Source organism: Sorex fumeus, unplaced genomic scaffold, assembly GCF_029834395.1.
Source record: "Sorex fumeus unplaced genomic scaffold, SorFum_2.1 ptg000039l, whole genome shotgun sequence".
Lineage (NCBI taxonomy): Eukaryota > Metazoa > Chordata > Mammalia > Eulipotyphla > Soricidae > Sorex > Sorex fumeus.
Window position 1 is genome coordinate 17442308 of NW_026606096.1, and position 72089 is coordinate 17514396.

General features: G+C 37.3%; 1 protein-coding gene and 1 pseudogene across 1 annotated transcript; both read left to right on the forward strand.

Moving 5' to 3' along the window:
• The first annotated feature begins 10886 nt into the window (after positions 1-10886).
• Positions 10887-19271, forward strand: NPY1R (neuropeptide Y receptor Y1). Its single transcript, XM_056118913.1, has 3 exons — positions 10887-11019; positions 16614-17462; positions 17561-19271. Exons 2-3 carry the CDS (start codon positions 16764-16766, stop codon positions 18011-18013), a joined length of 1152 nt encoding a protein of 383 aa, XP_055974888.1. The 5' UTR covers positions 10887-11019; positions 16614-16763; the 3' UTR covers positions 18014-19271.
• Positions 19272-33329: 14058 nt separating this feature from the next.
• On the forward strand, positions 33330-34578 carry LOC130028203 (tropomyosin alpha-3 chain-like; annotated as a pseudogene).
• Positions 34579-72089: the final 37511 nt, after the last annotated feature.

The following is a 72089-nucleotide window of genomic DNA, read 5'->3' on the forward strand; positions in this document are numbered from 1 at the left end:
TGGTGCTCTCTTCTCTATCTGAGCTTCCTTTTCCTCTAGCATGTGTAGCTGGCCTCCAAGTCATGGAGCAAAATTCCTGGTACTAATCTCAGTCACTCCTGGGTGTTAGTCTCCCATTTTGTTGCTTTATGTTCCCCAGATGAATGCAGTCTTTCTGTGTCTATCCCACTCTTTCTGACTCATTTCGCTTAACATGATACTTTCCATGTAGTACCACTTGCATGTAAATTTCATGACTTCATCTTTTGTAACAGCTACATAGTACTCCATTGTGTAAATGTACCAAAGTTTCTTTAACCAGTCATCTGTTCTCGGGCACTCAGGTTTTTTCCAGATTCTGGCTATTTTAAACAGTGCTGCAATGAACAAACAAGTGCAGATGTCACTTCGACTATGCTTTTTTTTGCCTCTCTGGGATATATTCCCAGGAGTGCTATAGCTGGGTCAAATGGCAGATCAAATTCTAATTTTTTGAGAATCGTCCATACTGTTTTCCAAAAGGGTTGGACCAGCTGGCGTTCCCACCAGGAGTGAAGGAGGGTCCCTTTCTCACCACATCCTCGCCAGCACAGGTTGCTTTTGTTCTTGTGGATGTGGGCCAATCTCTGTGGTGTGAAATGATATCTCATTGTTTTGATCTGCACCTCTCTGATGATTAGTGATGTAGAGCATTTTCTCATGTGCCTTTTTGCCATTCGGATTTCTTCTTTGCAAAAGTTTTTGTTCATTTTCTCGTCCCATTTTTTTATGGGGTTGGGTGCTTTCTTCCTGTGGAGTTCAACCAGCACTTTGTATATCCTTGATATCAACCCCTTGTCAGATGTGTATTTGGTGAATATCCTTTCCCATTCTGTAGACTGTCTTTGTATTTTGGTCACTGTTTCTTTTGAGATGCAGAAGCTTCTTAGTTTAAGATAGTCCCATTTGTGTATCTCTGTTTTCACTTGCCTGGCCAGTAGCATGACATCTTTGAAGATACCATTAGCTTCAATATCATGGAGGGTTTTGCCAACTTTGTCTTCAGTGAACTTTATGGATTCCGGTCTGATGTTGAGGTCATAAATCTATTTTGATCTTACTTTTGTGCATGGCGTTAGGCAGAGATCTGAGCCCACTTTTTTGCATGTAGCCATCCAGTTTTGCCAGCACAATTTATTAAAGAGGCTTTCCCTGCTCCATTTCACTTTTCTTGCCCCTTTATTGAAGATTAGATGATCATATGCTTGGGAGGAGATATCAGTATATTTAACTCTGTTCCATTGGTCTGAGCAGTTTTGTTTTATTCGATAAAAGTCTTTTTAAAAAATCTACTCCTTTTTAAATAGTAAATTTAAATCCTTTTTTCTTTAAAGATGTGGAAAGGATCGTGTCTCAGTGTTAGCAAACATTTTAAAATGTTTCCCTCTTTATTTAAATACTTAGTGTGGTTTACAAAGTTGTTATGATGATTTGTTCCAGTTGTTCATGATAATATATTCTAACCCCAATCCCACCACCACTGTCACCATCCCTCCACCATTGTCTCCATTTTCCCAGTCACCCCTCAAGCCTGCCCCTATCGTGGGCCCACAAAAAATTTTTTATATTGCATATGACCAATAAATGGCTACCAGAATGATCAAAAATATTTCGTTAGAAGAAAGTTTGTGAAAATGATTGTATCTCACTATGGGGACATTAAGTCCTTATCTGAGGGTTTATTGACTATGCTGTTGTTTCAAGTTAAACCTCTGTGTTAATGTTTTTAATAGTCAAGATTGGTTATTGGTTGACTTCTATGTTCCATCCCATCCAATTTGGTGTGCTATTACTGGAATGTCAGCTTTGTAGAGATTGGAAATGCTGAGATTTCTTGACTATATTAACTGTATAGCCTTTATGGATGTCAGTCATTGCTTTATATTTATTGGTTTAATTTTTAAGATGTAGAAAGGGAAGATAAAAGTTCTGCTAAGGTAGCAAAGTTGTTTTCCTTTCCTTTTCCTTTTTCCTTTTCTCACCCACCCCCCGTCTTTTCTTCTTTTCTTTTCTTTCAATTTTGTTCAGTTTTCAATACTGTTTAATGGTAAGGCTTCCCACACACAACATTCCAACTATACACTCTCCACCGGAGTATCTGCTTCCTTCCACCATTTTCTCAGGGTGCCACCCCTCATCAAACATAGCATACCACCACCAGGCTACCTCACCATTCCCCACCGCCCCCCCCAATATCCCTACCATAGCGACTTTGTTCTATAGACCAGGTTTAGGAACTTCTGCCTTTGGCCTTTTGTGAAATCCCTATTATGCTTCTTTGTGGTCCACATATGAGAAAATTATTCTGTGTCTGTCCCACTGTTTCTGGCTGACTTCATTCTGCATAATATAATCGAGTTCCAACTATGTAGCAACATACTGCATGGTTTTGTCTTTTCTTATAGCCAAATAATAGTCCAGTGTATGTGTGTGCGTGTGTGTGTGTGTGTGTGTGTGTGTGTGATCTGTTCTTGAGCACTTTGGTTGTTTCCAGATTTTGGCTATCGTGCATAGAGTAGCACAGTTCTTATCAGTCAAAGACAATGATATATATACCAGGACCTTAAAATTATAAGTGAGTTGTATGGGGGAAGTGGCTCCATGCACACAGTTCTTTAGACTATTTTTTAAAATTGATGTTGTTCCTTAAAAACAATTGGGATGTTTCTTTCCTTTAATTTAAATCTCCTTGTTTTAGTTCTAAATGTTGTTTAAATGACAAACTGTCGGTATTCTAAAAACTCAATGCAGCAATAAGCATCATAAAAGAATTTTTTTATTGGGTTCAAACCTAATCAACCTAATCTGTCGAATATTTTAGGTACACAAGTTTGTTCCTGCCCACCCCTCTGAAAAAAAAAGGTCCAGGGGACTGGAATGAGAGCACAGCAGGTAGGGCATTTGCCTTGCATGCAACCAACCCAGGTTTGATTCCCAGCATCCCATATGGTCCCCTCAACACCGCCAGGGGTAATTCCTGAGTGCAGAGCCAGGAGTGATCCCTGTGACCCAAAAAGAAAAAAAACGTTCAGGCCATCTCTGAGTCAGTCTGGGAAACCTCCTCTGCCCCTTCCCCATCTCCCATACTCCTGGAAGCCCTAGCAGCCACTCCCACACCCCAAAGCCACTGCCATGCCTCCAGCCTGATGTCCCATTTAAGTACTCTGGATTTTCTGGATCTTAATCTGAATTCACACACACACACACACACACACACACACACACACACACACACACTCCATATATGGTTCAAGATATAAGATACAAATATCTCATATATTTGTATCATGAACATTTTTCAGAACATCTGATTTACAATCACATTTTGTCCCAAATTATTGGTGTGCTTAAGACAAAGTTTTTGATATTTGTGTTTACTTTGTTTATAAAGTAAAATGCTTTGGTTAGTAATTTTGAAACCCTTTTGAGTTCAATACCTATGACTTTACACAATGAACAAGTATGCACTAAAGACATGTTAGAAAAAAACAATTTTGAAATTTAAAAAAAAAATTGGATTGTCTTAGTGTTTGTCTCTGCTACTGAACAGAAGGGAGGGGGAGAAATATTGTTGAAAATTTTTCCCGTTGTTATTAATACATCCTCTGCACCTAGTGAAAACTCTAATGATCTATATTACACTCTTTCAAAAAGTTGTGGGTGAGTTACATATCAAAAAAATGTTGTTTAATTGAACTATTTCTAAATTTTAGATCATCGTATTAGAACAGAAGAGAACATGAGGATGAGTATTTTTATTAGAGATATGTAAATTTTGATGTAAATTCATAGTTTGAACATATATTCTTCCCTTGTGTAGCTCGAACTCCTCAAAAAAGTGCAACAAACTTAACATTGCTTTTTGAAATGAATTTAAATTTCTAAGCTAATATTTAATAGTTAATGTTATAAATTGAGTCAGCTGTCTAAATATAGCTTGTTGCATTTAAGTGGAAATGAAAGGGAAATAGTTTATTTTTGGTATGTTAGTTTGTTTTGAATAGTCTTTTTAAAAAGAATGTTTAGAGAAGTGCTCAAAGCATAAGCCCAGAAGCAAAAGTTGATAACATACTATTAAAAAATGCATCTGTTATCATAATTTTACTCTCATCTCTTTCATTTGTAATTTAACTTTTTAAGATACAATCCAGCAGGTAGAAAAAGATATTAGATCATTGCTCTACTATACATTATATGAATTTAAATTCAAGTTTATACACAATGGGTAAAGTAGAATAAAAATATGACAAGAATCATCAGGATAAGGCATAAACTGAATATATGGCATATATTCCAATAAAAGGTATATATTGAAAATATATATTGAAATAAGGTAACACATACATATATATTTGTATATATAAAATCCATCAAAACTACAAAGGCTGAATTATTTATCCTGGTATTTGAGATAAACACATGGACTTGATTTGTGGTGTTCATAATTTATGTAACTCCCACTTAATTTCTGATTTTCAACCCTTCAATAGAACTTATTTTTCAGTATATTATGATATACCAGCTATTGAAGAGGTGAGCTATTAGTCATTGACTCACAGAGATTACTGAATTGTAGTTGTAGCTGTAGATAACTGCATATTTGTGCAAATAAGTATTTAACTACAAGGTAGTATTATTTTGTTAGAAATAAACTTAAATATGACTTAGCTGATTTGACTCCCAGTAGTGCATATGGTCCTCCAAGCACTTCCAGGTGTAATCCTTGGGCACTATGAAACTATTTAATAACATGGAGCAATATAAGAGAGAAATTCATAACTGAGAAGTAAACTCGAGGGACTGGTGAACATTAAATTAAGCAAAAGAGATGGGCCAGAAAGAACTGGGTAAATAATTCACAGGGAGTATAATTTTTTTTTTAAAAAAACTATACATAGTTCAGAATGACTGACGTGTGTAGAAAGTAAAAGAGAATGCTGCTGAAAATATGGTTAGAAAAGAAAGTTACTGCTCTTTACATGAATAATCTGGAAGCAACTAGATACTATAAACTGGGAATCGTGATATCATTGAACTGCTGTGAAGACAACTGCTGGCAGATGGCATTGAGAAATAAGACTTTGATCATTGTGAAAAAGCACATTTAAGAGATATTTAGGGCCCAAATCAATGGTGATCTGATAAATTGAATTTGAGAGTGGAGAGATCTATAAGGAATAGTTCTCAGGGCTTGGCTTGAAGGCTAGAAATGATGACACTGATTGAGATCAGGTCTGCCAACCAAGAGAAATGTTCCCCAAGGAAACTACATTTACAAAAGAGAACTGTACATTAATTAGAGGTTTTAAATTTATAAACATACAAGCATCTAGGGCTAGAGTGATAGCACAGTGGTATCAGCGGTAGGGTGTTTGCCTTGTACGCGGCCAACATGGCTAACCTGAGTTCGATTCCTCCGCCCCTCTTGGAGAGCCTGGCAAGCTACCAAGAGTATCTCGACTGCTCGGCAAAGCCTGGTAAGCTCCCCATGACGTATTCGATATGCTAAACACAGTAACAAGAAATCTCAAAATGGAGATGTTACTGGGCCCGCTCGAGCAAATCAATGAACAATGGGAGAACAGTGATACAGTGATACAAGCATCTAATTATGACAGAGCATGTAAGTATGCATTAAAACAAAGAATATTAAGAATATTTCTGGCAAATTTGGGGATTTTCAGGTTGATTAAGAAAGAGACCAGGGCACAGAAGACTACAATACACTCTTTATTTAGGTGGATGACAGAAAAGTTTTTCTCAGTAACACATCTTGCAGAGATAGCAGTATGGGTCTACTATTCATAAGATGGTTAGGGGAAGAGGACTCACAGGGAAGAAGGGAAAAATAGAGAGGGAGCATAGGTTTCTACAGGTTTCCACTCAGCAGTAGCCTGGGGAGTCTTGAGTCAGAACTTCCATGGAGTGTCATCTGTTGTCTTCATGGCTATAGGCTTTGTCTCGTGCTAACGTTATCTATGGTTAGTAGAAGTTGAAATATGGCTTCTCAGGTTATATAAAGAATACTTCAGATCTGTAAAATACATGTATCTGGAACATAGTTAACACAATCAGATATATAAAAAGTTGGTGCTGTTTAGACTTCATGCTAATAGTCCTACTTGCTATGAAGAAACTTTTCAGCATCTGTATTGCAGACCATAATGCCTAGAATGAGAGAGAGAGAGAGAGAGAGAGAGAGAGAGAGAGAGAGAGAAAGGAGAGGTTCCTGCCATCGAGGCAGGTGGGGGATGGTTGAGGGGAAGGGAAACTGGGGACATTGGTGTTAGGAAATTACACTGGTGGAGAGATGGGTGTTGAAACATTGTATAACAAATTCAATCATGAGCAGCTTTGTAATGCCCTATCATATGTGATTCAATAAAGTTAAATATTTAATTTAATTTAAAAAAAAGAAAGGAACAATTTGGAGTCCATTTCATCTAGTCCACGGTGCCATCTTTGGCTTGTACAATAAAATCTTAGGGAGAAAACAGAATCTTAAGTTGGAGATAGAGATAGGAGATTCTTGTGGAATAAAAATGTCAGTAAGGAAAAAGGCGCAAGGATAGAGTTAATAAAACCAAATAAAGAGAAAATTTCAGAAGAGGATGGTTAAGAACATCAAATGCAACATAAAGGATGAATGCAGGGGCTGGAGCAATAGCACAGCAGGTATGGTATTTGCCTTGCACATGACCTACCAGTGTTTCATTCCCAGCATTTCATATGGTCCCCTGGACCCTGCCAGGAGTGATTCCTGAGTGCAGAGCCAGGAATAACCCCTGTGCATCGCAGGGTGTGACCCAAAAATAAAAAAAAAATGATTGCAATAGAGTCTGAAATGTGTCTGCCTCTTCGTCCTGGCCACAAGCAATTTAAAATGGTACTTCCACATTTGAGGACCAAATGGGAGGAAGGCAAAAATACCTTATTTTTGAAAAAGCCAGCCAGGAAAGAGAAGGCAACTAAAGAACATGAATGATAGCATTAAAATGAGAAAGAGTTGAGTCATTTTTTTTGTTTTTGTTATATTTCAATGTTGAACCCAGAAAAGTAAATTATAAAATAAATGGGTGTTAGAGTTGTATCATTATGAATCTGAAGACTTGGAATAAAATAAGTCACAGACTATATGCTTTCGGCTTGAGTAGACCCCTACCTTGAGGGAAGACAAGGTGACCACTTGTCTCTGTGGCATGGTGTTTGACGTATCAAATGGGAAACTTTATGGTCCAGAGCAACTAAAAGTCTAGGGCTAGAAGTTCCATAGTCAAAATTATGGATAGGAAAGTTCAGGAGTATGTATCCCTGTGACATTTACTCATTTCAGAAGGAGGGAGCCCACTGAGATTAGAAATATATATAAAATGGGAAATGAGATAAAGAGGAATTTGGAGGTCATCAAAGTTCAAGAATTTCTGGGTAATATTTAAGGTTTGTTTCAAATTTGAAGTTGAAGTAATCTATGTACCTGGATTATTTTTACCTCCAGCTATCCTATCAGAGATCTGGTAAGTCCAGCAATTTCCTGAGTCAGGAAGAATCAGATTATACCATAGCTCATTCTTGGATCTAATTCCTTTAATACATTTATATGTATCTGGGGAATGAAATTCAACAAACGAAGAAAGAAAACTAACCAAAACAAAGCAAGATCCAAGAACAGTTTATATTGCTCAGTTTATACATGACTGATTGAGATATTTCTTCAGATGCATGTGAACAATTTTGTTTCCCTGTGGGAAAATTTGCTCAACCTTAGGAATGAGAAATAGTTTAAGAACATAAAGCAAGTAGGTGAGGTCTGAATTACTTCTGTTTGCTCTCTGAATTGCTACATTATGAAGTCTAAGCCAAGCCTGAGAATTCCAAAGTAGGATGGGGTACTGTGGAAATGGACAAGATGAGCTCTCAGAGATGTGTGTCATAGATCACAGAAGTTTCACAGCTGTCAGTCATACCTGTCATTTACACTTGTCCAAACCAGAAATTTTGCCCCTACCACTTGAAAGGCGATGAGAAGGAAATAACATATAGCAACTACAGACATGGTGGTCAAGTCCTTTTAACTATACCTTGTGATAAATATATAACAGTACTCTGTCGTTGAACATTTAAAGAGTGTCAAATAAGATGAGATCTGTGGAGAAATACTTGTAGATTTACTAAATAGTTTCAATATTCTGGTACTTTAGAATTTTCTTCTGACATTTACTTATGTATGCATTTATTTCTTTATTTCCACTGGGGATCACAGACATTGGGACTATCAGCATCATCCTGGTTGCGAAGGGTGATTTGACAGCTTCATGCTTTCTTTAGAGACTTTTATTCTGCTTTGGTTTGATTGTTTTGGCCACACATGGCAGTGCTCAGGGCTTTCTCCTGACTCTGGACTCAGGGATGATGTCAGGAGGTACTTAATGGGCCATATACTATGTTGGGGATTGAACCAGATTGGCTGCATGCAAGGCACGTTTCTTAACCCCTGCCTGTACTATTTCTCTGATTCCATGGAAACTTTTTGAATCTCTGAACCCTCTCTGGAACCTGACAAATATTTTTTTCATAACCTGAATTTGTAAACTTCAAATTAAATGAAAATGGCCTGAAAATACATCTCATTTTAAATCAAGAACATATCTGTAAAACAGTGTTTGTGGTCTTTTATACAATGAAGATAATTTAATTGATTGTCTATATACTTGTACAATAACATTTATACCCGACACCCCTCCAGTGCTGAGAAAAACACTGTCTTACAAGGCAAATGTCCTTCCACTGGGACACATCCCAGTCCTTATACCAACATTGTAATGAAGTTGTCACTTTATGTAGGTAATTTAAAAAAGCAATTCAGAGGCTGGAGTGATATTATAGCAGGTAGGAACTTGTCATGCACCCGGCCCCTGACCTGGATTTGATTCCTGGGTAACTCACATTATTTTATTTCAAGTCTACAAAACAAATACATTCTAAGATGCTGTATTTGTTATTATGCTACCCTTAACTTTTCAAGTTTACACATTGGAAAAAGTCCTTACTTAGTAAATGATAGTCCTAGGGGAATTACATAACTTCACTGTTGTTGACAATTCCAAAACACTCTTTGTATAACAAGGTCAATGATCTTTCAAAGATTGTATTTGACATTAGTATCTCAAGGATGTAACTTTTATCAACTTGCCCTAGGGGAAACACTTTCTAAAAATTAATTTAATAAGATATCAACAAAGTTAAGACCACAACAGTTCAGGCATTCTTCAGACATATATACATTTACTAATATTCCAAATACAGTAAGGAAAGCATCTAATGATTCCAAGTTATATCCTTAAGTTTAAAGTATTTGATTACTTAGTTAGCATATTTCCAAAAATCATTCTTTGCACATAATTAAATGATTTAATTTTAAATTCCTATAGAAACTAAAAATAGCCAGTTTGAGGATTAAAACTTTGGGGTTAAACTTGCTTCTAAGAACATGGGGCTTAATGGAATGAACTAGACTTAGAATATGTCAGAAAGCAAATTGTTGCTTTGTGAAAGAATAGATATCTCAGTTATATCATATTTTTTACCCCTGATAAAAGAAATAAAAATATTTTTATGGTTTAACCATTAGTAGAATTTTTAGATGCATCCTTATATCTAATATTGAATGATTATTATATTTTAATATTTATCATATTCTCTTTCCAGCTATATAAACATGTCTAATGACAAATATTTCATGTCTTTCCAAAAGAAAACAAACCGGGTTGTGTATATCACATCTATATAAGGAAATGAGCATGGCTTATATTGAGCTTTAAATAGTGTTTATTCATGCTTATAACAAGAAAACAATTAACCAATGTAAAGTTCAGATGATTACATATGCCTTGGAATTTTGCTTTGTCTTCACTCTGAAGACGATGCAATTACACTTGTTATGTAATAAAACTTTTATGTATCCCTGTGCTGTGGCCTATTAAGTATTGAGAAGACTTAAAATTTTTGACTGTTTGACATGGAAGCTCTGTTCATCTACATTAAGTGACTAGTACATGTGTTTATCACAAAAATGTGACTCTTCATAGTAGAACTATGTATATCAACAGAGATCAATGTATCAGCAATTAGTCTGAATCATCAGGAATAGGATGGTTTTGCCAATACCAAAGTTACAGTCTATTCTTTTCTTCATCATGTTCAGTAGACTAAGCTCCGAGAAAATTGCATTGATTCTTTGACCTCCGGGGATATGTTCAGTTCATCTTGCTCCCTTAAAAAAAAAAGCAGCTGGGCGCTGGGAACAAATGTGACTCAATGCATTTTCGCAGTGGAAAAGAAAGGAGAACTACAAGGCTAGACTCTCTTTAAAAAGTCTCTACTTTGGCTTTTCAAAGGTCTTTTGTTTTCCCTTAGGAAAAAAATTCTAGGTATTGACATGAAAAGTATTTGACTGTTACAAAAGAAAGCCCAAAAAATATTAGTGATGTTTTAGCGATGAATTTCACCTCTCCATCCCCTTTTGTAAATAACAGTCCTTTTCATCCCGGACTTTGATGCTCCGGCGTTTCAGCCGGGTCTGACTTCGACCACAAGATGGCACTGACCTGCAAACAAAGAAAAACCGTGCATTGACTTTTCCAAAACCTTCCAAAATTGCCGGAGTCCAGGACCGTGCGGGACGGGGACTTACTTTTCCCCCGGTCGCGGTGCGTCTGCCTGTGTCCGACATCGCGTGCTTTAGATTTTAGTTGCTTTTCTTTCCAGAATTCCTAGGCCACGCACCTCCGAGGTGCAGATCCAAGGTGAGGTGTTTGGGTGGGGGAGCTCGCGCGCGGGGCGCCGTCACGTGATGCTGGGATGAGGTGGAGTTCGGCTTTAAGGGGGCGTCTCTTCCTATCTTCCCCGATCTCTAGTCTGAGCCAGAGCAATCGCAGCGAATCTCTATCTCCACCGCTCCCTTCCAGCGCAGCTCCCCGCATTATTAAAGGAGTGCAAAAGAGGGTAAGTTTCAACTTTATCCCTTCTCCAGGGACTTTTCTGGGGAGGTGGATGGGGGAGATCTCACGTGGATGCGACCAGGGCCGAGAGAGGCAGAACCCGCCTGCGAGTGTTCGGACAGTTTCCGAATCCCTGGGAAACTGGCACGGGGCGTGCGGCTCTGCATTTCGGTTCGGTGTTCTGGACGGGTTAGCGAGGCTCGCTGCTCCGAAGGATTGGAAAAGGATTCTGGAACACCTGCTCCCAGGGAGATGGGGTCGCTGGTTGGTATCCTGGAGTTGGTCCAGGGCTGCTGCAGGGGGCTTTGGTGGGGGAGAGGGGGCGATGGGGAGTTCGTGGTCTGCATTCCCTTTGCAAGGTGCTGGAGTTCTAGGCGGGGTGCACCCTCTCGCTCCTCTCTCTCCGATGGTTCTGCAGCTCGCTGGAGTTTGAGCCGAGGCAGCAGCGCAGCGTGGGTCCGGGGCAGACAGGACTGAGTGAGTGCGTGGCGCGTCTCCCACCTTCTTCTTGACTTAAGTGCCGTGCCGGCCCGTTGCGGAGGTTTTTGCTGGACCTCGGGGCACGCGCGCCGGCTCCCCTCTCCCACCCTAGCTGTTAGCTCGTCGCTTCCAGGGCGGAAAGAAAGCCCCGGTCCCTCCCTTCCATCCCCTTCCAGTCTGTCGCTTGCACCGCTGAACCCAAGTTCTGACCTGTCACAGAACTCTTGAGCTGCTTTTAAGACGGTGGTCCAAGAAGCGGAGTGGGCGAGGTTAGTGCATCGCTGGAGGTGGAAGCGGTTTAAGAGAGTTTTGTAGATCCCTGGGGAGACTGGGGGAGAAATCGGGTATTTTAAGGACTAATGCTGGGCTAGGGAGAGAAAGAAGATTGAGTTTGGATCTTGTTGTGGGTTGCTTGGTTTTGTGGTTTGTCTCTTTCACGGGATAGAGACCTTCCCTAATGTGTGTGTGTGTGTGTGTGTGTGTGTGTGTGTGTGTGTGTGTATGTTGCTAAGGACTGGGAAGGGGGTCTTGGCGGGGGAATTTACCTATTAACACAACAGGGAAACTTAAGAAAAGGTGGGCGTGTAAGTGTGCAGAGAAGAATTTTGATGGAACACAATCTCATTTCGTTCCGGACCTCTTGGTGCACAAAATAAACCTAGAAAACGGGGAAGAAGTGTGTATTGATGTTCTAAAGAAAAAAAGATGGGGGGTACTCTTACGTTTGCCATGCCCACCCCGATGCTGTTGAAATCAGGTTATTGGTGTCACACAGTGGGGACTGGGGAGCAGTTTGCCTGTTTCTGGACAGAAGGGAACATTAGCTGTCAGCTCCAAGGCTGGGCTCCTTCTTTGATGCCGAAAGGGAGCAGGAAGTTCTCTGACCAGTTCTCTGAATCTCTTTCTTGGTGAGTGGCTATTACTGTATTAGTCTTCGCTTGTTTTTGAAGCAGCTCTCTGGGAGAGGATAGAAACCGAGAATTATGTAACTCCTGTAGATAAAGTAGCAGTAACTTTGGAGGCTGAATCTAACAGCCTGGCATTTCATTTTCAAGACAAGTGAGATGAACAGCCATTCTGTGTCCATGAAAAAAAAAATCTGAAGCAGGTTATCACCAGAAAGCTGTACTTTCTGGTGGGAAACAGCATTTGTTTACAACAAGTATTGAAAGGCGAGCATTTAATTGGAAACAAGGATATTTCCTCTCTGGCAGGGGGCTAATTAGCAAAGGAATGATATATTGTACTGTCTCTCTTGGGTCTTTAATGCACGTGATGGCTATATTGAGATTCAACAATCTTGAAGTTTTGCACTGTCTGTCACTGCACTACTTATTTTAGAAATGTCACCAGAATAGTAAATAACATTATTTTCTTTTGCAAAGATGATGTATGCTAATTCTTTCTTTCCATAGTATTATTTAACGACAGCTTTTCTTTCTTGAAATGATAGCCAGGCAGACTGAAAATACACTTTTTACCAGTGCAAAACACTTACCCATCTGGAATATCTACTAAATGTGAACTTTGCTAAATTAACCTCGGACTATGAAAAGTGCTATGCCTCTGTTAAATATATTTATCAAATATAATTTCAAAGGTCATAGAATTTTAGTGTATTTACTTAAATTTCTCTGAGAGGAAGCTCTTTGTAGCTCATATACTAAGGTATGAATATATTCATAGTTGATTATGAATTCAATTATTATAAGTAAGTTATAAACCTTTATTAAATATATTAATTCTTCATAAGTATGGGAGCATGTTGAAGTAACTTAGGAGATATCAAACTTCATTTTTATTTCCACTGCACACTTCTATTCTGTTCTTCTATTGCCCTTACCTGGGTTATTGTATTAGCCTCAAAATCTCCATTTTTCTCTTTTGTGTCTTCAGCCTGTTTAAAACATCAACCAAAATCATTTTAAAATAAAAGCGAGGTAGCATTATGCACTTGCCGCACTTTCCATGGGTCCCTCACCTCTGAGTACAAGTTTAATAATGTCCCAGGAACGAGACTTTCCTTCACAGTGATCCCTTCACTTGACTATTTATAATAAATTTTCTAGTACTTACTCCCTTGTATGCCAGTTCTCATCACAGTTTAGGCACTAACTCTACTCCAGAGTTGAGGATGTTAGTTTTTTTCTTTCCACATGGAATATAGTTATTGAGTTCTCTGTATGACTCCCTCACTCACCATTCCCAGATCTAAACTCACATGCCATCCATTGTCTGAGGCTGTCAGAGGATTTCCCTACCACCCAGTAACAAATGAAACCCCCCAGTGGTACCAGTTTCCTTTTTCTGCTTTACTCTTCTCTTCAGCACTTAATATCATCTGACATACCGTACCATTTACTAATTTATTTTTTCTATCTCTGCCTTTCTCTACCAGAAAACTCAATGAAGAGGTACCCTATATGTCTACTAAAACATTGCCTCGTGTGAAATAGGTACTCAGAAATACTTACTGTATGAGTGAATTTGTCTCAAAACCTCCATTTTTTCCTATTACATGCAATAGAACACTTCCCCCATATACCCAACCCACTAAAATGACTGTGTTCCTCAGAATTCATTTTACAGGTAAGAGGAATGTGATAGAATTAAACTAGTGATGTTAAGATAAACTCACAGAGGAACCAAGTTACAAGATTCTAACATGTGTGTATGATGTCAACCTTAAAGAGGTTTTATTAAAGTTGAGAGGAGACAACTAACTCTTTGAAAGATGGGTAAATCTTGGACTGATGATAAGACAGGACACTAAGCAAGAGTAATGGGAGAAGGAAACTAAAAAGGGCCATTTGTCTTGGACTATCAAGAGCTGAAATGGAGCTTTCTTATTTGCGATTGAAATGCAGAAAGAGGAATAATGTAGAGGGGTAGAAATCAGGCTCAGAAATGTTCTCAGTTCTAGTTCATACCTTACATAATCTCAGATTAGGATACTAATTCACCTGGTAGGAGATGGTGGCAGGAAGAAGTCACAAGATGAACTTTGCTAACATGCTAGTTTTATTTTAAATCATGAAGAAAAAAATCATAGTTGATAAATAATGTGAACTATCTTGATATGCAAACTGAATATAAGGCATGAAATGCAGTTTTTTTGGATTTTAAGAGAGGAGTTTCCAAATAAGTTTTAGATTCTTACCTAATCCTTGCTGGTTTTTCTGGCTTTTAGACACAGACCAACCTCTGTCAGACTTTAGCATTCTTGAGAAACAAAGTGTGATTATCGTATAAGTCTAGGAGTTTTACTACTTGTGCAGAGAGGGTCTTATTTTTAATAGCACTCACACTCAAAATTACCACACTCTCATTTTTTAGTCTAAATGCTTTTATTGTTACTTTATGATATCATCTTAACTTTTTAATCTTCAGTTTTATAGTCAATTTGTGGTTTTGCAATTAAAAAAAAGACATAGTCTAGAAAGTTAAAAACACTCAAGAAAAGGTTCAGTAGAGGTGACACTTGAAAGGTAAATACATTTTTGTTCATTAACTTTTTATGTCCTTTCCAAGGGAAGTAAATATCCATGATTTGCTTTATTGTTCTCGTATAAGAAAGAAATGAAATGGCCCTTCTTAACACAGACACAATGGCTTGTTGATTAACATAAATCTCATTGCATGTGTTTATTTTGTCATTTAGGGGAAGTCAGAATATTTTTAGAAGGAGCTTTTGATCAAGCAAGACTTGTTTTCTGGATTATATTGGTTAAAAAAGAGTATCTAGTAAAATGTAGTAAGAGACCAAAATTCGTACTAAAATTCAGATCCCTGCATTGTATCTCTCTCGATAGTCCAGTGCAGTGTTTATCAATCTTTTTTTCTGACTATGTGTCTCTCCCAACCCCTAATCTTGTTTCCTCCCAAAGCCTCCCCTTCCTACCAATTGACCCCTTAATCTCATGCTGTGGCCTCATTTATGCTCTTTCACCTCATTTATGCTCTTGCCCCTTAGAGTATCCTGGAGTCTCTTCAAGGAGGGCATGTGGTAGTTAAGAAATGCTCATCTAGGGAAAGGATATTTATATGAAATACTTTAGAAATTCTTTGAAAGTTCTGAAATATTAAAAAAAATGCTTCAGAGTTAGTTTGATTTCTCCTTCATGATGCAAGAATCCTTGAGTCTTTCATCAGTAGTTTTAAACTTTTGTGTATGAAATACTTGACAGTTTTGTGGATAGTTTATTCAATTTTATTAAATATTATTGCTTGTGAAATTTGTCTGATTTTTGTCCCAAACTCATGATGCTTAGGGCTGACTCCTCACTCTGTGCTAAGGGATCATTCTTGGCAGTACTTGGGGGACCATATGAGGTGCTGGGCATAGAGCCTGGGTAGGCTGTTTGCCAAGCAAGAACCCTAAATACTTTATTATCTCTTTGATTCTCTGTTTTATTGTTAAAACACACTTCTTTTGTTCCTACTCTGTGTAGTTAGACATAATATATCCAGCTCTGAAACCATGTATACCCATTCAAATACGAGAAGATATGTAATCCATTTCTATTAAGCTTTCTTCTGAGTTAAACATTGTTCATTCAGCTGTCCTTCATATGACTATGTTTTGATTTTTCACTATATTGACCTTCTCTTTTTGAATAGACTTGCATTAAATAATACCTGTCTTTCATTGTTTGATGAACAACTTGGCCTCTACACAAATTCTTTCTTTTCTCTAGTAAGTGGAAAAATTGGGTAAATTGTTGCTGGTTTTTTTTTTTTTTTGCTTTATTTGCCTCAGATAATTTCCTTACGTTTTAAATTGTACAGAAATTTGTGTTGCACATTCATAATCTTAAAATGCTTAAAAATGTGTGGATAGTACTATTTATATAGATTTAGGCATGTGATCTACACACAATTTACTAATCTACACATCGCTAGATTTTGCTGAAACCAAATGTGCCAAGTAAGTCCAGTGAAAAATATTGTGAGAATTTTGAATGTAAGCACTGTTTCTGCTATTTTAAAGATGTTTATACAGCTTACCTTTTGTTTATTTATTTCAGTGTCTTCTCTTTAAGCAGTATTATGAGTCAGAATTCATTTTGACTGCCCTCAATAAAATTAGTAATGTATTTGGTCATTTTCTCTTCACAGATTGTTCAGTTCAAGGAAATGAAGAATTCAGAATAATTTTGACAAATGGATTCCAATATGAAAATAAGAATACAATGAACATTTGACCTGCTTTGAAGACACATACTGCCCATTTGTCTAAAGTAATCTGTAACAGTCTGACTAATCAAAATGAATTCAACTTTATTTTCTCAGGTAGAAAATCATTCAATATACTATAATTTTTCCGAGAAGAATTCCCAGTTTCTGGCTTTTGAAAATGATGACTGTCACCTGCCATTGGCCATGATATTTACCTTAGCTTTGGCTTATGGAGCTGTGATCATTCTCGGGGTCTCTGGAAACCTGGCCTTGATCATAATCATCTTGAAGCAAAAGGAGATGAGAAACGTTACGAACATCCTGATTGTGAACCTTTCCTTCTCAGACTTGCTTGTTGCCATCATGTGTCTCCCCTTTACATTTGTTTACACATTAATGGACCACTGGGTTTTTGGTGAGGCCATGTGTAAATTGAATCCCTTTGTGCAATGTGTTTCAATCACTGTGTCCATTTTCTCTCTGGTTCTCATTGCTGTGGAACGACATCAGCTTATTATTAATCCACGGGGGTGGAGACCAAATAATAGACACGCTTATGTAGGCATTGCTGTCATTTGGTTCCTTGCTGTGGCCTCTTCTCTACCCTTCGTGATCTATCAAGAATTGACGGATGAGCCTTTCCAAAATGTCACACTCGAAGCATTCAAGGACAAATATGTGTGCTATGATAAATTTCCGTCAGACTCTCATAGGTTGTCTTACACCACTCTCCTCTTGGTGCTGCAGTATTTCGGCCCGCTCTGTTTTATATTTATTTGCTACTTCAAGGTAAGAAAACACTTGCCCCCTCACATTTTCACTTGCATTTTGAAGAATTCCTCAATTAATGAGTCCTTCATTGAACTCTTATTTTATTTTCTCTGTAGATATACATCAGATTAAAAAGGAGAAACAACATGATGGACAAGATGAGAGACAATAAGTACAGGTCCAGTGAAACCAAAAGAATCAACATTATGCTGCTGTCTATTGTTGTAGCATTTGCCGTCTGCTGGTTGCCGCTAACCATCTTTAACACTGTGTTCGATTGGAATCATCAGATCATTGCCACGTGCAACCATAATCTCTTGTTCCTGCTCTGCCACCTCACAGCAATGATATCCACCTGTGTTAACCCTATATTTTATGGCTTTCTAAACAAAAACTTCCAGAGAGACCTGCAGTTCTTCTTTAACTTTTGTGATTTCCGGTCTCGGGATGATGACTATGAGACAATTGCTATGTCAACCATGCACACGGATGTGTCAAAGACTTCTTTAAAACAAGGAAGCCCAGTTGCATTTAAAAAAATCAACACCGATGATAATGAAAAGATCTGAACTGCTTGTATCAAATGGTCCAGATGACTTACATGTTAAAGCAAGCACAAACTGCAATGTACTTTTATTACCTATCTCTCAAAGAATGGGGTTAAAACATTTTAAAGAGATGAAGATTTTTGGTCTTGCTTTTTACTGCTTTTATAGTAGTTGTCCAAATTACATTTGAAACAAATGGTTGGGCTTTGAAATCTTCGGGCAATTTGACCATACATCTTTGAAGTGCTTTTTGTAAACATGCATATAATATAAATGCTTTTATATGTATTTATTGGAATGAAATTTCTTTAAAGTATTGCTAGTAACGGACTTTAGAAACACTATACCCAAAACTCATTGAGTTGGGCCATCTTGATTAATATAGATTGCACAATCCTCATGAGGTGGTAGATATGATTTCAATCTTATGCAGAAGTGGCAATATACAGAAGTACAGAAGCAGCATTCAAAATATAGAACTAGAGTCTTCCTGCAGTCTCTGTCCATAGTCTGAAGTCATTCTGGAATGATTCTTATTAAAAAACATTTTTAAGAGAGGATTGCTTTTGTTCCTAATTGACTGCCACTTAAATAAAGATGCATAAGGGATATTTCTCAGCTGTGTATATCATGGGGAATTGAACCACCCATAATAATTAGGAAGAAAAGCATCTACCTAACTTTAAAATTAGTTTGGTACCTGACAAAGGATTTAAGAGCAGTAGTCTGATTGGTAAATTAAGATTGCTGCAGGTAGTTGAATTATATTTGATTTGATGGTTAAAAGGTTTTCTTTAGTCTCTTGAGTATCTGTCAATCTTTCTAGTAAATATATACATGTAATTCAAAAGGTACATGTAATTTATAGTAGTTAAATCACAAAAATGTATTTTCCATATGTCAGTGTTCATAAGATCACTCATTTTCTTAACTCTTAATGTCAAACTTTCACAGAAAGACAAGATATAATGTTGAATGATCACCATCACTACCAGGTATAAATATCAGAAAACAGAACAATAATCCATGTTAACATGTACAAACTTGTGTGCCTTGTGGTGTCATAAATATTGCACTATAAACAGTATGAGTAGTTATGTCATGTTGATATACTTAATTTTGTGTACCCTATAATCATGATTGAGCTCCATAATCTTCTGGAGGAAAGCTACTTTAAAGAACAAGATATATCTTTGATGTATTATACAAAGCATTGAATGTGTTTGAGTTTAGAAGGGCAACACTTCTTTATTAAAATTGTTTTTGCTTTTTCTGAGGATCTATTGCATTACTTTCTTCATTTTCTTTCTTAAAAACATAGTCTCAAATCTTTCCTCTCATAATATTCCCACAGTTTCCTCTATCTGCTTGCTAATGAAAATTTTTCTACTAATCACAGTTGGCCCAGTTCCCTCCTTTGCTTTTTGAAGCTTCTAGAAGCAAAGACTGTTCAACCTGATTAGGATGTTCAACACAATACCAAGAAGTACTTAGAAGTTCTTCAAAAAAATATTTCTAAAATAAATGAATAAGACTAACCGTCCTTTTCCTTATTTGCAATCATATTTTCTTCACATACTGAAACTTACTTGGAATCCTAATAAGTTCTTTACTAAGGAGATCTCTTCTTATATAAGATCCTCTTATAAGATCTCTTCTCATTCCCTTCTACAGTAAGCAAAAAAAGACATTTTAAATTTTAAAAATTGGTAGAGGGTGCTCATAAAGCCTAGGCACTGTTCCAGTGAATGGGAATCAAGCAGTCAGTGATTTACAATGACTCAGGGATGCAGTGCTGCTTGGCCCTGGGAGATAATCTGAGATAGCCCAGATGTACTAGGGAGGAAGGATTGCACACTACAACAGGGCTGAATTTCAGAGAAACACATTGTACCAGGGATCAAAACAGGGTTTAATTGCATGCAAAGCAAGGGCCTTTTTAACCCCAGCCTGACATTTTAGATTTTGAGATATTGTAGATTAGTCTTATAAGTCAAACAAATATCAATCTTTTCATGTTAAATGCTAATATGAATTCATAATGCCAAAATGACCTTTAGTTAATTAAAAGAAGGTAAAAACAATTTTTATTATTTTTTCACTTTATTTAAACACCAGGGCTCACAAAGCTGTTCAAAATACTGTTATTGACTTTCAATATTCCAGCACCAATCCCACCATCCCACCACCTGAGTGACTTTCCCGCCACCATTGTTCCCATTTTCCCACCCAATCCCTAAGCCTGCCCCTTAACAGGCACACACTCTTTTGTTTTATATTGCTGGTTACAACCAAATGATTAAAAGAAATATCAAAAATACTTAAGTAAAAGAAAGTATGTGGACATTGTTATCTCCCACCACTGGGTTATTAAGACTCAGAAGAAGACTTAAAATCAACTTCTAATGTGTGTTACAAAATATCTTTTAAAAAACCTGGAATTCTTAACATCTCATGTTTTTCTGAATTATTGAACTAATGAACAGTTTTGTCCTTTTCTATTTACGTGTGTGTGTGGGGGGGGGGGGTGTGATGCTGGGGATTATACCCAGTGTCTCACCTGGTAACCAAGGGCTCTACTACGAAACAATATCCCCAGACCTGTCTTTAAGTTTTTAGATGCTATGGGGACATATGGTTTCTTGAGATGATCATTTCTAAGACTCTTGTAGTTCCATAGAATGCTGATTCTTGCTTTTACATTAAAAATAAAGTTATTGTATTTATTCAAAGATGTATAGGAACTAGTAGTAAAGTCTAAGAGCAGCAAAAGACACATTGCAATGAAAAATATCAATGTTCCTGTTAAACTGTGAAACATTGCGTTATCTGACACTGAAGAACACAAATCAATAATTCAGTACAAGAGCACAGTTGTATTGTAACTTATATAAACTTAGAATAAAATAAGAATAAATATTTTGACCAATTCATATGTTCCAAGTACTATATCATGTACTAAAGTACTTGTGAGGATATATAACATGTGTAACATTATGGCCTCTTCACATAACAGGATATTGAAGCTCAAGTTGAAAATTTTGAGCCCAACTCAGAGTAACAGATGGAGTAGAAATCAAACTGAGGTCCAGTATTACTAAAACAATCACTATGCTGAAACTCTGAGTTTTTGAAAACTTTTACTCTCTTAAAAGTTATAATATTGGGCATGAAAATAACACCTTTATGAATGTATCAGCCATTAGTAAAGGAATGAAGTAGAAGAGTTGAAGAAAATTGTCATTATAATCAGATATCTCTATTATTGTTTTTAATTTGAGATTTTTTTGTGATCAGAAAATTTATTATTCAGCTTGAAATTTTTTTCATTGAATCACCATGAGATAGTTACAAAGCTTTCATGTTTGAGTTTCAGTCATACAATGATCGAACAGCCATCCCTCCACAATACACATTTTCCACCACCAATCCCCCAAGTACCGCCCCTCCTCCATCCCAATCCTCCCCCTGCCTCTTGGCAGACAATTTTCCCCATACTCTCGCTCTACTTTTGAGCATTATGGTTTGCAATACAGACACTGAGAGACTATCACGTTTGGTCCTTTATCTACTTTCAGCACATATCTCTCATCCTGAGTGATCCCAACCACCATTGACTTAGTGATCACTTCTCTATTCCAGCTACCCTCTCCCTTGCTCATGAGGCAGGTCAAGGAGAGTAGACAAAAGGACCAGCAACATTTCTCCATAGTGGGAAGCCTGCCTCATGAATTTGATAATTCTACTCAAAAATAGAATTTAACTATTCATATTAGCTTTATTCACCGATTATTAACTGCATATTCTCACCTCCCTTTTTAATTCCAATGTTCCAAGAAAAAATAAATAAAATTTTATCATTTAAAAAAAGTCTTGCAGCCAGATGAATATTTGTCAGTGAAAGTATTTGTCCACACACAGTGAAGGTAGTGAAAAGAGATGGAATGAAGTTAGAACTGCAGAGATAACTGTCCTTGTGCTTGTCCTGCAATTCAGTGAGTTCAGGGACAGTGCTTCATTTATAGACACAGTTAGCATTGCCTTCTTCAGCAATCAAGGATACTGCTGAAAAATGTAGTTTGTCAGTGGGATATGAATTCTTTCAGTTCTTTTATTTTCTTTCCCTACTTTTTCTTTAGTACATGAAGCAGTATGTTGGATTTATGAGTCTGAGCTAATAAGAATGAGAACATAGCTTTCTAGGACAAATGAATAATGCCCGCATTTCTTTCACTTACCAACTCCTTTCTTAATCTCTGTGGTTTAAATATTTTGGAAAGATATTTTTATAACGGTTTTATTCTCATTAATATTTACTACCCGGGCTGGAGCGATAGCACAGTGGGTAGGGTGTTTGCCTTGCAAGCAGCCAACAAGGCCGACCCGAGTTCGATTCTTCCACCCCTCTTGGAGAGCCTGGCAAGTTACTGAGAGTATCTCGCCTGCACGGCAAAGCCTGGCAAGCTACCCGTGACGTATTCAATATGCCAAACACAGTAACATTTGTCACAATGGAAATGTTACTGGGCCCGCTCGAGCAAATCAATGAACAGTGAGAGGACAGTGATAGTGACAGTGATACTATTTACTACAGACTTTTTATAAAAGATATTACTTACTTAGTATTTGTCAATAGCTACCCTCTAAAATAGTGGTATTTTTTCCCTCAGTCTGTGAACAAAGATCCTGAGTGATAGAGAGGTTATGTGACTTATTATGTATCAAAGGGACAGCAAATGACAAAACTGAGATTCCAAACCAGGCAATTTGGCTCCTGAATCTTTAACATACAAACATGTTTTCTTTCTCTATTACAGAGACAATAGATCAGATTTCTGAAAAGAATCAGAACAAGGATTTTTGTCTTCTTTCTTATGAAACTTTGATTACTTTCTGAGAAAGACATAAATGGCAAGTAAAGTTGTTGATGAGGGTAAATAGAACTTCTGCCATAAGTCACACCTAAGTACTTGATTGATAGAATTACACAACGGTTCTTTCACCTAGCAATAGTATATTTTGTACTGTGTTTAGGGGCATATATTTTATATATAAGATATGTACTATACTTTGTATAGGATTACTTTTGTCCAAAGGCATAGGCTCTGAGTTTGATCTCTGGTCTCACAAATTCCTTCTTCTCCACCCCAAAGTATTGCAAGTTGGCCAGAGCAATAGGACAAGTAGGGTGTCTGCCTTACACCCCTTTGACCTGGGATCAATCTTTGGAAACCCATATGGTACCCTGATGAGGAGATTATCCGGTGCCAATGGAGTGGCTTATGGGTGTGGGCCCTGGGTCACCGGAGATTGGAGGGAAGCAGGTAGAGGATCTCTGCTCCTGGGTCCCATTGAGCCCAGAGTCTAAAAGTTTTGCATTACCTGGGTTCTGTGGGACTTCATTCATGCGTGAGACTCATCATGAGTGTCGGGAAAGCAGCCTGGATCATGGCGGCGGCTGGGTAGTGGAGGTCGGCTGCCAGGGCTGGGTCCCTTGGGACGGGGAGGGCTCTCACCCACCCCACTCTGGGGTGCCCAGATTGAAGACAGATAATCTCATCGGCTACCCTCCAGAGCTCATGGCTGCTTCTCCCAGAAGGGAACATAAAATGAGGCTCCCATAACCATGCCACCGGACTCCACGCCAGGCTGTTTTCACTCAGGTTGCCCCAAAGTCGGGTGGATGAGAGCCTTCCCGTCCCCAAAGGACCCAGCCCCGGCAGCTGACCTCCACTACCTAACCACTGCCACTGCAGGCCACTTTCTGGATACATCATAAGACACTTTCTACCTATTATCCATAATTACCACACCACATTTGATGGGGTTTAGAAGTAGGCAAGAAATCATAGAGAGAAATATATATGTATATATGTATGTACATATGAATCTATCTATCTATATCTCTATCTATCTATATGTCTATCTATCTTTATCTATCTCTATCTCTATCTATATCTATATCTGCCTCTCAGAGAGCCTGGCAAGCTACCGAGAGTATACTGCCTGCACGAGCAGAGCCTAGCAAGCTCCCCGTAGCATATTCAATAAGCCAAAAAACAGTAACGATAACAGGTCTCATTCCCCTGACTCTGAAAAAGCCTCCAATAGTTGGGAAAGATGAGTGAGGAGAGGCTGCTAAAATCTCAGGACTGGGAGAAATAGAGACGCTACTGGCGCACCTACTTGAGTAAATTAATGATCAATGGGATGACAGTGATACAATGATGGTACCCTGAGTACCACCAGAAATGATCTCTGAGTGCAGAGCCAGAAATAAGTCCTGCGCACATTTGGGTGTGATCCCAAAATAAAACAAGCAAATAAGCAAACAAACAAACAAACAAGACAAAGATGTATTGTAGGTGTAGCCCCAGGACTGTTGAATCAAAGCATCCTTTCATGATAAAAAGATTCTCAGAAAATCATGAATAGTGAATATTTAATATTTAAATAAATAATAACCCAAATCTCAACAAACTCTCACCAAATTATGAATAAAAAAATGCCAATTATAACATATTGATGCCAGTATATACCACTGTTGGCTCACAGTAGTATGTGACTCAACACGAACTGTAGAATGGCTATCAATATGCTAAGAAAATGTATTAGTACAAATAATATGTATATAAACCTACGACTAAAAATATACTTAAGAGTAAAACTATCAAAATTTTCTCTTAGGTCAGAAACTGGGCAAAGAAGCTGGGCATAAAGCTTTTTTGTCACTTGAGCATACTACTAGTCAATGCAATAAAATGAGAAAAGCAATATGAGGTCTTTTGTGTGGGAAGAAAAAATATGATTCATTCTGATAGTACATGTCATTATTTTTTATGAAGAACCAAGAAAGAGACAAAACAACCACAAACACTCCTGAAACTAACAAATGATTATAGCAAGGATATAAGGATATATCTGTAGGATATAAGATAAAAGACAATTGTTCTCTTATATATAGATCTGCATCCTTTCCAAGATTTTGCTTTTCAATTTATTAGCCATGATCAACTGAATTCTAAAAATATTATGTTAAACTAGTTATTTATAGAGAGACAAAACATTTTTATAACAGTATATTATTATAATTTAATGCATTGGTGGGCTGGAGCGATAGCACAGCAGGTAAGGTGTTTGCCTTGCACAAAGTCAACTTGGCCAACCTGAGTTCGATTCCTCCACCCCTCTCAGAAAGCCTGGCAAACTACTGAGAGTATCTCGCCCGCACGGCAAAGCCTGGCAAGCTACCCGTGACGTATTCAATATGCCAAACACAGTAACAATTAAGTCTCACAATGGAGATGTTACTGAGCCCTCTGGAGCAAATCGATGAACAACGGAAGAACCGTGAACCGTGAATGCATTGGTATTTAAACTCATAATACTATACTTAACATTGAGGTTAAAATTTATCATGGTATATATGTATATTTACATATATATATGAAGTCACGGTCTTCCCATTGTTCATCGGTTTGCTCGAGTGGGCCCAGTAACGTCTCCATTGGAGACTTTGTTGTTACTGTGTTTGGCATATCGAATACATCACGGGTAGCTTGCCAGGCTCTGCTGTGCAGGCGAGATACTCTCGGTAGCTTGCTGGGCCCTCTGAGAGGGGCGGAGGAATCAAACTCGGGTCAGCCATGTTGGCTGCATGCAAGGCAAATGCCCTAGTATGAAAAACATAACAAATATTTAACTCAGTATTATACATTTCAGGCATTCAATAGGTATCTTGGAATGTAATCCTGCAGATGACATACGAATACTATACCAGCAGTAATTAAATTTCAAGTTCAAAACACAGCAAAAAATGCAGCACTATTTACACGATTATTTCCCTGCAAATGAAAAATCTTATGTACAAATATAAAAAGTCTGTAAAATTTATGAGGAAAACAAGATTGATCAAAGAAGTCAAATTTAATTTACAGAAGTGGTATTTCAAGATAAATAAAACTATCTAATATTGTCAAGCTGCTAGTGTTTTATTAACATACCTTAACTTCTAGATTCAACTGCACTACACCTGTACTGCACTGTCCTCCCGTTGTTCATTGATTTGCTGGAGTGGGCTTAGTAACGTCTCCAGTGTGAGACTTATTGTTACTGTGTTTGACATATAGAATATGTCACGGGTAGCTTGCCAGGCTTTGCCATAAGATCGAGATACTCTGGGTAGCTTGCCAGACTCTCTGAGTGGGGCGGAGGAATCGAACCCGGGTCAGCTGGGTCGGCCACGTGTAAGTCAAACACTCTACCCACTGTGCTATCACTCCAGCCCCTTAGATTCAACATATCATCAAAATCCTGCCAGTTCTTTTTGTATGTATCAACAGACTGATTACATAAAATTCATGGGGAAAGACAAAAGATTCAAAACACCCCATGTAATACTGAAGAAGAATAAAATTAAAGAACTAAAACCATCTTCCTAAAAGTCTTACTGTAAAGCAATAGTATCAAAACAGTGTGATAAGAAAAGATAAAATGATTTGGATAGAACTGAAGGGCACATGTTAAGAGAAATAAATCAGAAGGAGGATGAATACCAGGTGAGCTCATTCATTACTGATACATAGAAAAACCAAGCAAGGAAATAGATAATAACTTATGATGTTGGGTTGGATTATAAAGATTATTAAGCATTTGGGGAATAAAGTAAGGACCCAAGGAAAGAGGTAGAGTAGAAGTAATAAATGTACAGTGGTAAGGATCTTGGGTACTTCAGTGTTAGTAAGTTGTATTAACTATATACTGAAAACATAATCTTTAACACTATTGTAATGGTGTAATTATTGTGTCAAAATTTCAATAATAAAAAGGTCATAGTATTTAGAGTACAGACACAATAGTGAGACAGAAAAGAAAAACCAGAAACAGAAACAGATAAATGTGTCACTTGATCTTTGACAAAGAACTAAAGGCAACACAGTGGAGAAAAGATAGCTTAAATTCCTTTTTAACAAAAGATGATATTATAACTGGAACATCTACATGCCAAGATAAATAAATGAAATAAAAATGAATATAAATATAAAGCATACAGTATAAAACTTACTTCAAATAATTTATAAACATATTGTAAAACACACCTAAAATTTCTTATATAATATTAGAGGAGAAAATCAATGTGACCTTTTGTGTAACAATAAACTTTTAGATACAACATCAAACACAATCCTTAAAAATAAAGGATTGAATTTCACTTAATTATATAACTTCTCTGTGAAAAACACTGACAAGAGAATAAGAATACCAGCCACAGACTGGAAGAAAATATTTGCAGAAGACATATCTGATAAAAGTCTGTTAAATTAAATAATACAAAAAATTTTTAAAACTCGATAATAGATATTAATTGACATTGGCATAGCACTGTAGCACTGTCCTCCCGTTGTTCATCGATTTGCTTGAGGGGGCCCAGTAACGTCTCCATTGTGAGACTTGTTGTTACTGCGTTTGGCATATCGAATAGATCACGGTAGCTTGCCAGGCTTTGCAGTGCAGGTGAGATTCTCTCGGTCGCTTGCCGGGCTCTCTGAGAGGGGTGGAACCCGGCTTGACCAGGCTGGCCACGCACAAGGCTGGCCTACCACTGTGCTATCGCTCCAGCCCAATAGATATTAATCAACACATAAAAAAGTGAACGAACTGCATTTAAAAATGGGTCACTTCTATGTTTGTTACAGCATTATTCACAGTAACCAAAATCTGGAAAAAACCCAAGTGCCCAAGAACAGAAGTTTGGATTAAGAAAATATGGTTCATCTACACCATGGAATAGAACTTGGCCATAAGAACAGATAAAGTCATGCAATTTGCTATGTATTGTTGGATATGGAGAGTATCATACAGAGTGAATTTAGTCAAAGGGAGAGGGACAGACACAGAATGATTCCTCTCATACATGGAATATTTATGAAACTTAGTAGAGGAAAAACAAAAGTCCAAAGGCAATAGAAATGAAGAAGAGAAGCAGTTTTCAATAGCAAACTTGGGGTGTGGGAGGGGGATAGATTAAGAAAGAGATAATGGTGGAGAGGAAAAGACCCCACTGTAGAGACAGACTGGAGAAGGGAAACAAGATACTTGTGGTGGGAAGATGACACTGGTGAAAGGATAGGTGTTAGAGTACTGTATACTTGAACTTAATGAGTTGTTTTGTAACTCTGTAATTTATGGAGATCAATTAAAGTTAATTAATCTATTAAGTAAAATTGAGACAAAGACTTGGAAAGACACATCATTTAACACCCATTCCCCCCGAAATTATAAAAGATGGAAATATCCATAAAAAATTATAAAATGAAGCAACAAAAAGGAAGTACTATCTACTTTTTTAGGTGAACACAACAGACTAACATAATCAAATGTTGGTCAGAATGTGGAATTACACAAACTCTCATTTATTGCTTGTGGAAATAGGGGTACAGTTACTTTGGAAGAGAGTTTAGCAGTTTGTTTTATTTTTATCTTATCAAATTGCCATGAATTACAAAGTTATAAAATTGTTTATGGTAGAATTTTAGGCATGTAATGTTCCAACACCAATCCCTTCACCTATGTCCACTTCTCTCTAGCAATGTTCCCAGTTTTCTTCCTGACCCCTTAGTCTTCTTCTATGGCAGACTTGAACTTAATAATGAATTGTTTCATAATTCTGTAATTTATGGAGATCAATTAAAGTTAATTAATCTATTAATTAAAATTGATAGAATTTTCTCTTATTTTTTATTTTCTTTCTTTCTTATTTTCTTATTTATTTTCTTGTTTTCTTATTTTCTTCTTATTTTTTTCTTCCCTTTGGGCACTGTGATTTACAATAATTTTTCTGAATAGGGTATCATGTGTATCACTTTACCTTCCTCCAGAGTAACCACTTGCTTTTATTGGTCCCTTCCTTGACCACCACCCCAGTGGCAAGCTTCTTACTGAAGACCATTACTCATGCTTTTTGTTTCTATGTTTTTTTTGATAATTAAACTTATTATTATTAAATGATTCAGCAATCATACTCCTAGGTATTTACTCGAAAGAACTGGAAATGTATGTTTACACAAAACTTAGCTTGCATATATTTATAGTAGCCTTTTTCATAAAAGACTTGGGGTAAACTATATACTCTTCAGAGTATAACCTAAACTAAATCATACAATGCAACATTTTTCCACTAAAAAGAAATGATCTATGAGTCACAAAAAAGGCTTGAAGAGCTGGACTACAGAGGCAGCATGTGGGAAACCCAGATTTGATCCTGTTACTGCCTGATCCCTTGCGGAGAACCCTCAGCTCCGCCAGGTTTGGTCCATCACACATCCTTCCCTCATTTCCCCCAAACACTGTAGCACTGTAGCACTGTCCTCCCATTGTTCATTGATTTGCTCCAGCAGTCACCAGTAACGTCTCCATTGTGAACTTGTTACTGCTTTGGGCATATCCATTACGCATGGAGAGCTTGCCAGGCTCTGCCGTGTGGGCTGGATACTCTTGGTAGCTTGCCGGACTCTCCAATTGACAGTGTACCCACCTCTCTTCTCCAAGAACCCAGTGTTCCTCCCTTTCCAACTCCCCACCCCAACAACAAAGTTATGTGGATCAGTCCCTCATGACATTGCTTTCAGACACTATAGCCACCTTTCTGTGTTTCTTTAAGTCCCTCCCATGAGAAGGATCATTCTGTATCTGTCTCTCTTCTTCTGACTTATTAAACTCAGCATGATATCTTCAAATTCTGCTCATGTTGCTTTAATCACATGATTTTGTTATTGGAGCTGCATAGTATTCCATTGTGTTTATATGCCACAAGTTCTTTCTGGTCATTTCATTCATAATTGGGCACTTGTATTGTTTCTTTATCTTTTACTACGTGTGATGATGTACAAATTAATGTTTTTGTTTTTGGATAGATGCCAAGAAATCGTATCACTGTGTCATATAGTAATTCTAACCCTGTTGTTTTGATAGATCTCCATATTGTTTCCCATAAAGACTGAACCAGGTGGCATTTCCACCAACAGTGAATGAGGATTCCTTCCTCACCACATCCCTGACAATAATGATTGTTTTCAGACATTTTCATATGTGCCATTATCTCAGGTATGAGATGATATCAAAATTGTTTTTATCTGCTTTTTGTTAATCCTAAGTGATGATGAACACTTACAAATGCCTGTTGGCCTTCTATGTGTAAGAACAGAACTATCTGTGTATTATATTGGTGAATATATACCATTATGTATTTGTGTAAATCTGAAGTGAGAAAACATTTTCATGTTCAAGGCCATTTGAACAATTATAACATCATTTGTTTGGCATCCAATGCAAGCAGATGGGCTACAGAGAGCCAATAAGTGTGTCCTATCACATGATGGAACAAGCTATACGACTAGGACAAGACCACCTGATTTTACAGGCTTTATACTGCCAGTAGCCAAACTTGCCGCGTCCCCCCCCCCCACCCGATTTAAGCCAATAGAATGCATAATAAAGGAGAGAACCCTATGGAAAATCATGGACATTCAGTAATAGTGATGTGTCAATGTTAACACTTTGTACTCATGCTCTTCAAAGTATCATTTTGGTATGGGATTTTTGAGCTTGGGAGAGGCAATGTTGTAAACTAGGAAAAGGTTCTCTGAGCAATCTGTCTTTTCCTTAATTCTTTTGTGGACCTAAAATTTCCCTTGACAATTTCAAGTCTTAAAAAAAAAAACCTATAGCAGAAAAAATAAACCTCATTTGTATAAATAGTTACTTCTGATTCCATCATCCTCCTGGCAACCAAGAGTCTGTTTCCAAGAATTTGCCAATTTAGGGTGTTTTATCAAATGGAACCAGCCAATATGTAGTCTTTGTGTTTTTTAAACTTTAGCTTTAGATTTTCAAGGTTCATCCATGTTGTATTTGTACTTATGGGTAATCATATTTGTAGGATGTTAGTTTTGCACACAGTAGGCCTGGGTTCTATCCCTGGCATCCCATATGGTCCTCCAGCACTGCCAGGAGTAATTCCTATGTGTAGAGCCAGGAGTAACCCCTGAACATCACCAGGTGTGACTCGAAAAGCCAGGAAAGAAAAAAGGAATTCCCACTGCTTTAGTTTCTGGTACTGCTTGGTAAATGGTAGTTATTAATAGATATCTATTTAATAAACAACCTCCACCCTGAACAATTTTAATAAGCATTGAGAAAGTAAAATTTTATTTATTTATTTATTTATTTATTTGGTTTGGGGGGCATCCCATAGAACTGGCTCTGCGCTCAGGGATCACTTCTGGCAGGGCTTGGGGAAACCATATATGGGATGCTGGAATCAAACCTGGATAGCGCACCTGCAGGCAAGTGCCCTAATTACTGTACTCTAGCTCCGGTGGCTCCTTCCAATGTATGTTTTAAATAAATAACAATAGAAATTTGCTTTCATCCAGTATTTAAGCACAAATAGCCTGGCAAGCTACCAGTGACGTATTCAATATGCCAAACACAGTAACAAGAAGTCTCAAAAAAAAATGGAGATGTTATTGGGCCCACTAGAACAAATCGATGAACAACGGGAGGACAGTGCTACAGTGCTACATGTTTATGGATATTTACAATGCCTTTTAGGTTATGAGATTAATGCTGCTCTAAGTAGTCATGTGTAAGTTTTTGGGTGTACATTTTTTTTGTTTCCATATTTCTGGAAAATACAACAAAGACTGAGATTGCTGTTTACGCATGATTTCTATATTTATGTTTTGTGTGGTTTTCAGGTTTTGCATTTACATACAGATTTCTTTTGCAGTTTCAAGTTTTCGTTTATTTTGTTTTTGTTTCTACACCTAAAGTAAACAATATTCAGGGTTACTCTGGGCTCTGTGACCAGTGATCATTCCTGGTGGTGCTCAGGACACCATATAAGGTTCCAGGCTTCGGATCTGGGTCGACCTCTTGTACAGCAAGTACTTTATCAACTGGGCTATATAATTGGCCCCTTTATTATGCTTTTAAGTAGCTCCCAAATACTTTCCAAAGAAGTCACTCATTTTCCATTTCTAAGAGTAATGCATAACGTTTCCAGTTGTTTCACACTTCTCTGTCATTTTGACTATGGTCATGCTGGAGTTTATGAAGTGGAATCTCATTATGATTTCAATTTACATCTCCCTACTGATTAATGTTGAGCATTATTTTTTTAAACCACCATGAGATATATAGATTTATTTTGTGCACTTTATGGGCATTTGTATAACCTCTTTGTATAAATGCCCATTCAAATCATTGTTCCTTATTATAAGTGGATTATTTCTCTTTTGATTTAGAATTCTAAGAGTTCTTTATACCCTCTGAACAGAGTCTCTTATCAGGTAAAAACTTTGCAAATATTTTCTCTTATTCTTTGGGTCTAGTTAAAATTATACATGTTATTAAGAGGAAAATTGGTGCACTTAAAATATTTATTAAAATATTACCTCATTTTCAAAATGATTTTTAAAAGGGAAAGGTATATAAGGCCAAAAAGAGATAATATTTGAATACTCACCTGCATCAGAAATTTTATGTATCACAAGTTATCTCTCGTGATCCTCAAAAATTATCTGCAAAACCCCTCAATTTCACTGTTACAGACTCAAACTGACGAGACAACATAGGTCTTGGGCCCATAGACATTAAAGCAGATATTTAATTATATGCTTGGATCTAATGCTTGTGAAACCTATTTGATTACCTCCTGGATTTCCTAAACATTCAGAAACTTGGTCAGAATGAATCTATTTAAAATTACTCTTTTCCTTTAGTGAGAAAACATATTGTAGGGCATTAACTTCTTCTAGTAAAAATTATTGCATAAGACCACAACACCCAAAAGGAGAGAGAGAACACAGGGGATTGCCCTGCCACAGAGACAGGGGGAATGGGGGGATGGGGGTGGGAGGGATATTATCCATGGTGGTGGAAAATGGGCACTGGTGGAGGGATGGGTATCTGATCATTGTATAATTGAAACCAAAGCACAAAAAATTGTAAATCTACAACTTTAAAAAAAAATAAAATAAAATAAAGGGGAAAAATTATTGCATAAACAATCATGTGTGTTTACTGGATTAAGCACTAAATATACCCTAGAGACCGTGTCAGAAATGGGCAGGCTCGCAGCGATGTTAGGGTTTGCATTTACATCTTATTTTCCTAAGGGAGACAGAAGAGAAACATCTGTTGACCAGAACTATCTCCCGGAAATGTTTTATTAAAATATGCACAGAATTCGGGAAATGGAGCTGAGGGGTGGCTGGAGTGCCGAGCACAGGCGCAAGCGGCTGAGGAGGCAGCAAAGCAGGGTCAGGGGGGGACCATGGCCAGGATCACCACCGTGGAGGCAGTGAAGTGCAAGATCCAGGTCCTGCAGCAGCAGGCTGACCACACGAAGGAGAGGGACAAGCGCCTGCAGCGGTAAAGGCGGGCCCGGGAACAGGCCGAGGCTGAATCTTTGGTTTTTTTTTTTTTTTTTTTCATTTCAAAGGCTGAAAGCATCACTTTTGATTTGCAATGATTTTTTTTTCTTTTTTTATTAGTGAAACACCATGAGGTACAGTTATAGGCTTACAAATTTTGTGCTTGGGTTTCAGTTATACAATGATCAAGTGCCCATCCCTCCACCAGTGCCCGTCATCCATCACCACGGGTCCCAGCATCCCCCCCACCCCCCATCCCCCCCCTCCCATCCTGCCTCTGTGGCAGGGTATTCCCCCTTGTTCTCTCTCTCTTCTTTTGGGTACTGTGTTTTGCAAGAGAGGCTTTGGGTGGCAATCATGTTTGGTCTATAGACTACTTTTAGCATGCTTCTCCCACCCTGGGAGGGTCCTCACAACACCCTTCATTTGGTGCTCTCTTCTCTATCTGAGCTTCTTTTCACCTAGAACTTTGAACCGGAGGATCCAGCTGATTGAAAAGGAACTGGACCGTAATCAGGAGTGCCTGGCGACTGCCCTGCAAAAGCTGCAGGAAGCTGAGAAAGCAGCTGATGAGAATGAGAGAGGGATGAAGGTCATTGAAAACCGAGCTCTTAAAAGATGAAGAAAAAATGAAACCTGAAGAAATTCAATACAAAGCAGCTAAGCATATTGCAGAAGAAGCGGATCAGAAGTATGACGAGGTGGCTCTATAAATTGGTGATTATTGAGGGCGACTTGGAACGCACAGAGGAACGGACTGAGCTGGCCGAGTCCGATGCCGAGAGATGGATGAGCAGATCAGACGAATGGACCAGAACCCGAAGTGTCTGAGTGCTGCGGAGGAAAAGTATTCTCAAAAAGAAGATAAATATGAAGAAAAGATGAAGATTCTTACGGATAAACTCAAGGAGGCAGAGACCCGGGCTGAGTTTGCTGAGAGATCAGTAGCCAAGCTGGAAAAGACAATTGATGATTTGGAAGATAAACTGAAATGCACCGAAGAGGAGCACCTCTGTACACAAAGGATGCTGGACCAGACTCTGCTGGACCTGAATGAGATGTAGCATCTCCTCCCTGCCGCTGCTCCTCCCTCAACCCTGACTCCGCCTGAGGCCAGCCCACAGAAAGTTGACCTTTCACCGAGGGCTGATCTTTTTTTTTTTTTAAAGAGTACTCATATTTTATTGGAAGTTTTCAACTAATTATGTTAATACTATTAGGGAAAACATATCAAGAAAACTGGAAGATCATTTCAAACTGTGCATTCCATTGGGATACTCAATTATTACAAAATACACTTACATTTACATAAAATATTTTGAGAATAGTTTTATATAAATGAAACTCTCAGTATCCCGTGGGATATCAACTTTTTATATTTAAGTGAATAGTTCTTAATTTTTAATTTTTATTTTTATTGATTTATTTTTTTAAATTTTTATTAGTGAGACATCATGAGGTACAGTTGTTAAAACAGCATGGTACTGGAACAAAGGCAGAGCTGTAGTCCAATAGAACAGGGTTGAATATACTGACATCTCCCCCCAAGCGTACCACCATCTAATCTTCGATAAGGAGGCAAGAAAAGTGAAGTGGAGCAAGGAAAGCCTCTTTAACAAATTGTGCTGGCAAAACTGGACAGCTACATGCAAAAAAATGGGCTCAGATCTCTGCCTAACTCCATGTACAAAAGTAAGATCTACGTGGATTAAAGACCTCAACATCAGACCAGAATCCATAAGGTACATTGAGGAGGCCTGATCTTTAACTGGAAAGCTGCTTTCTCCATCTAAGGGAATGTGAGCACAATGCAAAGTTTCTTTAAAAAGCACATTGTCATGTACACAATTTTTAATTACCCTTCTTTGTTGCAGTAAGCTTTTGTAAGACATTCCAAGTGATTCCACAGTTTTGAAGAGCAGTCTAATCCTTTCTCTCTTTTGGAAGGGAACTTTCCAGCTGATTGCATTTTGCCCTCTCCATAGAGAAGGGAAAGGACTGGGCCTGCCTCATAGAAATAATACAGCCCAGAAAAAGGTGCCACTGTGGGATACCTCAGTGCTGTGTACAAGGACTAGCCAGACTGAAGGAAAGGGGGTTCCAGGAGAAGTTAGCCAAAAGAAAAAGTGCTGTTTAGATCTTCAGCTTTAAGGTATCTCTGGGCAACTTTTTTTCTTCTTTTTTCTTTTCTTTTTTCTTATTTTTAAATCAGTGAAGTGACTCAAGGGGCCATAGTACAGCGGGTAAAGCACTTGCCTTGCAACTTAACTGATCCCACTCCCTCATATGGTCCCCTGAGCACTGCTAGGAGGATTCCGGAGCACAGAGCCAGGAGTAAGCCCTGAGCACAGCCAGGTGTAACCCCCAAAAGAACAAGAAAAAGAAGTGACTCAAATTAAGATAATGAGAACCTGGGACCAAATCCTTGTTCTGTCTCCCTCTGCTTTCCCAGCAGAATGAATCATGTACTCTTTTAGGTTGAAGTAACCACTTACGCCCTCTCCTGAATTCTTGAAAGAAAAACAAAATGTTATTGTCACTGATTAGCCATATGAAACACATCCCATTGCCCTTTTCTGGGTCTGAAGCTGCTGTCTCTAAAAGTGCCATCTCATTGTGCTTTGTATCGGTTAGTGCTGGAGAAATCGTGAATAGCTTATATACAAAACTTTTTATATTATTTTGAAACTTTGCTTCTCTAGGGTTGGGGCACTGTGACCACCCAGTCTGGGTCTGCAGTGTGGTCTTTGAAAACATCCTTTCCTTCTTACCCAATTCCCCCCTTTTTAGTGAGGTCCTGTGAGGTCTGTTCAGTGTACATCTACCCCGCAGCTTTGTGGCTTAAAATGCCCTTTCCTTTGGTGTGGCCTCTGTGAGGGCCAGCCGGGCCAAGAAACCAATAATGCAACTGTTTTGATACTGAAAATTGACATGTGTCTTTTTGAAATAAAGACCCAGTCCCTCCAAAAAAATATGCACAGAATTCAAGGTTATTTGCCATATGTATTTCTAGTTTATCTCATTACATTACAAATGAGTAAGCCAATACCCAATGGAGGTGATAGAATTCAAACCTAGAATTTATGACTACAAATTCACTGATTTTTCTTCTATATCAACAATAAGTACATATTTAGACTGTGTTGCACACTGTCTTAGTACTTAGGACTCCTAAAAACTACATTTTTGTACTACTGTTTCCATGAATGTTCAGAGAGTTTCATGGACTTAACAAAGCCATGATATATGGAATTCTGATAAATTCTTGTCCATCCCTGAAGTCTATGAACTCTTTACTATATATCATACACTGGGTACTGATATTATCCAGAGGTCTAACAGATGACAGGATATAACCTTAGAAATATGGCACAAGCAAAAGTTACATGTTAAGTTTCTGCCATAACCATTAAGCACTAATTAGACATACCCATAAGCACAGTGTTTTCATAATGGAGCCCTAAAATTAAATAAAAACACTTCATAGTGTTATTTTTGTGCCAAAGTGTACTTAGATTTATATATTTTTAAAAATATTCATAAAATGTAATCTATCAAGGAATAATTTTAATTGGATAAAAAATAGGTAATGCTTGTTATGCACCAATCTCTTTAAGCCTTATCTTTGTCATTGACAAAATAATGAAATTAGACTAGGTAGATAAGAACTTCAAAATTATGTTATTCTACTTAAATCCAGTAATAGGTTAACAACAGGGGAGAGAACTCTTGGCAGATAAAATCCTTTATGAGGCAGTATCTTAAAAATAAGAGGCATTTTATAACAAAACAAGCCACACATAAAGACAGAATCAAGAAAAATGCATAAGTTGAAATATGTGACCAAAGAGTACAAAGTTTGTTGGAAACAGAGTTTGGGATGTATGAAGGACCCAGTAGAGAAAATGCTAATTTTCAGAATGGACAGTATTTTAAAGATCATAGAAGGGACTTTTTCCAATTCACACTTACTGAACATTGTACTAAACATAAAATAATAGAGACCAGATTTGTGGTGAGGTCCAGGGAATTTGAAAAATAAAGGCAGTTAATAATTCCTGAACAAAATACATTGACCTGTCTTTTCTACATCATTTTGCAAATTGAAAAACATAATGCAGCAATTCAATTTTATGGCAAATAGTATCAGTAATGTAGTGCACTTCTCAGACTTTCAGTAATGAAAACCAGTATATATATAGTGCATATAGATGTTTATTATAATGATATATGCACGATGTTATAAATAATTTTATAAATCAATGTTACCTCAATGAAAAATAAAATGTTTTGGAGTACAACTTATTTATATAAATAAATGAAGAGATAAATTTTTAGGAAAATAATGGAAAAACCTAGAGCAAAGAGGCTATGGAAAAAGAATTTTTTTTGTCACCACTAAACATTTTAAAAAAATGTTTAATGAGACTGTATTTTTAATAACCAAGTGATCACTATTGCCTTACAATATTAGAAGTACTAAGATCAAAACAAGAAATTACAGACACAGGTAAGCCCAGAAGATTCATGGCAGATATATTAAAGGAGATTTTACAAGTCAGAAGTGAATGGTGGGGTATAGTTTTTTTTAAAGTCACTGAAATTAAAATGCCACCAAGAATATTTTATCCAGCTAGATTATTATTTATCCTTGATGGAACAATACAGAGCTTCACGGTCAGGCAACAGCTTATGAAATTCATAGCCCTGAAATTCATATCCCTGAAAATTTGGCAAGAACCATTAAAGAAACATTTTTAAAAGACAAGAAAACTTCTCAGCACTTTGTCATTGAGTATGACATTCACTCATGGCACTTATGGTAGCTCTCTAGAAAACAAAGAGAGGTCTCTTTATTCCTAGCCTGCTGAGGTATTTTATACTTGTTAAAATAATGAACTGTTTCATTTATATTGAATCTTCTATATCTATTCATATGATTTTTATTATAATACCTCATTAAGGAAGATACTTGACCGTTATATAATATAATATTCTCTAACAACCAATATTCCCTTTTAGGGAAAAAATTTATTTTTATGTTTTTATAGGACTATTCAGATTTTCACTTAAATTCTTCTTAATTCTCTTCTCTTCACTCATACTTGTATACTTGTAGGATTCATCTACGTCATGTTAGTTTTGAATCTATTAACACATAATTATTCATACTATTAATTTTTAACATTTATATGTCAACAAGAAGAGTAAGATACAGGTTTTGAGACAATTTTTACCATTAGTTTACAATTTGGGTGAATTTTAAGAATTTAGATTTAATCAACTCTATGCAAAAAATGCAGAATCTCCTGCTCCCGTGACAGGCTGTCTTCACCAGGGCCCCTCGGAGGGGGGAGGGTTGAGTCTCCCTCCCTGCCCCAAGCATAACCCCAGTAGCTGAAAACCTTCAGAACTACAGAGGGTATCCCGCCCACATAGCAGAGCCTGGCAAGCTACCCGTGACATATTGTATATGTCAGAAACAATAACAATAATAGGTCTCATTTTCCTGACCCTTGAAAGAGCCTCCAATATGGTAGTGTTGGGAAGGATGAGTAAGGAGAGGCTGTTAAAATCTCAGGGCTGGTGCGAATGGAGACATTACTGGCGCCCACTCGAACAAATCGATGAATAACGGGATTACAGGAGATACAAGTGATGCAAAAAATAAAAAAATTCTATCCTATAGGTGAGATATAAAGAAACATAGTAGGGAACAACAAATAACCAAGGTCATTGGAATAGGAGATTTTGTCTATAGAACTGAGCTTACACGAGAGTAGAAGTGGATGGGACGAAGCCCTGGGATCCTGGTATTAGAAAGTGGGCATCTGATGATGGGTAGGATGTTGGAACAGCACAGTCACAAAATGTATAATTAATAGCATAGTAAATTATGGTACTTCATTAAAAGTCCAACCATTCATACATGTTTCTTCCATGAATACATTTGCCAATATGTGACCAGCACCTACAATGGTGCTGGAGTATCAGTTGATTTTTAAATATAATTAAGTTGATTGAGTAAGATGTTACCATGTAGATATTTATTATGTATAACCTGGACATTTGAAATTGATAAGTATATTAAATGGGTGTGTTTTTACTGGCTTTGAGAAAAAAATAGTTTTTATTTAATCAGTTTTAGGAACAAAAATCATTTTGTTCTGATAAAGAGGTGTGGTTATGTAATTATTATTCTTAACTATCTTGACTTGCTTTTAACTTTTGTTTGAAAGGAATAATCCTTTTCCCTTCACTGTCAAACTGACGTTAGGTGCCAAACAGCCAATGTAAACTAAGTAAAGATTAAATGGGTTGAGCCTGTAACTGAGTTTTACTGTGGAGACTCAGTATCATGGTTTGACTTGAAATAAAAGCTAAAGAGATATCGTTTCCTTCTTCTCTAACTGCTATTTATATTTTCTGACAAATGACTACTCTCACAAAAAGAATGGTGTCATAGAATAACACAAAAGACCATTTTCAGTGTCACTGAAAGCCTGATACTAAATACTTTAAAGTTAGTCATCATATGGGTATTTAGTAAATTCACTATTTTTCCTTCCCTAGTCTTTACTTAATCTCACAGTTATTTTTTTATTCCAAATGTTATTTAAAAATTATTTGCAGTCCATAAATCACACTTCTATATATCTGGCTTAATTTAGATACTAGAAGCAACTCTATACGAAGCTCATTTATATGTATTCATTAGAAAAAAAATTTGAATTCATTAGCACATTTATCTGAAAATAATAAAGTAAATTTGACATAAAATAGCCTTCCTTCATCTTCTTCCTTTTATTTTTATTGAATGTAATTGAAATACAGCATCATTTGAGTTGCAGCACACTTAACATTTGTGTACATTGTGAAATGATCACCACAACAAGTCAGTTTGCTACCTTTTCTTGGCAAATTTTGAATTTTCAATATTTTAGCATTGATCCTAATTCCCAGGTTGTACTTTCTTGATCTGGCCAGGTCAAACAATATGCAACAAGAACATTAGAATTTTTGTCTCCACATTTCCACAACTCTGTACCAAAAAATTATCAGCTCTACTTACAGAATATGAAACCTGGATGAATGGAGTAAAAGAAGTAAACAGTGACACAGAGCAGCTGTTAAGGTGCTTGTCTTGCAGGATGCTGACCTAGATTCAAGCTGGGCACAGGGTATGGCTCTAAGCATGGCCAGATATTGCCCTAAAACCAAAAAATAAAAAAAATAAAAGAATAAAACACAAAAAACAAATAATAACAACAAAACAGTAGAACTGGTCATTCTTTTAAAAACCTTTAAAGTAGATATCCCCAATTTATAGTGAAAGACACTGAAAGTTTAAACCATATATAAGTCCTAAAGTTACTGAATGATAAATCTGGTATTTGGAGTCAACTTTTAACTTTTTTGAGTAATAATGAATATGAATGGTTATTTGAAACACAGTTCTTAAACAAAGTATAAGTAGATTTTCTTCAGACTAAGAATGTATATTTTTAATGCTTCCATAATTTATTCTTGTGTGTATCCTGGTAAGACCCATTATTTACTATTTTTCATATTTTTTATATTTTATAAACTAGGCATATCATCATAAATAATTCTTTAAGTTTTTAAGTGATTTTACTTAGTACATTTTAAGTGTCATACAAAAGTTTTCATCATAACCTTGACTGTTAGTAATTATGAAACTTGAGTAAGAGATTTCTAGGTTATAATATGCTATAATACCATCAAGTGTTATCTTATTTTAATTTTATTTTTTTTGTTTGGTGGTCACACCCTGTGGTGCTGAGGTGGCTCTGTGTTCAGGGGTCACGCTTGGAGGTGCTTAGAGGATTATATGTAGTGTCGGAAATTGAACCCAGCTTGGCTGTGTGTAAGGGCTTAACTAAGGTCTCTGATTTCTTCTATTATTCCAACTTGAAATGTTTTCATCACATTAACAACTTTGATAGTATTGACTTACAAGTAGATAAAAAAATACAGATAAATTCAATTAGAAAAGACAGTTCAGAAGCAGAGATTCGCATGTTTATTAATAAGTTCATGTTGTGGTACATAAAACGAACATATATGTAAAATGAGGAGCATGTTTCTTTTCATTGTTGTTGCCACTGTGGCTGATATACTTTGTTCTATAAAATTTTATAATTACCTGTATAAAAATCCGATAACCTCCCAGAAAAAGATAAAAAAGTGCCTGTCATAGAGGCAGGCTTGGGGTCGGGGGAGGGATGATGAGAGGAAAACTGGGGACACTGGTGCTTGGAAATGTCCAGTGGTGGAGGGATGGGTGTTGGAAAACCCTATGATAGAAAACTAATCATGAACAGCTTAGTAAGGGTCTATCTCACAGTGATTCCATAAAAAAAAAAACCTCATAAAATTAAATAAACAAGGAAACAAGCAAAAATTGGTAACCTCTTCCTCATTAACAAAGATATTGTATCCCTACCTTAGACTATACAAAAAGCAATGGTTCCAGGTAGGTTGTAGACATAACTGTAAAAGACAAAATAACAAATGCTTTAAGAACACTATAGTTTCATCATCTTGAATGTAAAGAAAGCAACTACTTCTATTTTTCAGGTGAGAGGCCTCCCAAACGGTGTTAAGGAAGCTTGGGAGACCTTCGGGTAATTCTTGGCCAATAAGGCTTTCAGTTTAATATGATGGCACCAAGGATGTGGTGCTGGGCAGGCCTGTGTTGTCATGCCATCCTGTTCTGGTGCCTCAAGCCCTTCACCGCACTCGGTAGTTCTAAGGGTTTCTAGGGCTTCATCAAGCTGTGCTTGGGGTCCATATCAGGAATCAAATGAGTTGAGAATATGTAAGGTATGTGCTTTAACTCCTTTATTATCTCTTCGGCCCCATAAGAAAATATTTATTCTTTAAATGAGACAAAAATGTCTATTTTAGGGCCAAATTAGTAAATTCCATTGGACTAAAATGAAAAAATTGTTCATCCAAAGATATAAGTAGACTGAAAGTACCAATCACAGTATTGGAATCAAAGGCAAATATATACCAAAGAACTAGTATTCAGTTAGAAAAATTGAATAGCTACAAACAGATGAAAGTGCATGTTTATGTACTCTATACACAAAAAGTCAACCCAAATTGACTAAACACATGAAAATAAGATCTGGAACCTTAAAATCTTTAGAAGAAAACAAAAGCAATAATTTCCTTGGCATTTGTCTTGGCAATGAGCTTTGGGATTTGACACTGAAAGCAAATGAAAGCAAAATTAAACCAGGGGACTAAATCAAATAAAAATGTTTCTACATAACAAAGGATACTATAAACACAATGGAAATATGTTGAATGGGATAAAATATTTGTAAATCACATATCTAATTAAGCATGAATAACCAAAATATACCAGAAACTCAAATAACTCAATAGGAAAGACCAAAAGATACAATTAATATATGACAGAGAATTGGCATAAACATTTTCCCAGAGAACCTGTACAAATATTCAACTGGTTTTCAGCATCACTAACCATTAGGGCAGTGCAAACTACAATGTGTATATCTTGCACTAGTTAGGATGGTTATTATATAAAAAGACAAGTGCCTGACAAGGATGAACAGAAAAGAAAGTGTTGGATACTGTGGGAAACACTCACTATGGGAAACACAGAAAACGTTGAAATTATAGCAATTCATGGATTAAGCAATCCTACTTCTGGGTATATATCTAAAGGAAGTAAAATAGGTATCTTAAACTGTCATTAGCTGTTTCATGTTCATGGCAGTGTTATTCACAGTAGCTAAAGTATGAAACAAGCTAAGTTCCTATCAATAAATAAACAGATAAAGAGATATGATTTGCATATGCAGTAGAACATTATTCAGACTTAGAAAAGAAAATTCTGCACTTGCATAACTAAGAATAAACATGGAGGTCATTATCCTAAGTGTAAGTGATAGAAAAATATCGCAAAGTATTACTTACATGTAAAACATAAAAAGAAGGGGGCTGGAGAGATAGCACAGAGGGTAGGGCGTTTGCCTTGCACGCGGACGACCCAGGTTCGATTCCCAGCAATCCCATATAGTCCCCTGAGCACTGCCAGGAGTAACTCCTGAGTGCAGAGCCAAGAGTAACCCCTGTGCATTGCTGCATGTGACCCAAAAAGCAAAAAAAAAAAAACCATAAAAAGAAAAACATTGAACTCAGAGTTATAAAAGGTTTAAAAGTTGTTGCCAGGGGCTAGAATAGGTAAAGGATGGCAAAAAAAGTACAAATTTTTAATTATAAGATGAATAAAGTCAGAATATCCAATATATAACTGGAACCACAGTGATAAATGTGTTATATAATTGAAAAATTCTAATAAAGTAGAATGTAAATTTTCTAAACAGAGGAAAGTAAGAAGTAAACAGTTAAAGGTATGAGGCAATATATGTGGTGAGGCTATTCTATACAAGAATATTTATACCAAATCATCAAATTATACGCTTAAACCACATGGAATTTTATTTGCCTACTATTCCTCAATGAAACTAAGAGAAAAAAACAGCAAGATATTGGCATTCATATCTTTTTTTTTACAGTTACAAAGCTTTCATGTTTGAGTTTCAGTCATACAATGATCGAACACCCATCCCTCCACCACTGCACATTCTCCACCACCAATGTCCCCAGTATAGTGGCCTCATTTCCAATCTTCCACCCACCTCTATGACATACAGTTTCCCCCATACTCTCTCTCTACTTTTGGGTATTATGGTTTGCAATAGAGATACTGGGAGGCTATCACATTTGGTCCTTTATCTACTTTCAGCACACATCTCCCATTCTGAACGATTCCTCCAACCATCATTGACTTAGTGATCCCTTTATTCCAGCTGGCTTCCATATTTTATTTTAAAATCTTAATAAGAAATCTTAGTATAAATATGAGCGCCACAGCAATAGTACAGTACTAGACTTACATGTGGTCCACCCTGGTTTGATCTCTGGCACTATAAATGGTTTCTTCAGCACCACTAGGAGTGATTCCTGAGCAGAATCAGGAATAAGACTTGAGTATTGCTGGATATGACCCCAAAACACACAAGCAAAAGAGCAAATAGCTTAACTTCACACAAAAAATGTGATTTAAATGTTGCTAAACATATGTGGGTGTTCAATATTATTAATAATTAGGGAAAAACAGATTAAAATTAATAAAAATATTATTACACAGTTTATCCAATTGTTTAAAACAAGAATAGCATGAGTTATACATACTCCATGGTAGGAGTATAAATGGTCACAATTACTTTAGCTTGAAAATAGCCTGCTAAACAGAAGATATGCATAGACAGCCCTACAATTTCAAACCTAGTAATAAAGATAATGAAATTGCTGGCCTCTATTAGGCAGAATAACATATCTAAAAGAATCTCTACGGCATTGTTGCCCTTAATAACTGCTAACAAGAAACAATCCATATGTTAAAAGAAGAATAATGGATAAATAATCACTGTGTAATCACAGACCGAAATATTTTATAGACATAAGACTAAATAAACCCTAGCCTTATTGCAAAAATTGCCACAGATTATACTAGGAAATATCTTGTCTAGACACATGACAAGACATTATGTGTGGCTCTACTGATGAATTTCAGAAAACCACCAACGAAAACTACATTTATAGGAATGCACGCATAGCCGGGGAATATTCTATTTCTCATTCTAAGTCTTCTCGTTATAATTACTGATGCTCTACAATTATGCTCTATGCACTTTTCTCTTTATGTGCTATATTTTATGATTTTATAAAAGCTTTAAAAAGCCTGCTTAAAGGTTTTCAAATCCAGCCGTTCATTTGTGAGCAAATGCAATTATCTTTACTGTGTATATATTATACAATGAGCACATAAAATGTAGGTACTAAAAGCAACATACTTTGTGGATGGGGAACATACCCCACAGTATTCAGGGATGCTCCTGGCTTCATAGTCTTTGATTGAGAGACCGTATTGGGGTACTGGGGAATCTAACCCAGGCCCCCTGCATACAAAGTAAGTATTCCATACCTTAGAACCATCTCCCTGACCTTATTAATCAATTAAGTGGTGCTGGAAATGAAGCCCGGGGTCTCATACATGCAAGACAGTTCTCTGCCATTGAGCCACATCCCGGCCAGTGTTTTCTAAAATGCTGGGGCTGGAGTGATAAGCATCCAATAGCAGATTGGGTACTTACAGTAGGTAAAGCATGCCTTGCATGCAGTCAACCTGAGTTTGATCTCTGACACCACTCTTGGCCTCCACAAAGCTCACTAAAGTGGTCTCTAACCACAAAACTGACCCAGTTTCACTCCCTGGAATCCTATATGGTCCCCTAAGCATCACTAGGAATTATCTCTGAGCACAGCATCAGGAGTAAGCCCTGAGCAAAGCCAGTTGTGGGTCTCAAAGATAGTAAACAATAAATAAAAATAATAAAAATCAAGGGGCCAGGAGAGACTACACCAGAGTTCAATTCCTGGCCCCACATGATCCCAGAGCACTAGCAGATGTATTTCTGGAGGCCCCCCAAGCAACAGTGAGTGTCAATGTGTATGTTTTTCACCACCCCCCCAACCCCCGCCAAACCACAGGGGTGCCCCATGTATCTCCAGCCCTGTTTGGTCAAAGTTGCCTAACATCCTGGGTTCCTTGCTCTGAACACTTAGCCAGGTTGGACAAGAATAGCCAATGGGGCCCTCCTGACCTGCTGGGTACTGCCCAAGAGACCCCCAAATAAATAAATACCTGACTAAGCATAAAATTTCACCCACCCCCCAATGGAAAAAGTGAGAATAAATAGAATCAGAGAGCAAGAATTGAAAAGTAGAAATTATATAAATCTGTATAATGCTAAAATCATTTACATATGTAACAAATGTCAGATGTTATTAAATGTGCTTTTATTGTCTTGTTGTGTAGTGTGGTTGGTGGCTTTGGATCAGACTTTCCAGTTGCAATAGTCTCTAGAAAATAGAGTCTTGCAATACAGCTTTTCTGCTGGTGAAAAAAGAAGAGCCTGCAGACAAGTGATGATGAGTGAAATTTAAATTAAGCTCCTTTGGGGCTGGTACAGTAGATAATACATCTGTCTTGCATGCAGTTGACCCGAATTTGATACCTGGCGCCACACATGATCTCTCTGAGGCCCACCAAAGTGATCCCTGAGTACAGAGCCAGAAATCCTGAGCCCTGCTGAGTGTGAACCCAAAGCAAATAAACAAAGTAATAAATTAATCAGCGTGTTTATTTATTTTAATCATCTTGCTGACATTTTTATGAATGATATTCCTACTACGTTCTTCGTCCAGAGTCTATCATTAATCTCTCTTATGGATAATATGTCTTTCTTTCCAAGGCCCTGATACTTTATTTCTTTATTATCTTCTATATTTGCAAAAGAGTTGTTGTTTAGCATGGATTGATTAACAGCTGAGTCTCTCCATAAGAATCTGATTTTTAAAAAAGGGATAAAGTGAGGGATTATGATCAAAATAAGAAAAATGAAACTATGGACTGCATGGCAACAGATTCAGTCATAAAACCAGGGGTTCACTGTATCAGCACTAAAACATATTTGCACATTAGATGAGAACATTATGAACAAGTACACAGAAAACAGAGCTATCACAACAATGTAAATGGAAACCAGCCCTTATCTAATTTGACACTTATAGAATCCTTCACCCTTCACCATTCAGGGAAATAAAGAACTAAATTACAAATAGAGATGTCCTTTTACAACGCCTCCAGATTTTCTCTCTTTGCAAAGAGCTGTTCTCCCTTTTCATTCTGATTTGGGGGTCGTAGCCCGAACAAACAAAACCAAAATGATGACTTCAAAAATGAAATTGGTTTTTCAGCTTTTTAACTGAGTGCAATAGCTAACATCCATTCATCATTTAACATCTGCCCAGTGCCTCACACATATTATTTCTGCTGATCTTCACAACATTTCATAAGATAAACAATATTATGCCTCCCATCCTATGGGAGAAAATAAAACCAAGGCTTAGGGAAACAGTATTTTTCATAAACTAACCCAGTTTTGTGACAGTCAGAACTTAATCCCAATAACTTGATTCCAAAGACCACACTGAAACCACCATATTGGCTGGATTAACCATTTCCCCCTGTCAATTAAGATGCCCTATAGAACCTCTAGACACATCAGGGAATGCATTAAGTGCTTTGTTTTAATAGTAAAAAAGAATGTCTAGACACTGTTAATTAAAACTAGAAGTAGGCGCTGGAGCAGTAGCACAGCGGGTAGGGCATTTGCCTTGCACGTGGCCAACCCGGGTTCGATTCCCAGCATCCCCTATGGTCCCCTGAGCACTGCCAGGGATGATTCCTGAGTGCAAAGCCAGAAGTAACCTCTGTGCATCGCTGGGTGTGACCCAAAAAGAAAAAAAAAACTAGAAGTAATCAGGACAGATTTCATAAGCTTATAATTTATTCCCATTCCATGGATAAGAGTTCTGGGGATAAAGTACATACTTATGAAATCTATCCTAATTACAGCTGATAAAGATCAGGAACATTTCTAGAAGTCTACATAAAGCGGACACATTTAAATTATTGTCTTGTGAAATCTTTTCCTGCCTTATCTGTGATATCTCCTTGACTCCAAAAGCTCATTTCCATGTGCTCTTTCAATGCACTTTTTACTTCCAACTGTCATGGGTTTGTTTCTTTTCTCTCTACCAGTTTTTGGGATAAATAAATTTAAAAAATTTAATCTCATGTCTCAGCACCTCACATTAGGTACGGAATACAGTAAATAGAAACATTAGTTCCGGAATCTTGTGTTAAGCAGATACGTAATAATGCTTAATAAATCTTCTGTTTAGTGTTATTAGCATTAAATAGTGTTTGATATTTATTAGACACTACTATGTGTCAAGTGATATAGGAAATTCTTTATAAATTATTTCATTTGTTCCTCATATTAATTTAACAAAGTCAAGGACTCTTATTAGCCTTGCGTTTAAACATCTATTCAGGTTAGGTTTTATTAGGAGAAAGAAACTTGCCAATGGCTTCACAGTAATAGTGGAGTAAGAATTCAAACTCAGAATTGTCTTATTCTGGAGTTTTCTTTCTTAAACTCTGGACTGTCCTGTTTTATGGCTTATAGTTAAATAGAAGGCTATCTCTTTTATGTGGCTTTGCAATAATCTTTACTATTTTGACTAGTGAGTATATATGTGAAGAGGGCACTTTCCTTGCATATGGCTGATCCAGATTTGATCCTTGAAACCTCATATGGTCCCCCTCAACCCCACCAGGAGTGATCCCTGAGTACAGAGCATTGTCAGGTGTGACCCCCGCCAAATATATATAGTATATGTATATTTTTTATTTTATGTACATGAAATAAATTTACATATGCTTATATGTACATCAATTTTAGAAATGAATGATTGTCCATTAGCCTCATTATAACCCTCTTCCTTTGCAGCATATATGGAAAAATAAGTAATGCTTGCTCTTTCTGGATTGTAAAGGTTGAAAGCAAATCCTTGCTGACTTCATTGGAGACAAAACTATAATGGCATTAGATACCACACAATTCATCTTCTCAAATATAGACAATGAATGTTTAATAGTTCTTACTGCCCTCGAATACAACCTCTACTATATAAGGAAGCAGAGAAGGCTCCAAAAGAACACTCCAGTTTGAGAATAGATGCAAATAGATCTTACTGTCCTGATTCTTGTTAAGCACTGAAAAATCTGCCCTTATGAAACAGACACAATAAATCAATTTTACTAAAGTTATTTTTTCTATATTACATGTTTCTGTATTTTAATTTTTTAGCAAAAAAATAAGGAGCATTATATAAATGGTAGTAGTAAGTTTACACATGTGGCAAGAATTTGGGCAAAACATTAAACTATGCATTGGAAAGAAAGAATGAATGAAACAAAGAAGAAGAGAAAGAGAAGGAGAGTGAACTAAGGTAACAGAGGAATGAAGCAAACACTTGTTCAGAATTTTTTTCTAAATATTGGCAGCAATAATGAGAAATTTTGAGAATATAAAAGTTATCTCTAACATAATAAAACTCAAAATATCTCCAAAGGAAATGTTCATCAGGAATTCCTTATCTATAAAAATTTGTGGATTCTGAAGCTAAATTATTGTTGCAAATAAAACCAATGAACTTGTAATACTGTCAACCAGTAGGTCAAGATGCACCATGAGTTATTGTTCTTCTATTCTCCCTCTTACTGCCCACTCATAGCAATCCAGAAGAACAATACAAGAAAATTACAGATTACCCTTAATCACAAAGTACTGAATAAGGAAGAGTTGAGATAGAAAGACAAAAGAAAAAATTAAACTATTTATTTTGGGAGATTGTGAGTAACTAGGGGATATTTAGGCAGAAATTGATAGCTACTGGACAGGATTTAGTAGGAAATTGAGGACTAACACAAAAATTAGTTTTTTTCTAAACCTGAAGTCTGTGATTCTAATGTTCGTTTGCCTTCATGGCTTATACTAACCTGTAAGGTCATTCTGCCCACTCTTGACTTTGCTTTCTAAGGTCAGGATTTACTTTTAGGTCTTTCATTTCTGCCTGACTAAAAATAATTCTTCTGGGTCCAGGAGCATTGCTACCCAGAGGACAATTTAAAATGGAGCCCACGGTATCTTATCAGGCAGGATCTAATTGGAGGAAATATGATCTTTCTCCTCTCTTCAAAATCTAGAAGGTATTTCTTGGATCAAACAAACAAAAACACATTGGCCTGAGTTCTTTCATTTGAAAAATATATGACAATTGCTCTCGGCAAAACCACTTTGCTCTGATTTGGTTCCCATGTGCTGAACAGGACTTCAGATCCCAGCCTGGGCAGAAGTGATGAGTGGAGACTGATCCTGAGACAGATGCATGCCAGGTTCCTTGGCGCTGAGAGGCTATTTAATGCTTAATATCACACATTGCAGGTTAAGGGAATCGGTTCTTACTGTCCTTGGGTAGAGCAATAGGTCATTTTTGTTAGAAGGGAACTTGCTCCGTTATTAAAATTATTTAGCAGAGCACTCATGAATTTAGTCAGAAAAATGTGTCTCAATAACATGCCTTTTAGTTCAGATTCTGTTCCTAATCTTTGTTTTTGTAATTTTTTTTTTGTGCTCACAAACTGGAATGGATCCTGGATTTTCTAATCTCAGGCTGTGACTTTCTGAGCTAGCATTTCAGTTTGTTTGTTTTTTCTAATGGACTCACACTGATTAACAATTTGGACAGTCTTCTAAAGATCCCGGAAGCTGGAGATGAGAACATGATATAGTCTAGACAAATGAGCAGGGGTTGTGCTGTTCTTCTGATGGCTCAGGACATCATAGAAACTGTAAAGTTGGTAAAATCTGTCATCTAAAGACACTTTGATTGGGATACAGAACCTACAGTTCTTGGAACTCTTTCCTTGGACTCGTTTAGTTCCTTGTTAACTTTTGGTTTTTGGTCAAAGATTCAGACAAAAATCCTCACATGAACTGGTCAGAACCAAAAGACTGGTTCCATGAAATAATTGGGCAAAACAACTTGAGCTATGGAACTTTGAAGAGAAATTCAAAAGGCGTGATTGTAAGTAAGCAAAAAGCTGCCACCCCAAAATCTGTCTTGGGTTAAATGGTTCCTTTCTTGGGAGGGGCCCTGAAAGTTGAGTATCTTTTTCCCTTGTTAGGATTCTCCTCCATCCAGGTCACTTTATTCTGTCCAATTCTTCTTCCCTGGGTGACCCTGTTCAGCAGGCAGATGTGAATGAACACCATTTTGGAAATGAATGATAGTGAGAACTTAAAGAACATGCATCAAAAAAAAATACCTTATAAGAAAACAGCATTCTCTTATGCAAGAATTCCCAGAAAAGGGATTAAAGGGTTATTACATAGAATTGATTCAACATCCCAACTTCGGACAAGTGGAAGGAAGAACAGTGGGGTTGAAACTGGGCCAAAGGCCAATATTAAACAACTTTCAATGTCCTAAAGTCTAAAGGTAAAAGCAGCTTATCCTTCTGCTCACAGCCCAGCCTTTTCTTCTGATTTATAAATTAGATGGAGTGTGTCTCAGGCTACCAGTCCACGAAGGAATTTTATTGTTCATTCTGGCACCCACTCATTTGCAGCCCAATCTTTCTTCACTGTTCTTTCCCTATAAAAACCTCTTCCTAGAGTTATGCATACAAGGTGACTGGTTTTGAGGATATGAGTGCACCAGCTTTCAAGTGACTTGTTAGTTGCCAATAAATCTCTTCCTTGACACTCACAAAAATAAGTAAAATGGGGCCAAAGTGCTTATTCATAGAATTTAATTTAGAGTGTCCTGTCCTATACCCTTTTCTTCACTAATTCACTCATCTATCAATAAATAATGGCTAGTGGAGGGAGACTGGAATTCAAACTCCCAGCCAGCTAAATTTAAATATTTTTTCTTTTATCAGACATAACCATTAGACTACATTTTTGGCCACCAAGCAGTGGCATTTTGGTCTGATACTGCCTGGATTGAGGTACAGCTAGCAGTCTGGTAAATGTTGCTTAACCATGTCTGTGCAAAGGTCAGAACCATGGTCAAATCAGACTGTCATAGTTGAAGGGATTCTCTTCTACATCAATCGTGTCCTTTCAAAGAAATCAATCTATGCTCCTGCTGATAAGACACTGTTCTAGGAAACACAGCAAGAGTATTGAACTATCATGTCCCCACTGAATTAGAGAATTTGCAGAATAATTTAAGTAAACATACGAAGTATTTTGAAAGTCTTAAATTTGAAACTCACATATTTTTTTTTTTTGCTTTTTGTGTCACACCCAATGATGTTCGGGAGTTACTCCTGGCTCTGCAGTCAGGAATTACTGCCGGCAGTGCTTGAGGGATACGGGATGCCAGGGATTGAAGCTGGGTCAGGCGGGTGCAAGGCAAACACCAGCTGCACTATTGTTCAGGCCCCCTAACTTACATGTTTAGAGAAGAAAAATTGAGGGCCAGCTAGTCTCCCCAACAATCTAGGTGATGCTGGTGTCAGGTATAGATTTTTAGTCTATGTCTATGCTACAGCAAGGTTATTTCTCTCTTTACCCCTTGGGCTGGAGAGATAGCACGGTGGGTAGGGTGTTTGCCTTGTGCGTGGCCGACCCAGGTTCGATTCCTCTGCCCTTCTTGGAGAGCCCGGCAAACTACCGAGAGTATCACGCCCGCTCAGCAAAGACTGGCAAGCTACCCATGACGTATTTGATATGCCAAAAACAGTAACAATAAGTCTCACAATTTTTTGTGAGATCTTACTGGTGCCCACTCAAGCAAATCGATGAACAATGGCACAATGCTACAGTGCTACAGTGCTACCCCTTGGTAATATGGAGAGGAAACAAGGGAAGGTCAATAATGTTCACAGATCAAAGGAACGCAGATCGTGTCTTTTCTAGCAGAATAAAAGAACAACAAGTATAATAAAGCAAGTTAAGTTGACTTAACAAGATCACGTGCAGAGGGAAAGTATTCCCAACAGTCTCAAAGCAGGGAAGATCAAAGAGCAGTTAGAGAAAGACCAAATTGTAAATTTAGAGTACATAACATTTGAAACACCTGTCTGGCTTCAGTAGGAACATCTTAAAGGACTAATTCTACATATTAATAAATGTTTTAATGAACTTCTCAAAAGCCTCTTTTCTTTGAAACAACTTCACCTATAAAAATAGAATAAAATCTGGCTGTTGGACAAATGAGGGTATAATTTAGCTAATTCTGAAAATAACTTAAGCAACACTAAATATGGCAGTAAGAGCATGAAGTAAGAACATTATTTGAGAACAAGCTTTATCCCATTAAAATTTTAGCCCAAAGGGAAATTTCAGCCACAGCATAGATGGAAAGGAATCCTAATTATGAAAAAGTGAAGGCGTTTTAATAAGAATTAAAATATACTCTCAGACACATACATTTTCAACATCAACTTCTGATTTTATATACTGTAGTAATTATATAACCATTGGATAAAATTTAGTAAGAAGCAACTTCCTATGACTCTACAATTATTTCTAAATAAAAAGTTTCTTAACTTTTCCTCAAATTATTGAGGAAATTTTAATTAAAAAATATTTGATGATCTATTAATATCATCACCAAGTGTCATATGTTAGTGTACAATTAGTTTCTTCCTTCTTTTAATTATTTGAGCATTATCAGGATTTTCATGTCAAAACCATAGTGTTCACTTACTTAAGCCCATTAATAGTGTTCTCATGTAATGTTGATGCTGAGAAAGATTTAACAGTCAAAAACTATATACCACACTTTACAATTGATGAACATCAGTTTTAGGAAGATAACAGCTATGCTGGTTCAGATCACCCACCGTAACTGAAATCTGAAGCATCTTTATCACTATAAATAATTTGTGGTTAGATTTGTTTGCCTGAGTCTGCAAATCACTTCCATCCTTCAGTAACTATGTGACTTGGAGAAATAACTTATTCTGCACCTTAGTTATCCATAACCATAACAAGGGAATACTAATGCTCTTGAGGTCTTACTGAGGAGTTTAACATTTTAAATTCTATATATTTGGATTTTAGCTGAAGTGATTATGAGCAGTGCCATTTCTCTCTTTTTATAAAGAATCGTTATCATAGGGCACAGTGTTAATTCAAAACTTGTATTGCAAGCTTCATTGGCATTGTAGATATCACTCCTTCTCATCTCATATCCTCTCCTTACAGACTGAGAGGTAAGTTGGACTCTGTTCAACATTTCTCTCTCCCGAGTCACTGTGCTGAAACCAATTTGAAGTGGGAGTTCTCTCCCACTTATAAAAATTCTCCAGATTCCATCTGACTACTCAGAGTTTGTCCAACTCAATTCAATTCTGACTATAGACTGAGGAATAATATCAAATTCTGCAGGCAAAGGGCTTGTTCTCTGAAAACTGCCCTCCAATTCAGATGCCAGTCACAAATCTAGGCTGTCGCCTGAGCTTCTGACAATATATATCAGAGGTTGCCAAAATCTCTCCCAAGATTTGATTTTTTATAGAATGACTCACAGAATTCAGAAGACTATCTCACAGAGCCAGGAGAAAGCAGTGGTTAGAGTGCATATCTAGCACATTTCTCAACTGGGTCCCAGTTTTTTGCATCACTGAGCAATGCTGGGTGCACCTTGAAGGCCTGCAACACAGGGCGATTGGTCCAGGGTAGCTGCTTCCCAAATCGTTGTACTATAGGATCTGAGCAGCATCACATCCTTGATGCCTTATTTATTGAGGGCTGGGTTAGCTAAGGAGGGAGAGTGGATTAGTGGTGGGTTCTCTGCACCTCTAAAGCATTGCTTGAGAGCCTCCACCAGCCCCCGCAAATGAAAAACTAAAAGCAATCTTTTGTATTGGTTCATTATTCATGTTAGTAAATCAAGAACAGTCAGATGGAAGGTAAACACGATACAAGGACAATATATGGCAGGGGAAAATACGGAAATTTCAGACTCTCTCAAGCATACCCTGCTGCTGTGATGTTCACAAGTTCATCAGCTTGGAAGCTCTCTGAGCTGTCCTTTTTAGATTTTATGGGGGACTCATTGCCTATACACAGTTGATTAGATGAGTTGGTGTTAGTAGATTTTTCAACATCAGATTCCTCTTTTGTCTTAGGAATGGATGGAACGGAGAGGTAAACCCCTCTAGTGGCTGATTCATTTGACAATCATTTCATATTTTGGTGCTTCCCAAAGACACCCCATTCAAACAGTGGAAGACACTTTTAAAAAATCATTTCCAGTATTTAGAAAATTCCAAAAGCTTGGGGATGCTTTGGGTTAGGAACAGTGGAAAAATAATATGCATGTACATACACATATATGTATGTGTGCATGTGTGTGCATGTGCGTTCATGTGTGTGTGTGTGTGTGTGTCTAATGATAGTTTGGTCATTTGAGTCATATTCTCAATGATCGAATAACTCCCTCAGTTCAAATAAAATTCCTTGATTTGAATTTTAGCTTTCCCTCAATATTTTGTGTCTCTGCAACAATTTCTAATTTCCATATACTCATCCAGATTCGTGAGAAATGGTTGTTCCATCACTCTTCACTCTACAGGAGTTGGACCTGACTCACACTTTCCTGCCCTGTTTGTCTTCCGACTCCAGCAGCTGTTCATTTAGGTTGACAATTAACTAGACCAGAGTGTGCCTGTTGAGACGGGCTAGGGGAGCTGTCAACGGAGTCCTTTTCATGCCACAATTTTCTAAGCATCTTCAGTGACGTTGGAAGGTGTCAAAAGCTTAATTGATTCCTCAAATTCATTCTCCAGATGACTGGAATAAATCATTAATCACTCCATTGCTTTGGAATCATTCTTTTCCTTCTTCTGCTTATCTTTCAAATCAACCTGGAAAGTCCATCGATTTTACTTTCAGAAAATGATCTTAAAATGATACACTGCTTCCATCACTGCCATCACCTCTCTGCTCTTTCAATAGAAAATACTTCTAATTATCCTGATTATTTAGAATGCATATTCTGTACCTTTCCTTATTCTCTCATTAAGAGATTTCACCTACACATTGGGTTTTGTCTCATCAGCTCCCACATTTAGCAGTAAATTCAAACTTTTAACCATGAGTTAAAAAATCCAGATGATCTGTGCTCTTGCCTAACTCTCCAGGCAGATCTGGTGCAATTCCTTTTCTCACTAATTTTTTTGTTCACACACATGGACACTATTTCAGCTTCTACAGAATTCCAAGTGTTTTCTTTTTCTTTCTTTTTTTTTAATTAGGGATTTTGCTCTTTTTTTTTCCTAGATAGTTATTTCCTGGCTTTATATATATATATATATATATATATATATATATATATTAGTAGTCTTCCTTCTATTCTGTTCCTCTTAGTTCACTGACTCTTGCTTATGAAGATAAATTATACCTGACCTCCTTCGTTTGCTGTTTTCAGAAAAGACAATTGAATGGAAGGTTTCAAATGAGAATTAATCCATGACTATAGATTACAAAATTGAGAATGCCAAGTTAAGTGAGGAACGGGTAGGGACAATGATGAGGTGAATTTTATGTACCATAAAGGTGGAGGGTTTTGGACACTTTGTTGGAGTTGAGGTGAATTAACATGCACGTCAAAATTCTTAACATTAACACTATTGTAAAATCATGACTCAAACTGTAACAATTAAATTTCAAAAAATGAGAACTAGGTGGTGTGTGAAGGAGTAGGACTGGGTCTTGAGATATTGGTGGAGGGATGCTGGCATTGGTGGTGGGTGTGGTGTTGGAACATTGTTTGCCTGAAATTTTTTTTTATCAACAATGTAAATCACAGTGCCTAAATAAAGATTGGGAAAAAATTCAGGAGGCTAGTTTACTTGACACTAGTTTTGTTTTCTAGGACTATTTGGAAATGCATATCCATGAATGGCTTTAGTCGTTCCTGTTCAGTCTGAATCATTTGGAACCAAATTAGTTGCAGTTTAAAAAAAAAGAGCACTCATTGAACACAATTCTAATGCTTACAATCTATAACCATTTGTTTTCCATCTGGAAAGGGATTATTTTCTTCCTCTCTCAACTTTACTTTTGCATCTAAGGTTAAACGCTGTGAAAAATGGATTAAGTATATTCCCAAAGAAAAGTCTACCCACTTATGGTCTGAATCTTCCTTATATATTCCTTTCCATAATAGATATTCAATTTTTTTTGTTTTGGAGCAGAAGAATTCCTGGCTATTCTCATGGCTTGATCCTAAATTTGTGCTTAGGTTTCATTCCTGGTGAAGCTCAGGGGTTACTGAGGATCAAACCCAGGTCTGTCACATAAAAGGTAAGTACCCTAACCATTATTTGTCCCTTTTCCCCCCATATTTGCTCGAGCGGGCCCAGTAACGTCTCCATTGGAGACTTTGTTGTTACTGTCTCTGGCATATCCAATACTCTTGGTAGCTTGCCGGGCTCTCCGAGAGGGGCGGAGGAATCGAACTCGGGTCGGCCATATTGGCCGTTTGTAAGGCGAACGCCCTACCGCTGTGCTATCACTCCAGCCCTCCCCATATGGTTTTACTTTTTATTTTATTTTTTTAATTTTTGAATCACCTTGAGATACAGTTACAAAGTTTTCATGTTTGAGTTTTATTCATACAGTGATAAACACCCATCCCTCCATCAGTGCACATTTTCTACCACCAATGTCCCCAATATCCCCACACACACACCATTTCACCCCTCCCCCTGCCTCCATGGCAGACGATTTCCCCCTTACTCTCTCTCTACTTTGGGGCATTATCCCATATGTTTTTAAATTTTTGAAGTAATTGAAACTGCACAAAGCTATAAAAAACAATGCTGAACTAGCCTATATCATTTCTCTCTGTTCTGTATCTATTCTGTATCTATTTTCTCTATTGTAACACACAGTACACACAACCAGAAAATTGACATTGCAAGATTCCATTGACCTCGTTCAGATTTCACATAGCCTACACATCACAGACAAGTGTTCTCATTTTATGTAATTTTTATTGCCCACGCCAGTCATGGTATCACTGCCATGTTAGGAGAACATTTCATCACATTCTATTTCATATAGTCATGTCCTGAAACATAACTCACATTCTTCACTCACTCTCTTCTACCTCATCCCTTATCCCCTGACTCCTGATCTATATTCCGTTTCGATCATTTTCTTTTTTCAGTTTAAGAATGTTACAAAAGTTAGAAGCATAGAAGATATAATAATTTGGGATTGGGTTTTTGTTTTTGTTTTGACTTTGGGGCCACAACCAGAACTGTGCTCAGGAGTCACTCTGGTGGTGTAGGGGAACTATTTGCAGTGCCACAGAAGGAATTGATGTTGACAAGGCAAATGCCTTAACCCTTGTAGGATCTCTTCAGTCCGGGATTGAGTTCCTTTAGTCAGTTCATTTCCCAGAGATTAATCTAAGAAGTTTTGTGTATTCTTACATTTTGTCCATTCCTTTTTAATTACACAATATTATCATCTAGTGTGATGAACTTTGGTATGTTCAACCATTACCTGTTTTAGGATATGACTCTTTTTTTTTTATTCCTGGTTATTATAATTGAGGTTGCTGTGCATATTTTTATGTAGGACGTTCAAATGGACATAATTTTACATTTCTCTGGAGCAAATAATAAAGAATTTTTATATGATCATAATTTCCCACGAGTGTGATTTTTTGGTGGTCACGTGGTAATTGCACATTTAATTTTATAAGAAACATAAACATTGATTTTCTGCTTGAATCCACTAAAATGCACTCATATCAGCAATGTATGAGTGATACAATTTCTCTATGATCTCCCCTGCATTTGGCATTGATTTTTTTTTATTTTAAGCATCCTGATTAAAAATAATTATTTTGATTTTAATTTACATTTCCCTAATGACTGATAAAATTGAACTCCTTTTCACATGTAGATCTAGCTGAAGTTAAGAACAAGGTATTTAGAAAAATGTGTGAAATTTGGAAAGCATCTTATATGCAAGTTTCACCTGTCTAGGAATGATTTGTTGTAGAAAAGACTAATCATGATATGTCATTTTAATCATACAGACACATCTCTATGCACAAATAAACAGAAAAAAATCTTAACAAGCTTAAGTATTTTGAAACTGTCATTAAAGTGGCCTTGTGAGAAGAAAGACACCACAGAAGCAGTTCTACCTGACCTTAACCTTTGAAGAACACTAAACTATCTAGCCCATAACTCAGATAAGCTATCCTTGGGTTCTGTGTTTTGTCATTGTTGCAATACAACATCTTCCAGTCTGTAGAGAAATTTCAGAACTCTTTTAGAAAATTAAATTACATCTCATATATATATCCCTTCCAAGCAATTTATTTTCCTGATTGTTCTTAATCTTGTTAGTGAATAAACCCTAGTTAGGGTCTGCAGTAGATACATTTGGAGAATTGTCTAGTCCCCTTGCGATAAAACAATCACTTCCTTGAAAAGGGCCATGTTTTAGTATACTATTCTATTCTAGGAGTAGTATAAATAGTAGAAATTCCCTATCTGAATCTGCTCACAGGATGATAGACCAGAGGCGGAAGCATGAAGTTAACACTTCCCAACTAACTGTTTCTCCACAAAGTTTAATATCTGAAGTCAGAGAAATAATTTAAAAGGCTCCAATAAGGATCTTACGTGAGCAAGACCCTGAGTTACATTCCTACCATCACGTGTCCCCACTGACCATAGGATGTAGATTTGGAGACCCCCCAAACAATTCCAGATATGGCCGAGAAGACAATCAGCTCTGTTGGGCCCCACCAGCATCATACTGGTCCAAGCACTGAACTATCAGATTTTGTTAGCGAAGTACCACCAGGAGTGACCTCCTGGCACTTGAATATAGCTAGGACGTTTCTCCACTAGAAGTGTTTGGCATCTGAACTAGACAATATTAGTCATCATGAGGGAAAAACAATCTTGCAGCTATGGCTGTCACTTTGTTGGAAGGCATCTTCAGCCAGAATGCACTTGTGTCAATTTTCTGTAAGGCAAAAGATAATAAACTCTGAATTTGGATTTTTCCAATGGAATACTGTGTTAGGAATTACATTGAACATTTGCTGTCTCATAAGTATAAAATTGCCTTTAAAGTAGAGAAAGATTTATTTCAACATGTGAAAATGGATAAATTATTTTTGACAAAAATACCCTAAAGACACATTTTCATACTTTCTAAAAGTGAAATTGTGGATGGTTTCCTGGAAGCAAAATATACTACATGGTGGGGTTTTCTTTGCTTTTATGTTGTTTCTCCAAAAGATTTCTCTAATGGTTTTGCATTGGACTGAAAAGTACATTAAAAAGGTTCAATATATTTGTAGAATGCTCTTGTGTTTTTACCCTCCTATAGTTACTTTTACCTTTGATTGATTTTTTTAGCAGAACTTTCACCAGGACTGAATCACCAGTTGCCTAGTAGAAAAGGAAGTGATGTGAGAGGCTGCCTTGTTGCATTTTAGTATACATAATATTCTTCAATGTTTATTTCAAGAATCTTGTCATGTAAAACATAAATAAGGATTTGAAAAATAATGAACTATTCAGAGGATGCTGTGTAAATAGCTAGAAAATTAAGAGAAAGAATTAGGTTATTTTTAATATACCATAAGCTGGAATAAACATCACATAGCAGAGGATGGTGCTGCTCTTAGTGGAGCTCCTCAGTTCGAATTCTTTCTTATATTTTTTTTTTACAGTGCTACAACAGTTTTATTTACTTTTTATGTTATTTTTTTTTATTTATTTATTTTTTTACAGTTGTAGATTTACAATTTTTTTTGTGCTTGGGTTTCAATTATACAATGATCAGATACCCATCCCTCCACCAGTGTCTTTCTTATATTTTTAAAATGCTTCGTTTTATTTTATTTTGCTTTTGGCCCACACATGACTATGCTCGGGGCTTACCCCTGACTCTGCTGGCTGGGCTCAGAGTACCGTATTGCCTGCCTAAAATTCGACGTGGCTCAATCACACACAAGGCAAGTGACTTACTAGCTGTGTTGTAGCTCTAGCCCCTCTAGTTCTTTATTTTAACACAGAATATGAAGAGTTTTTTTGTTGTTATTGTTGGGTTTTTTTGGTTTTTTTGGGGGGGGTTTCTTTTTGGTGGTGACAGGGTGGCTAGTGGAATGGCTAAGTATACTCTTGCTACTATTTTCTCATTTGCTTGATTGGTTGGTTTTTAAATCTGAATCTGAGATGCTTTGGGTTTACTTCTGGTTGGCTGCTCAGGGATCTCTCAGGGAACCATATGTGGTGCCAGAGATTGGACCAGAGATTGCAAGGTGAGTGCCATATGCCTGTTCTCTCTCTGGTCCACTTTCTCTATTTTTTATTTAATATCATTTATTTTTCAATCCTCTCATTTCCATCCTGGAGTATTTTTCCCTTTAAGTCTGATGTGCAAGTTTCTTCCCACAACCTTTCCTCAACATTTACCAGTAAATTGACTTTGCAAGAAAATTTACTCACTCTGCTTTTGGATTTATCACAAGGAAGCTGAAGGGCAAGAATCCCTCTCGTTTTCTGTTTTTTGTTTGTTTGGTTGGTTGGTTGTTTTTTTGCTTTTCGCTTTTTTTTTTTTAATTTAAGACCTATTAATTGCATTTGCTTCAGCCTCCAGATTATGTAATCTCTCCATTTTGGCCTTTTAGACAGGACGTTTACGAAGATTCCATTCTCTGGAAAAAAAACTGAAGATATTAGCTGGTTGATTGTTATAAACAATGCCAAAAATCAGAATTCCCCCAAACTGCAGATATATTTTTTTGTTTCTTTGAGGGCCACAAATGATTGTATTCAGTTACTTCTGTCTCTGTGCTAGGGATTACTGCTGGCATGGCTTAGAGGATCATAAGGGGTGACTGGGATCAAACCCAGGTTAACCTTATGCTAGACAAATGCCCTACCCCCAGAGATACTGTATCTCTGGCCCCCTGCATATTTATATTTTAAAAATAAACATTGAATCTGCTTTCAATATTGCATAATGCTAGAAAGAATCCCCATTTCTTTGTAAGAAAAAATGTATGTGTTTTCCCTTTTGGAAAAGAATATTAATTATAGGTTCACAACTACGCAAAAAAAAAGAAAGAAAATTTGAGGTTATTCTTCACCATTCTGAATAGCTTATGCAAAACAAACAAAATTTAAGATAAAAGTTAATTCTTATTTGTTAGTTATATGACTGTCATTCTTTTAATGCTACATACCTATTGTCTCATCTAACTATTGCAAAAGTTCTTTGTGCTATGATGTCTTAAGTCATCTTCATTTTAATATATAGAAGCGCAGAAGCACAGAAAGTTTAAGTGACTTGTTCAAGGATACAGCTCGGGAGAGGCAGAACTGGGAAAAAGTATATTTTATTCCGGAAAATATATTCATAACTCTGATCTATTTAGCAATGTGAAGAATGAATAGAATAATTGAAAAAATCTAAGAAAATGCACTGCGTAAGTATGACTTCCAGAGGATTGGTTCTGAGGCACTGCCTTTACATTTCTTACTTGTAAAACTGATTCTTTTATTCCCATATTATAAAAGCATGATAAAATTGTTCAAATTCAATAGAATAAGGTAAAAAAAAGGTACATTGAAAATAAAGCTGAGTAAATATAATGTGTAAGAAAACGAACATGAAAGAAAAAAATCTTAAAAACATTTCTTTCCACACTTGTTTTATCTCTTTAAACCCCATTTCTAAAAACCTCTTTGATGCATCCCCCTGGATCACTCTCAAGTTTACAAATCTTCCTTTCTTGAATGCTAACACGCCTCTTATTTACAAAGCCAAAACCTGCTTTTCCTTTAGTTTTCTTTATCTCAGTTGATGAAACCAACAATTACCAGAAAAATAAGAATTAGCTTAATTTTTTCCTCCTTTAGTCTAAACATTACCTCAAATGCTTTCTTTCCTCTCTTTCTACCTCAGTGCCAATCCCTTACTTCAGATCCTGTCATTTCTTGATTAGTTTTGTCTGAGTGTTCTAATTATCATTTCTAGTCTAACCTTGCAAGCAGCTGTAGATGAGTTTGCTAATATGCAAATCCTTTCAAGCTACCCCCTTGGCTTAGCTCCCTCAATACCCACACATTTTTTACTTGCAGTCACACGAAAGCACACTCAGTCTTTTGCTAGAACAAATGTTCTATGACTGTTACAATCTCATGGTTCCTACATAATAAATTCTCTGGTCAGCTCTAGTCTTCTCTCAGGACTGAAAATCACTCTCCTTTACAGACTTGTTCTCTCATTGAACTAGCACATCCCTCAACTCAATTATTCCATGTCTCTGCTCTACTCCTATTTACTCTGTTTACATGAAAAGATGGAATTCTATCCATATGTAATCATATTTTTGTGTGTATATACAGTGTGAGGCTTCAAAGACAGACCATTTGTTAATCAATCCCCAAAACTTGAATTGCTTCTGGCACATAGTGAGGGGTCAATATATCTGTTGAATTGAACTGAAGTATCAATGCATGCCCTAAAATTATCATTAACAATTAGCTGAAAAGTTGTTGGTTGTCCTGCAAAGAACAAAAGCAAGCTGATGGAAAATTGATTACAACAGGAAATAACTTGCAGGGCATGTTTATGGCACTTTGTACTTTAAATTCAATCACCTTATCTTTTTATACACATATTCTAATTATAATTCAGGACTATTCAAAGATTCGTGAATATGTGGCCTCGAAATTGTCAATTACCAAGGTCAAGTTACAGTAACTTTATCTTCTATCAAGTACATATTTGGGGAGTAACTGTTTAATTCATATAGATGTAAAAAAGATTTCCATATGGTTACAGATACACTAAAATATGTGTATATATACATAATATGTGTATATATACATAAATGAAACCCATTACACTATAAAATATTATGTATGTTATATGCATAATATATTATAATTATATCTATAATATAATATTGCATTATATTATAATGCATTATAAATATATATATACATCCATGTAAATGGAACCAAGATCACATGACCCTGAAAGTAAGTATGGATTCTCAATTATTTTTATAAGCCTATTTCTTCTTCTCTCTAAATTGTTCTATGCAAACTCAGCATCTCTCACAAATGCGTCTGGGAGACCTCATCAGGTTCCCAGTTATACCGGATAAAAGAGTTCCATTGGCTTACCCAAGATCATGGTTCTTTCTTTTTTATTTTTTCAGTATGCCCTGACTGTGCTTATGCCTTGCATACCAACACTCTGAATGCACAGCCTCTCCCCTTCCCAGAGAATGCTATCAAACCTAACCTGAAATTATTCAAAAGGTGAGATAAACAGACATTTAAAACACACTCAAAATATAGGAATCAGAAAAAAAAGCTGTAGATATTTTTATTATACTTGCAATGAAATATTTGCTGTTCCAAATGGATATCTTTTGATGACAAAATTAGAATTTTATTTTTCTAGTAGCTTGAAAAGGCATTTTTTAAAAAATAATGTAGGAGTTCTGCTATTTGTTCAGCCATTGATTAAGCTGATTGAATTGGGCATGAACGCCACATTATTTTTTAAATTTTATTGTACCACTGTGAGATAGAGTTACAAAGCTTTCATGCTTGAGATTCAGCAGTACAGTGATGAAACACCTATCCCTCAACATTTTCCACCACCAATGTCCCCAGTATCCTCCCCACCCATCACCACATCCCAGTCCTCACCCTGCCTCTGTGGCAGACAATTTCCCCATACTCTCTCTCTCTCTCTCTCTCTCTCTCTCTCTCTCTCTCTCTCTCTCTCTCTAATTTGGGGCATTGTGTTTTGCTCGAATTTTCCCACCACCATTCAAGCCTACCTGCTAGGAGCAGACGCTAAATAATTTATTATCCATTGCTCATTTTGAGTATCATGAGAACCTGGATGGCCATGATTGTAAATGTAAATTTCTAGAGTGTAAATGGTTAGGTTCCAGAGACATCTCTGTATGGCACTAATCCATTTTGGGATTCAATTGTGAGTCTCTGGGCCGGGGATGTTAGTGTGCTAAGATGGTGCCCGGAGGCAAATTGTGGGCATCACAATCAGTCTTATGGGTTGGCAGGGACCCGGGGAGGGGACAGCCCAGGTCCTCTGCCGCCATGTGGCCTGGAGATTTAATCCTAAAACCCACATACCTAGGCCTTGCTGTGGAAACTCTTGGTCACTGGGATTCCATCTGAAGTAGACAGGAGGACTGCACCTGCTCCATCTGGGGTGCCCCAGTGATATTGGCTCAGTTATGGGGCCTGGAGAGATCTCCAGCACTGTGATGTCTTCTGGAACTTTCCTCTGTGTTTCTGAGCCAGAGATGTTTGTGCACTAAGATCCATATTAAAAAAATTTCAGCAGATGATATCTTGGTGAGGTCAATCCTAGAGACAGTGGAGTCAGGCTGGGAGTATGGCTGCGATTTAGATGTGGAAGGAGTGGCTGCCAGGACTCTGCTTGGGCAGGTACAGGCCAACCCGCCTCCTCCAATTTACTTTGGTCTGTTGAGCCATGCATAGGTCTAAGCTTAACTGGAGTTTTTGATCTCTTTTGAGATTTATTTAGGGGTCTCTGAAGCAAGGCCAGTAGTAGAGCTACAGGGTGGAGCTGGAGTTGGCTCATAGGGGTGACTGCCAGTGCTTCCATGAAGGAGTTTGGAGGTAGTCCATCACAACTCTGAGAAAGCCTTGAGCTTGTATAGCTGAGCCGGAGTTAGTTTGTGGGTTTGGCTCCCACATACCTAACTTTTGGCTGTTTAATTTCTTGGTAAACTTGGTCCCAAGTTGTTGGGATCTGGCCAAAGGCACAGTGGCAATTTGGTGGTATCAGGAAGCCTGAAGGCACTATCAAGTTGCTGATGCACTCTTGTCCCACAGGTACAGGTTGACCTGTTGGTGGTCAACATACCAGAGAAATGGCAATTTTTTATGTTCAAATATCTGTGTGAGGAAAAACATCATAGACTTTTCAGTCTCAGAGTTTGTAAAAATTTTAGGGTCATCCACCTTAATACAAATGCCCCTTTGATGTCCGGGCAGCAAGACCCACATAAGTTTGTTAATCTCTGTACTGCCACGCCCATCTTGAATTTGAAGCTCAATCTTGTACTTGACATTTCTTAGGCCTTTCCCCTCTCTCTGTTTGTGCAATTATTATTGCAATGTTCTTGCAGTACAACTGTGGTGTACATTATGGAGACTGAACTATAGGGTGCTCTTGAGAACTGTGTTTCAAAATAGCTTTATTTTTAGGCTTTGATTTACACTGTTTGATAGTCTTTTTGCCTTAGGTTATATTGCTTGGTGCTTTCTGTGGCAGACTCAGAATAGATCCTCCAGTCCTCTATGTCAATTTAGTGTGAACCTGATTCATGAATACATTTCAAAATATTATTCAATAATTCTTGAGATATAATAAGGTGTTTGATTTGACAAATCTCTAATCAGTAGACTATCCATTAAACAAACTTTCCCTAAAATAAACATAATGTGTTAAAAGCTATTTGGCTGGAGAGAGAGCTCAATGAACTGAGTGCCTTGCTTTGCTTGTAGAAAATCTGGGTTTGATCCTCAGAAACATGAAGGGCCTAGGAACACTGCTGACAGCAGTCACTCAGCACAGAGCCAGACGTAACCCCCAGCAATTCTCGACCCAAAACCAGTTTTTGAAAAAGAGGGGACAGAGAGATAGGACAAGGGTTAAAGATCTTACCTTTCACAGGACAGTCCTTGGTTCCATGCCTGGTACTACAGTTTTGGTATCCCAAGCACTACCAGGAATGACCCCTGAGTGCAGAGCCTGGAGTAACCCCTGAGCATTGCTGGGTGTGGTCCCAAAACAGAAAAAAAAAAAAAAGACCGCATGGTATAAGATTGGTGATGCAAACAAACTTGCCTGTCATTGCATAAATCTGACAGTTTCCAGAGAACCACAGTATGAGAAAGAAAGGATAGAGTAAATAATAACACTGGGGCCAGAGAGATCATGCAACTGGCAGGGTATTTACCTTACCGGTTTAGATCCCCAGCACTTCATGTTGTCCCTCAAGCCCCGTCAGAAGTTATACCTAAGTGCATAGCCAGGAGTAAGCCCTGAGCACAGCCCGAACCCCAAACCAAACAAAAACAGAAGAGAATATCTAACAAGGAAAAGAGGAACAGAAAGTGAACAGAGGAGAAGGAAATAAAAGTAAAGTCTAGAGGAGGATTGGCATTTGCATTGGTTACTTGGAAAGATTAAGTTTCTATTCAAATGGAGCATTTAGCAGGACACAATTTATCTACATTTTAGTATGCTGATATCCCTGGCAATTGTCCATCTTGAAAGTTATATTAATAATTGTCATTTGCAGCCTACATCTAAATTGGGCCTATATAAGCAAGGGTTAGGGAGGTACTGTAGAATGATTGGTTCGATACCTGCACCAATTTAGGGGAATGTTTCAATAGATGGGACAAGGAGGAGGCAAAGATGAAAGAACAACTTTCTAATCTCAATCTCAGAACATCCCTGGATTTCACTTAGAATTTAAAAAAAATTTTCAAAGAAACTCACCATAATTATTTTTCTTATTTAAAACCGAAAGCAATGACCATAATGAGTGACAATTTTACTTTGATTCTTTTATGAGGCCATCTGCTCTTCTCTTTTTGTTCTCTAGTCTAAGTCTGTTGAGATCATTGAGCAAGATAATTAAGAATAAGCAAAACTGACTCTAATGGATCCTTAATTGCTAAAATACATAGTTTTTATTTTAAAATCCATTTAAAAATATAAAGCTGAAATGAATATAGGACATTGAGAATGACTGTGATCTCTTCATTTGGGTGAAAGCTTAACTTCTGTGATAGAAACAAATACAGGTTTTTAAGGGCTAATTTTATCTTTCTATTATCAAATAGGCAGAGGTGAATTTCTCAGAGCAGCTGGGAGACTCTACTCTCTATACGATTTGCTCAGCTTTTATTTGGTATATGCCAAACAAGGAGATGCCACAATCAGATATGATGGGATGGACAGAATAGCATCCAGAAATCTAAAGAGATTTGGGCAGAGGGAAGTAGATAGAGACTATGTCCCAGAATCTTTTCAGTTTAGTAGCAAAACCTCCATTTTCCCCCCCTGGGGACATAAATACCAACCTTCCCCCTGCAACTTTTATGCTATTTTCTCAAGTTTTTTTACAACCCTGTGCCACCGTTTGATCAAGTTAAAGCTGATGGGTTTGTGTAACTCTCAAAAATTTCCTTTCCACATCATTTCATTATAGATGCCTACTTTGTACCCACCCATTTATGTTGCCTATAAAATGGTAACAATTGGAGAACCTCTGAAACCATAGGTAGAAGGCAGGACGAGCCATCTCAGTCCTGGAATTTTTTTCACATTTGGAGTTTTAATTTATTTAATCACTGTCACTGCTACTGTCCTCCCGTTGTTCATCGATTTGCTTGAGTGGGCCCAGTAACGTCTCCTTTGTGACACTTGTTACTGTGTTTGGCATAGCGAATATGTCACGGGTATGAAAGGTTTTAAGTTCTAGAGGTGGAGTCTGTGGTCTCTCTTTTAAAGATTTGTGACTTCTTCAAACAATTGGGTAAGGTAAAAAAAGGGGGAAGGGTCACTGTGATTTTCAATGTTTGGCCATAAAAAGCCATGTGATTGGTTATATTAAATATTCATATCCAGAACTCTTGCATTAATTAGCTGCCATACTTTATTGAAGCTGAGTCCCACAGAAAAACCATAAGTACGTGCCTAAATTGATAATCCCATCTAAGACCTATCTTTAAGTTCTTCTAGCCTGGTTGGAGATATGCCAGAAATTAATTGCCTCAGAGAGCAACCCTTTATGTATATTCAAAGTACTAACAAGTTAAGGCAATTATGTCAAGAATTGTTCAGATCTCTAGAGAAAGATGGAGAGTACCTTTAAATTCTGCTCACTTTTATTGTAACAGAAGAATCTGTCTGATTCCATTCACACCTACATCTTCTTTCCTTTCTTATAACTTATTGCTAAGAGGTCTGAGGGTGGATTAAGTTTGAATTGTCAATTTTGTGACAAATATCAACCTAATAAATGCGTAAATAAAAACTTTGCTACTGACCATTAGAGCTGGTCAGGTACATAATACTATAGTCAACGAATATGAACCATTTGTTGTCTGTGGGGGGGGGGGGAAGGTTATAAATAATCCTCATTGTAGGATACCATTGGTTTGTTCTTTTTGCCTTGCCACAGGGAGCTTAGGTTTATTGGGTTACTCCTGTAACTGTGTTCCCATTCCTCTGTGTTTATTTGTAACCTCTTTATTTGTGCTCCACTTCCCCAACCAGTCAATCACCTTTATCTCCTAATCAGACTCTGTTAAGTTGTAAATATTGCTTGTCTCTTCTCCTTATGTCCTTTGCATAGTTCATTCAGTGCAATGTGCTTTTTATATAGATACAGGAAGATAGTTAATGCTATGCTTTTGTAACTTAGTAGTTAATTGACTCTGAATGATATTCACTCCAGGGCATCTGTTCTCTCGACTTATGCATCAGTTGCCCTTACTTCCTAGCACCCCAAAAGCAGGGTCCTGACGAGGGACTGGATCGATCCAGGGCAAGCTGTGAGCAACCCTGGCATCAAAATGGGCCAGGCCAAAGCGCCATAATATTTAACTATAAATTAAGACCATGGTCATGGACAAATTTTATCATGATCCAGAAAGTACAACTGGATAGTACCCTGTTAGGGTTAGGAAAGATTAATCTGGCCTGGACACTGTAGTCTGAGATCTATAGTGAGATGTCCTCAAGAGAGTCATCCTACAAGCTTAATGTATCTCTTACTGTGTCCATACAAAATAACTAATATTAAGAAGTAGAATTAAGATGTTAATGAAGATGTTAATTAAGTTACTGGACTAAGGAAAGGAGAAAAACCCCTTGGTGTATTTTGCCCTTGAGCCTGATCTCCATGGAGATCAGAAAAGGCTTTTGTATGTTGATTGTGCTACTCCCAATGCAAGGCAGTTGAAGAGAAACTAGAGAGAGACCAGGATGGGCAGTCAGAACGTGTAGAGACTAACAAGGGGACAGTGGAGACAGGAATGGGGAGCTTACGGAGATTGGAACAGGCGCGTGGGGAGAATGGAATAAACGGCAACTGATCAGCAACCAACCTGACCCTCTTTTGCTCCTTGTTCACCCATGGCATCAGTCATTCCAGGTGGGTAAGTACCCTGAGACCACTGAACACAGACAGGCAGCGAGAGTGAGCCACAGGATTCCCTAGTTACTTGGTGATTGCACACTCATGTGACAAGTTACATGGTAAATATGTATTCCAACTCCATGACTCCAACCCCCACTTTTTTCAAAGTAGTGATCCTTATCTCTGTTACTTATTTATCTTTATCGTCAATAGGACTGAGATAAACACTATAAAGTGACACACAATGATAGATATGCACGTAAATTAAAATACATTCCTGGAACTGAGGTTATCAATCTTGCGAAAAAGAAAAATATTGCTGTCAATAAATCTATCCTGCAAGAGAACATTCCCATGAGCATCATTGATCATGCAGGAACTTGGCTTGTATATCATTTACCCTTTCTTAGCCTCACTTTTATTTTTGACTAAAAAAGAAAATGAACTCTTATGGGATGTCTCCCAAAAATGGTCGTGCTGAAGAAATTTTAGTGGGAACATACTGAGTTACTCTAAAAAGAAGTTCAAATAATATTATTACATGTTTAGTAGAAAGTCAGAGATAACTAAGTGAAACAGAACACATGTTCCTCAACGCTCCCTCAGGTGTATATAAAAATAATTGTATATGTTTAATATTTTTGAAAGTTTCTCTTTCTTGTCTTCTTTTGTGGGGGGGAGTTCCAAAACAGTGCTCAGGGAGCCTGGAGCAACTCAATTGGTATGAGGCCAATTAAGCAAGACACTTCAAAGCTAGAGCCTCCACAATGGTGCTGCTGGAATGAGCAGTGCTGAGGGCCACTGAGGCCACCTCCAGCAGTGTGGCTGAGGGGAGGGTATGGGAGGGGGGAAGCACAGGGCTGTCTACACCTGGGAATTGATCTCAGATCCCTCTGCATGAGAAACATGAGTCTGAGACCCCAGAATTATCTCACTGCCCCCTTCTTTTAATTTATAATTTATATAAATTGATCACTTGATCACTTGACTTCCCGTTAATCATTGATTTGCTCGAGCGGGTGCCAGTAACGTCTCCATTTGTCCTTCTCGCATGCTAGTGTAGCCCAATGAAGTCTGTTCGCTCTAGGAACATGAAGAGCCTCAATCCAATCGTTCATGATCTTGATGAAGAAGTCTGACCATCTGGTAGGTGGGCGGCCGCGTGACACATTATAAGACATTAAATACCCATCTTCCAGAATTGCCATACCATATTTGATACGGTTCAAATATGGTAACACCTACAAGGGCGATTAGAGGTCGCCCCAAAAGCCTCTATCCCTCTCGGAAAGCCTGGCAAGCTACCGAGAGTATTCCGCCCACACGGCAGAGCCTCGCAAGCTATCCATTGTGTATTTGATATGCCAAAACCAGTAATTATATATATTAAGTCTTAAATTGTGGGTTGAGGATGAAAACCTAATCACCATAACTTCTTATATTTAGAGACTTGTTAAATAATCAAAGGGACTTTTAATTTAGTCAATTTTGTCTGTTTCTATTCCCTTCTGCTTTATTGGTTCATTTGTTTTGAAGCTGCAGATAAAATAAAAATCCTATAGGCACTTAACTAATTTTATTAATTTATATTATCTCCCTAAGCCACATATATCACTTATCACTTAATCACTTAACTTCCCGTTAGTCGTCGATTTGCTCGAGCGGGCGCCAGTAACGTCTCCATTTGTCCCTGTCGCATGCTAGTGTAGCCCAATGGCATCTGTTCGCTCCGGGAACATGAAGGGCCTCAAACCGATCGTTCATGATCTTGATGAAGAAGTCTGACCATCTGGTAGGTGGGCGGCCACGCGGTCTCTTGACATCCCGTGGAATCCAATCAGTAACAGCTCTAGTCCAGCGGTCGTCTTTAA

Coding starts and splice junctions, on each gene's coding strand:
- NPY1R (XM_056118913.1), top strand. CDS start 16,764: ATGAATTCAACTTTATTTTCTCAGGTAGAAAATCATTCAATATACTAT. Junction 17,463..17,560: donor TATTTATTTGCTACTTCAAG/GTAAGAAAACAC, acceptor TTTTCTCTGTAG/ATATACATCAGATTAAAAAG.